Source organism: Lycium ferocissimum, chromosome 6 (genome assembly GCF_029784015.1).
Source record: "Lycium ferocissimum isolate CSIRO_LF1 chromosome 6, AGI_CSIRO_Lferr_CH_V1, whole genome shotgun sequence".
Lineage (NCBI taxonomy): Eukaryota > Viridiplantae > Streptophyta > Magnoliopsida > Solanales > Solanaceae > Lycium > Lycium ferocissimum.
In genome coordinates, this window is record NC_081347.1 from 11458971 (window position 1) to 11531059 (window position 72089).

Genomic DNA, 72089 nt, shown 5'->3' on the forward strand with positions numbered 1-72089 from the left:
GTGCCAGCCATTTAATTTACATTTAAATGGTCCTACTTCATAATAGAATCTGATTTAAACTTTAGAATCTATATGTTCAAAATGAGCGATATGTTAATCGATGTATTTTTTTCCACATAATACATAATTCAAGAGTCGAAATATGAGTTCGGTTGCAATCACAGAATTTGTGTTATTATTTCGTATTTTGTTCTTGAAGACGATTTAAGTTATTAATCTTTCTAACTTATTCCTACGTATCGAAAAGATTGAAAAAAGTCGACTGTTCACAATCATTAGTGAACAATTCCTCTAAAAGTTAAGAACTAGTTATCTTTTATTTTAGATTGATAAAGTTTTGGTTTTATACATATATTACGAAGGAAAAGTCATAAAACACAAAAAAATACTACCATTAGGAGCCGTGTGATATGACTTTATTTTTTATTTTTATTTTTTGCTTATAAAACGATCCAAATATATAAAGTCTTATTTTACATTGACTCGTGCACTTGTTTCATTGTCTATGCAAATTGAAGTCCTAGGAAAGTGTGTGTATTTGATTTTTCAAGTAGACCCATTTTTATTTTATCTTTTTGCAATATGGAATTCTTTTGAAGTGGATACCCCATTTCTATTTGCCTACCTCCACGGGAATAAATGCTAACACAGTATTTTCTGACTTTTTTCACATCGAGGGTGAAACAATACAAAATAATCTAAAAGGTGAACCTTAAAAGATCCCATCTGGGGAAAAAAGCTTATGCTATAGTGTTGGATTATTGAGCTTATAAGTAGGGTGTGTGGTGTGCTTTTATGGGGACCCATTCAGTGTCGGAATAAAGGTTTGAAATTTACGGGTTCTTACGCCGACCTCAAATTAATGTATAAAATAATAATTGAGTTCAGAGTCAAATATTTATAGAAATTCAAAAAAAAAAAATTATTTCATACATATAGGGTTTGGAAAAACTATTGTATTCACGTGAATTCATTACATGGGCCATCTCCCATATCCTACTTTTTACACAACTAGTATCGAAGAAGTTTGTGTGCACGTCAACTATTTCACGTGACACATGCAACTTTCTTTTGATTATTTTATAAGATATGCTCTAATTATCACTAGTATAAATATCGAATAAATCTACTCACACAGTTGAGATAAATCAAAGTAAATCGCAGTCAAATACTTATAGATATTTAGTGAATTTTTTAAAATATCTGTATGGTTTGGACAAAAGCTACTAAATTCGCGTGAACTCATAGCTTACAAGCTAGCTAAGTCCGCCTCTGATCACTCATGCGCCTTATCATTTTTTTTTTGGGGGTAACTAACTTTTCTATTAATCTTGGTGTTAAGATTTGAAAAACTGTAGTTAGTTGTACACAGCTAGGCTATTCATCTTCAAAACATCAGATAAACAAAGAGCTAATCTAGAATATAAAACTATGAACTACATTCTAGATCCTAGCAGGAGCTTGGACACAAATGACATAGATAATCTCCTTTACAATGGTTTCCCATGATCTGCTTCTCTTCTCAAATATTCTCAAGTTCCTTTCAATCCACAAGGCATGCGTAATTTCTGTGTACAACATTTTGAATAACTGAGCATTTTGAGACTTGCCTTTTGCTCGACTGACAGCCCAGTTCAAGTATTGGTCCCATGTATTAGCACTGTAAGGCTGACTATGCATCCAGTTTAATATCCTAATAGTTTGTGTGCACCTCAACTATTTAACGTGGTACATGCAACTTTCTACTGATTATTTTGTCGATATTTACTGCTTCTTACTAGCAAAAATATCGAATAACTTTGTCCGCAAAGTTGAGATAAATAAAAAGAAATCACTTACATTTTTTAGTCCCATCTCCTATGCCATGTTTAACGAGTGTTCACTTTTTCTTTGTTCTTTCACAAACATAGTGAAACAATCTTTGTGCTTGATGGGGATGGGGTGTAAACCTGAGAATTTAAAGACCAAAATGCCTATAAAGTGGATGAGCTTGTTAAAATGCAATTGGACATCCATTTTGATGAAGAGGAATCTGATGCTCAAAAGTATGAAAAGGACAAAATATAGGCCCAAAAAGGTATAAATAGTACTCCCTAGCATGTGAGAGAATAATAATAAGAGCAATTCCCCTAATTGTATTGCTGATACATACATTCACACTTTGCATTTTCTTGTGTATTAATTAGGAGACCTATCACTAAAATTGAAATATATATACCAACCAGGGACGTGTTGTGATGATTGGAATTTCTGCACTCATAATTAAAAGTTCCGCATTTGAATCTAGAAAATAAAAATTCCAGTAGAGAATGCTCTAACTTCCTTAATGTTCCTACATGGCGTAGTAGCTCGAATTTAAATTAGTCTGATTACTGAGCGTTGGATATCAGATGATTAAGCCGGAAAAAATATCAAGACAACTATCCCTTCATTTTGCACATCCATTGTACCATGCATGGAAAAAATTAATTACTTACGACTTAAAACATCATGTATATTCCTTTAATCTATTATTAAAATGTCATGAGCCACATATAACTCTATAAGGTGAACCTTAAGGGTACATTTGGTATTAACAAATTTTCCAAAAAATAAGTTATTTTCTGAAATACTACCCCTTTACTTAGTGGCGCTCATGGGTGTTGAGGATATTATTGGGCCAGGAAGATATGTTGGGCAATTGATGGCTTCTTGTCTCCAAGAGTCATATATAAAACTGGATATAAGCTGTTGCCGGGTCCTTTGATCATTTTTTTGTGCGGATTTCCCTTCAAATGCACTGGTCTTTAATTTTTTCCCCTTATATCGGCAGTTTTTAATTTTTTTCCCCACCTACGTAGTTAATGAAAATAACCAGATCTGCTTCGCAAGGAATAATTTCTATAACATGATCTTCGAAAACTGAACTTTTGCGTCACTCGGCATAAATTCTGTAGGAATTAAGTTATGCGGCATAAGTTTTGTAGTATTTTTTCAGGTTATGTTAAACATTGAAAGTTTTGCCTTGTCCGGCATAATTTGTAGGGATGTTATAAAAAATGTAAGTGATTTGGACAAAAGCTACGAAGTTCGCGTGAATTCATAGCTTACAAGATAGCTAGGTCCGCCTCTGATCACTCCTATAACCTATATTTTAACAAGATTAATACTCGAGTAGTTTACGCACACCTCAACTATTTTCATGTGATAAATGCAACTTTCTATTGATTATTCTGTAGGATATTTGCTAATTATCACTAGTATAAACATCGAATAACTCTACTCACAAAGCTGGGATAAACAGAAAGAAATCACTTACATTTTTTTAGGCCCAACTCCTATGCCATGTTTTATGTGTTCACTTTTTCTTTAACCTTGCACAAACATATGAAACAATCTTTGTGCTTGATGGGGATGGGGGTGTAAACTTGAGAGTTTAAAGACCAAAAAGTCTATAAAGTGGATGAGCTTGTTAAAGCGGATTCAACTGGACATTCATTTTGGATGAAGAAGAATCCGATGCTCTAAAGTATGAAAAGGACTAAATATAGGCCAAAAAGATATAAATAGGGGCAATTTATAGGATTGTCCTTAGCTGGAGGTGGTCTTTAATTTTTGCCCCTCAAATTGGTGGTCTTTAACTTTTGCCCTTAAGGCCCAAATTGCATGGCCAGATTTGCAAAATTTCGCCTTGCGATTTTTTTTTTTTTTTTTTACTGAGCTGGAGTTTGAACCCACAACCTCAGGGTATTAGGCGAAGGGAAAAACTTAAAGACCACTAATTTGAAGGGCAAACTTAAAGACCACCACAAATGAAGGGCAATGCGCGCAAAAAAAAAGTATAAATAATACTCCATATTATGTGAGAGAATAATAATAAGAGCAATTCCCCAAATTGTATTGTTGATACATGCATTCACAATTTGCATTTTCTTGTGTAGTAATTAGGAGACATGTCAATAAAATTCAAATATATGCACCAACCAGAGATGTATTGTGATGATTAGAATTCCTACACTCATAATTAAAAGTTCTGCATTCGAATCTAGAAAATAAAAAATAATACCAGTAGAGAATGATCTAACTTTTTTAATGTTCTTACATGGCGTAATAGCTCGAATTTAAATTAGTCTGATTACTTAGCATTGGATATTAAATGATTAAGCCAGAAAAAAATATTAAGACAACAATCCCTACATTTTTCGCATTCATTATACCATGCGTGGAAAATGATGATTAATTATGACTTAAAACATCATGTATATTTGTTTAATCTATTACTAAAACGTCATGAGCCACCGATAACTCTATAAGTTGAACCTTATGGGTACATTTGGTATTAAGAAAAGTATTTTTCTTTCTCTGAAAAATAAGTGATTTTCTGAAACCCTTTTACTTGGGTGGTTCATGGGTGTTGCGGATATTATTGGGCCATGAAGATATGTTGGGGAATTGATGGGCTTCTTGTCTCCAAGAGTCTATATAAGACTGGAGATAAGCCTGTTGCCGGATCTGTTGAATCATTTTGTTGCGCGGATTTCCCTTCAAACGCACTGGTCTTTAATTTTTGGCCCTGCTACTTCGTTAAGGAATATAACCAGACCTGCTTCGCAAGTTATAATTTCTGTAACATTATCTTCGAAAACTGAACTTTTGCATCGCGGCATAAATTCTGTAGGAATTAAGTTATGTGGCACAGGTTTTTTAGTATTTTTCAGCTTATGTTGAGTGTTGAAAGTGTTGCCTTGTCCGACATAATTTATGTGGATGTTATAATACATATGCCAAAGTTAAATGTAAAATTATGGAGATAATAGTCAAAATACCCCCCAACGTTTGACCAAAATGCCAACTACACACCGAACCTTTGCGGGGGTCCTATTACCCCCCCCCGACAAATTTTTCGGTAGCAAAATGGCCCTTTTTTGCTGATGTGGCAGAGAGCGTGAATACACCGCCCGGTGGCGCGTGACGGCCTTTAAAAATCTGCATCGACCCGTTTTTTGGACGCCAACTAAGCGCCACATATGATGCCAAGTAGATAAAATTTGAACTCCCTCCATTTTTAGGCTACTTCATCTTCATCTTCATCTTCACCCTATTTAATATCCATCCCCATTTTTTGTTGTCAAAATAATATCCATTATAAACGAAAATCTCAACTGAAGAAAATCCACATATGATTCCGAACAACTTGTTAAAGAACAACTTTCCACCATAAACGAAAATCAAGAAAAAAATGAAAAATCAAGAAAGAAAAAGGAAAAATCGGAAAAAAAATAAGGATGAAAAATCTAATCTTGTTAAAGAAAATCTGATTGGAAGTTGCTTGTTTGGAGTTGCTACTTGTTGCTTGGTTGGAGTTATTTAAGCACTAATTCTTTGAGTTGATTTGGGGAGAAAATTAAACTCCATTGCTAAGAATTTGGAGAAAGCTATGAAGAACACCAAATGGGTTTCTCTAAATTCTTGATTGTTTAATCAAATTAATGGATGAACTTTGTTCTATTTGGTGTTAGGAAGCTTCCTTTCACATTTGGGTTTGTTTGGATTAGATTTGAGCAAGTTGGTGTGATTTTTTTTTTCAACTCCTAGTGAAGATGATGATGATGATGATGATAATGTTGATGAAGATGAAGGAGAATTGGGTATGGGTTTTCAGATCCTTAATAAAAATGGAGTATGGAAAATTGAGAGATTTTTTTTTTTTTTTTGAAGAAGAAGAGTAGATGGATGGAGGAAGGGGGGAAATTAATAAAAAATGGGGCAAAATTAAACACGTGGCACGTGGGCCGGCGCGTGTGGACAACCGCCATTTAATATTTGGGGGTTGGCGAGATTGATCGCCACATCAAAAAAAGGGCCATTTTGCTACTGAAAAAATTTGTCCAGGGGGGTAATAGGACCCCCGCAAAGGTTCGGTGTGTAGTTGGCATTTTGGTCAAACGTTGGGGGGTATTTTGACTATTATCTCTAAAATTATGCTAAGCAAAATCTAAAATTATATCGTTTTTCATATTTTGTTGAATGTTAAAAGTTTTATCTTGTCTGATATAATTTGTGTGTATGTCATGATACATATGCCAACGTTAAACGTAAACTATGCCTTACGAAATCTAAATTATGCCGGGCCAAAAATGCTGAAGGACAAAAATTAAAGACTACCCCGAAATTGGGCCATTTGTCCGAATGACCTTGGCCCAAGTCAAGGTATAACGGTTAAAATGGTGTGGGCCGGCCCAATTTTTTATCCGCTTTTAGGATTGCTAATATGATATTTGAATAGTTTTATAACAAAAGCAAAATGTTAGTAATTAGCGACAAGTCAAGTAATTATAATTATAGAAACTACTATCATAGAAGGAAAATTATATTTCACTTTGAACTAGCTAGCTCATTATATATTTCTTTCCTTTTATGAGAGGGTAGCAAGTAAAATCTTGCATATATGGTAATAAATAATGTGAGAAGTATAAAATATAATACTATTTTAAAAAAAAAATTGGTGTTTATGGGAACTAATAAAAACTACGTCACCGCACCTCAAATTATTGGCGACAAATCAATTAGTAGTAGTATAATTTTAGAAATTTTCAAAGACGGAAAATTACACTCTGAACTAAGTACTCAATATATTTTTCTTTTTCCTTTTTAGGAGAGGGAAGCAAATAAAATCTTGTATCTATGGGGAAACAATATTTATTACTATAGCTTAAAATTTATACTCTGCCCTACTCCTATAAATTCCAGACAACGATGTCAATATTCAAATCACAGATTTTCATAGACTCTGGTGATTTAAGAGAAGCAAGTATAAAAAATAAAAAAAATAAAAAATGGCATCACAAAAATCTCAAATTGCTGCTGTTTTTATTTTGTTTTCTCGTCTTCTTTGTCATGCCAACGCCAGTAAGTATATAAAGTATTACAATTCTATTCTTCTTTTTTCACTACAAAAAAAAAAAAAAAAAAAAAAAAAAAGCTACAAAATTCATTGGTAATCTGCTGCTAAATAGCTCGTAACTAACATATTTTTTGATAATTTGTGGCTAATTCATCGTTAAATAGGAATAATGGCAGAATTTTGCGCTTTAGTGAAAGGAGTTGCCCATTGTTAATTTTGATTTTTTTTTTTTTTTTGTGGTGAATTTTTGCTTCTTGTTTATAAATAAATATATTTATATTCTCACTATCTTTTTTTGTTTTTGTTTTTTCAAGGTAGGAAAACACGTGAATACTGATTCAGAGGACACATGCAAATTCACAGGACCATGTGAAACTAAAGAAGAATGTATAATACCATGCAAGAATTTGGATTTCGAGGTGGCTTTGTATGTGCCTAATACTAATTATGGTCGTGGCAATGGTGGAAAAAGTTGTTGTTGTGCCTATATCTAATTTTTGCCTGGCTCTCTGACACAAACCGAATATGCATTTATCGTGTCAATATTATTAGACACGCTCTTAGGGAATATAGTTTCTTATCTTATTTATTGTTATAAGTTTTGGCATAGAAATCTCTCTTAGGGGATATAGTTTCTTATCTTATTTACTGTTATTATTTTTGACATAGAAATCTCTTGTGTGGAGACGTGCTTTTGATACATGTAATTTTGGACAAGCTCTAAGAGAATAGTATATCTTTTCATATTTAATTATGTAGTTCTTACCCGGAATTGAATTTTTACTTTCTGTTCTTCTATTTATTATATATTTGACTTTCTTGCGTGAGATTGTCCCATTCACCATTGCAAATCTTTAATTTTCATTGCTATTGTGCTATTAGTTTTGATTGTTTAACAGTTCTGCCAGAATATTGTCATTTACTACTCGCGGTTTGATTTATAATGAAACAGAGTCAATAATATTAAAGCAATTTTATGATAATCCTTAAAGGGATGGGGTTCCTCTCCATTTCCACTCTCTCCATTTTCCCCAAGTTCCTATTTGGATGAAAGACACATGTCATGGTTAATAATTAATGGTTGAGATCTAATTGTCCAAATCAAGGTCCTAACCATAAAGATGCATCGAAAGCGAGATTGATTTCACCAAAATAAAAACACAAAGAAGAAACACGTAATAGTGTTAAAGGGCCAATCTTTTAAAAAGTTATTTGTGTTTAGCCAATCTTTTTAATAATTGAGGGATCAGAGGTGTGCTTATTTTCTATAAATCTTTTGCTTAAATTTCAAAGGAGAAGTACTTTTTAATTTGCCGAATACCTCAAAATCTTTTTGAAAGAACTAAAAATTAAAAGTGTTCTAGCTTTCCAAAAATTTGATCAAACATACTATAATTAGTCCTTTTTCTTTTGTTTTCATCCGGTGTTCGGTACGGAGCGGTAGGGGTGTTCATGGTTCGGTTTGGGTCGGTTATTGATTAAAACCATAACCAAACCAATTTAGTCGGTTTTTAAGTGTCCAAAACCATAACCAAACCAATAAAATAATAACCAACGGTTTGGTTATTGTCGGTTTGGTTGGATTTTTCGATTTATGACTAACAGCCATGAGACTTATCATTAAAAAGTTGAAAAAGACATGTCTTTTTTTTCCGTTCAAACGATAACTTTTATTTATAGTTTAAGGTGAGATACACATCATAGAAATATTTTCATTATTAGTGATAATATAGTACTCGAGTTACCCAAAGTTGCTAAACTATTACATATAGAGCTAAAAACTAACTTAGTAGTGGCTGCACCATTTTTGTCATCTTAATACACGTACCTGGAAATAAAGTAGAGCATAGGCGCTTTTAGTTGTTGTTATAAACATATATATTAATTAAACATAAAGACTACCTAAAATTAAAATGAAAATATATAAAATAAAAAAACTTTATGTAATGATCCCAAACTTTGAAACAGTACTTGCATTTGGCCCTCAATTCTCCCATTTTATTAAAAAAAATTTGTGTAATGATCTCAAACTTCAAATGTTTTTCTATCATTATCCCCAAAGCTAGGGTCTCGATTACAAGAAGTTGTTCTTTTCTGCTTTTTAGGAGGATTACCCACGGAAGAAGTATTAGGGCATTACCATGTGCTTGAGTTGCAGCAAATGTTGATGTTACTGAAGTATCTTCTATAAGAACCTCCAAATCTACAACCTCTGTCATTTTAATATGAAAAATATTAGAAGTTTAATGATTAAAAGGTATAAAATATTTATAATTATTTATGAAAAACTAATATTATACATATAAATAATTATAAAAATTATATATATAATTTATCGGTTTGGTTCGGTTATTTTTTAATAGAATCATAACCAAACCAAATATTATCGGTTTTTAAAATTTAAAACCAAATCAAACCAAATGTCGATTTTTTTATTCGGTTTGGTTTTGGTTTTAACCAAAACTGTGAACAGCCCTACGGAGCGGTACCCATGTTAAGCCGAACTCATCCGGATTTGCGCCGCGTACTTTAATTAGTCCCTAAGCGTTGATGGAGCTTAAACGTTCCTCACAAAGGAAAATATGAATTTATTTAGTACGTAATTGTACACTTTCTATATATCAAAATTCTTATTTATATTACATACAAATTCTCGAGAAGAAAAATAATGGTGGTTACATATCGGCTTTTATAATTGTGTTTTGTAGTAAGAAAGGGTAAATAACTTTAAAAAGTATTAGGATATTCGCAAATTAATGTTCACAAGGAGCACATCTAATTGTTTAATAAAGGAAAATCTAGATGATTACTACAAAAAATTTGCTATTTTTTACAAATAATTTATTCGAAATCGGCATTTTTTACGTTTTCAAACCAGAAAACATTTAATTGACTGAACTTGTTGATGATCTTCCAATGGACTCCATAAACTAAAATCGGCAAAAAAAATGGATATGAATCCTGATGATAAATCTGGTTTAATAAAAATTAATCATGAAATGATATTATTAAAAATCAGGAGGAATTATTTATGAAATTCTCAGTAATCTGTCGCTAAAATGTCCATAGCTAACAATTGTTTTTTGATAATTCATCACTAGTTAGTCATTAAATGTGATTAGCGACGATTAAAAATTGTCCGTCACTAATTTTCTTTTGGGTTAGAGTATATGAATGTTCGTACATAAATGTCCATCTAATGACTAAATGTCAATTAATGCACGTTATCCTGCGACAAATAAAGTTTAGTTATATTAAATTACATATAAATTCTCATAGAAGGAAAATTAGACTCTAAACTGACTCAATATATACTGTTTCCTTTTCTGGAGAGGTGCAAGTAAAATAGTATTGTATACATCGTAAAAAGAAAGTTACTGAAATTCCCACCCTACACTCCTATAAATTCTCCACAACAACGTCAATAAAAATCACATTATTTTCATAGACTTTGGTACCATTAGAGCAGCAACTTTACAAAAATAAATGGCATCATACAAACCTCAAATTGCTGCTGTGTTTATTTTATTCTCTTCTTCTTTGTCAAGCCAAACCAGGTTAGTATATACAACATTAAAGTTCCATAGACTTTGGTGCCATTCTCCTTTTTCGCTTAAACAATATTAGGTATGAAATTAGTTGCTATCGCTAAAAAGCTTGTACCTAGCAAGTTTTTTTTTTTTTTATAATTCATCGCTCCTCTGTCAAAAAATAAGATTAGCAATGAACTTTTGCTATTAGCAACAGATTAATTATTCATATTTTGTTTCTTTTTGTAGTGTTCAATTGTCCATTATGGGTGTGTTCGGTATGGAGGAAAACATTTTCTGGAAAATATTTTCCAATTTTCTCATGTTCGTTTGGTCAAAAATTTTGAAAAATATTTTCTTTTGGAAAACATTTTCCTTAAAATTTGGGAAAATGACTTTCCTAATAAAAGTAGGGAAAACAAGTTCACAAGTTCATTCCACCACCCAACCCAATCCCAACCACCAAACCCCAACCACTCTCAACCCCCACGCACCCCACGCCACCCCTACGCACCCCACCCCACCCCCACTCCCGCGGCCAAAAATATTTTTTTTTTGAAAAAAAAGTTTTGACGTTATTTTTGATTTTTTGCACCCCCCACGCAAAACCCGTACCCCCCCCCCCCCCCCCCCCCCCCCCAAAAAAAAAAATATTTTTTTTTTTGCACCACACCCCACCCCGCAACCTCACCCCTCGCCCACCCCCACCCTCGCACCCCTACCCCCTACCCCCCACGCCCAGCAAAAAAATTATTTTTTTTGAAAAAAAAAGTTTTGACTTTTTTTTTGCACACCACCCCACCCCGCACCCTACCCCTCCCCACGCCCGCACCCCTACCCCCGTCACCTCCCTACCCCCCAGCAAAAAAAAAAAAAATTTTTGAAAAAAAAGTTTTTTTCAAATTTCCCCACCCCTACCCCTCCCCACGCCCGCACTCCTACGCCCGTCACCCCCCCCCCCCCCCCCCCCCCAAAAAAAAATTAATATTTTTGAAAAAAACAATTTGACATTTTTTTTGGTTTTTTGCACCCCCAACCCTCACCCTCACCCCACCCCGCACCCTCCCCCCCACCACAAAAAATATTTTTTTTGAAAAAAAAGTTTTGACATTTGTTTTGATTTTTTGCACCCCACCCACCCCCCCCCCCCTCCAAAAAAAATTGAAAAAAAGTTGACAATTATAAAAATTGAATGTTTGCGTGATTAAAATTTAAAACTTTTGGAAGGGGTGATGGGGTATTTTCGGTGGGGGGGGGGGGGGGGGGGGTGGGGATGTCTAGGGGTGTAGAAACCCGCAAAAGACAATAAAAAACTTCAAAAAAAAAAAAATGTTGGGGTTGGGATTGGGAGGGGGTATTGGTGTGGTATGGATTCCGCGCAAGGGGGGGGGGGTGATGGGGATGTGGTAGTGTAGAAAATTTAGAAAAAAAAATTAAAAACTTCAAAAAAAATGTTGTGGAAGGAGGTGGGTGGGTGGGGGGGGGGTAGGGTGCGGGGGGAAGGGGTGGTGTATGGGTTAAGGGAGTGGTTGGGGGTGGGGGTGCAACAAATAAAAATAAATAAAAAATGGAGGGAGGGGGTGGGGGCGTAGGGGCGGGTGAGTGGGAGTGGGGTGTGGGTGGGATGGGGTTGGGTTGGAGTTGGTGAGGGTTGGGGTGGGGGTGCAAAAAACAAAAAAACAAAAAAAAATCAAAAGAAATTTTTTTTGAGGTGGTGGGGGTGGGGTGGGTGGGTGGGGTTGGGGTTGGGTTGAAGTTGGTGAGGCTTGGATGAGTATTTTCCGGAAAACGTTTTCTATCAACCAAACGAACATGAGAAAATAAGTAAGAAATTCACTTATTTTCCACTACCCAAACGAACATGAGAAAATAGGTGGAAATTCACTTATTTTCTAGGAAAACATTTTCCTCCATACTGAACACACCCTATATTTGAAACGGGAGAATTGTTCTTTTTAAATCTCCTAATTTGCTTATTGTTTATGTATCTATTTTTGCTTCTAACTCTTTTTTTTTTTTTTCCTTTGAATGTAGAAAATCACGTGAATGATTCAGATGATATATGTGGCAAAATCTTGGCCGGACCATGCACAAGTAATCGAGATTGTAGCAAACCATGCAAGCGTTTGGATTATTTTGTGGCTCTGTGTGTGCCTAATCCTAGTTTTGGTCACGATGATACTATTTGTTGTTGTGTTCAAAGGTGAAAATATTCTCTCTGAGAATATTTATTTATACGTTTTTCATTCAACTTTAGGATACTAGGGTAAAGTAGCAAAGTTCAGAGGAGCAACATGCAAGAAAGAAATTCATCGATTGAAGGTTTCATGGATTTTTTTTCCCCTTCGATATTGAAGAAGCTCATAGGGAATAATCTTATTTATTTATTTATCTATTCATTGTTTTAAGTATCTCTTTCTTTGGCATTGAAGTCTCCAGCGTAGAGATGTATTTTTGGCACTTGTGGTTTTAAGAGAATATTTTATTTCATAATCACTCTCTCCACAGACATTACATTAAGTATCTCTTTCTTGGGCATCGAAGTCTCCAGCGTAGAGATGTATTTTTGGTACTTGTGGTTTTAAGAGAATATTTTATTTCATAATCATCTCTCTCCACTAGTGGTGGATGCAATTTATCGAACTTAATATTTGTGATACATAATTTAAAGATATTTCACAATCAAATAATTATAGATATTACATTAACTTGTAACCACCTCTTTATGTGCGGGTGTATGCGTTTGTACAACCTATTTGATAAATCGTAAGTGCATAACTAGCTAATTTCAAATTTTATTATCTAACTAGTAAATGTGCCCGCGCTTCGCACGGTCCTAGAAGGTTGCTGTGAATTTATAATCTATTCCTTTTTTAGTACTTGAATATTTATTAAAAATAAAGTTAAAACATACAAGTATGTACATACATATTCAACACATTTTCTCTACAAATATTTGAATCATCGATCGTTGAGTACATCACAAGAATAAACCTAACGTAAATGATTCTATTATTTGGCAAAAGAAGAGAAGACAATAAGGTTAATGTCAAAAATTCATGTCTTAATAGTGTTAATGCATGTGACAATGTAATATGCTACGTCAATGCAAATTTACAAGTCAGCAACAGTTCAAGAAGCAAGATTAAAATTTTAGAAATACCTGCATATGGCATAATAAATCTGTTTCACTTTTCTTGTTCTACATCCTGTAGCCACGGCTTGGATGAAGTCATATCATTTTCATGAATCATCTCTCCTTTAATTGCTCGCCTTGGCCTAATCACTGTCACGCTTCTCCTGACATCAACAATGCGCATACTATCATTGTGAATATAGAAAGAAATTCTGATTCCCATTTTCTGGATAAGGGTGATTCCATCTTTCCCTGTGAGTTTCGAACCATTAAAGTAAAAAGAGGCTACTCTCTGCTGAAATTAGTTTTACATGACGTAGACATTAATAGTCTTACCTAATTCTTTGACTGCTTTGGTGTAACTTTGGTTTTTTTCACTCTCTATTTTTCTTTAAACAATACAGAGTTATACAGGCCAAATATAAAAACATACTAACTATTAACTCCATACTTTATCCTATAAGTGAACTGTATTCATGCAGTGTAGCATTCAAAGTCAACAACAACAACAACATACCCAGTTGATTAATCCCACAATGTGGGGTCTGGGGAGGGTAAAGTGTAGCATTCAAAGTAAATTGAGATAATATATAGTCCACTCTCAACAATTTGTCAAATGCAGAATAAAACGTATCAACAAAGTATCACATTTAATCCATATGATGAAGTAATTCCAAATTGACGTGGAGTGATTCTTATCCTTAGAACATGCAATGTAAACGACATAAGAAAATATCACCTCATCTCATCTGTAATTCCGACTTAATAAAAAATAAGAAAGCATGAGATACCCTCCTTATAAACTAATACAGAAACTGAGCAGGGGTACCAAAGTCCAAATCTATTAAACTTAATGCACCTTTTGATTTCGCAAAACCTAGTTTCTCAAGGAATTTATAGTCATACCCAACTCAAACATATGGGAACAAAAGAATGATTGGAATGACCCTAAGCAGCATTAAAATATATTCATCGTAAGCAAAAAACAGAAGTGAGCCTTGAGTACGGATTACCCGTGGTCACAAAGGTAGCGGAGAATCAATCTCGTTGCTTCTTAGTGTATCAAAACCATATGATGGCTATGAGATACTTGCTTTGTGGACATTATCTCTACAAGACAACTTCTCACCTATAAAATTTGGGAAATTGAAGAGCAAACTGTTGGTTGTTTAGTATTGACTTTTGAATCTTTAAATTAGGCTGAATTGAATTATATTAGATCCGCTATTCTTCAGTTATTCACTGGCTGCCTGTTCATATGATGTGCAATGCACCAAAATTATTACGATTCTTTTAAATTATTGCAAGATAAGTCTGAATCCAGGTATAGATGCAGAAAGAAATTTAGCCTAGCTGATGTCTTTTAAGTAATAAAAACAATATTTATCTGAGAGTGGCTCAAGTTTACCATTGGAATAATTTGTTGCAATCAAGATTCTTAGAAAGGTAAACCATGCTAATAATCTCACTGAAGGTATTAAATTCAACTCTAAATTCAGGCACAAAGTACACCAATGTAAAAGTTTTAGTGCAGTCAAGATCAAGGGGGACGTCAGTATATAACTATTATGTGTGAGATGAAAAGATCATCATTGTCGCTAAGTCTCACCATCCAGAGAAATCACAATCATGCCTCATACTAATACTTGTTTAAAGAAGAAGTTCAAACAATATAATAAAAGGGTAAGGGTACATCTGATCAACTCTTGAGGTATCATAGTCTAAAGGAGTGTATCTTAATGTACACCGGTGGAAGAATTCACCATTATAATGTGTCTCTGGGTCACATTTGGTGTCTATGAAATACTCTTGCTTTGTGGACATTATCTCTATACGAAAAAAAACTTTTTATCTCTACAATTTGGAAATTGAAAAGCAAACGGTTGGTTGTTTAGTCGTGACTTCCGAATCTTTAAATTATGTAGTCGTGGCTTTCGAATCTTTAAATTATGTTGAATTAAATTAAATAAACTAAAAAGGTTGAAGGGAAGAATGGCGAAAAAGGGAGTAAAGAAAACAAACAGAGAACCCGAACACACTTAACTTATAATATCAGTTTTCAGCAATATAATTTTTTTGGGAAAGTGAGCATCAATACGGGCGAATAATAAAATGACGCTAGTTGTTTGACATATTATATTAGCTTTACAGTGCAAAAACAGTAAATGCAGAGAGAAGTGAAATTAAACACCACTAAAATGTGGACATTCATACCGGTCGTGCGCTTCTTCTCGGTCAGAAAATTCACCTTATCAAAGAATCTATCAAAGGGAAATGAGATACTACCGCATATGACCAAATAGTTTAGGAAGCGTGGAAAATGAAATATTACTGCATCGATAGGATCTGACCAAATGAAATATTTTGGACAAACCTGATACAGGGATCTCTTTATAAAGCAATAATCGGCTCATAAGAAGCGTCGCGAGCAACTGATGGAAGACCTTTAGATACAACCAGGCATTAGTTAACAAACCCCAAATAAGGAGACTAACAATCCGTATGAATTAGTTAGAAAGACAAAACACTATAATAAGGGAAGCAGTTGGGTGGGAGGGCTAACTTACAGACAGTGAATTACGGAAGAAAGAAAGCCTCAAAAGCAAAGATTTACGAAGCAACTCGAAATCCGGCGAATCAGATATGAAAACATAAAAAAGCAATTTAATGCAACTGTCAAATTGAAAAGGAGAGGGAAGAGACTACCGGCCGTATTTGCGCTCTTACTCTGTCGAGGAAGGCAGGTATTGGATGGACGGGAGTTTTGGGGCTTTTAACAAGTGGCTGTTGAAGTCAATGTTTAAGCACCGAAACGGTAATTTTTTAATTTATTCCTGGCGTTTTTTTAGGGGAAATTCCAAAAAAAGGAAAAATTAGATAAATACAAATTCTTGATTTTTAGAGTGACACATTACCGAACTTTTGTCCTGAATTTATATAGATATATAGATTATCTTTAAGAACTCGAAGTATTCAGAGTAAAAGAAATTTAGCAAAAATTAAGAGAGTTTAACACGCATCTTCGGTTTTTTTTTTTTTTTCATTTCTTTCTCTTCATCCTTTCTCAGTTGGTGTAACAATACAAACACTGTACTGTATATAAAAAGATATGTTTTCCACTAAAACATCCAAAATGTAGAAAGATAGGAAAGTTAAAAGATATTTAGAAAATTCAAATATTGAAAGAAAGATGGTATATGTCAAAAAAAAAAAAACTTAATTACTGAAAGGAAATGTGCCCTTATTTCTTATGTCACTATTTAGATTTCTTCAATTAATAAAAGGCGAGAAAGTTTAAAATTCTCAATTGGTTGATATCAAAAGAATTCAGTCATCTTTTGATAAACATTTCGATCAAATGACTAGTGAAATATATTGTACATAAACACATGTTGATTATTAGCTCTGTTTCCCCCTTAAAGTTTGGGATAGGTATCATACCTTTTATTTTTGCGGCGTCACTATTGTAGTCAAGAATCTGGAAAGCCGACTTACATAGTGCATTGAAAAAAATCAGAGAAGCTTCTGAGGAAAGATCTCACATATCGCAGGAAAAAGAAATAGAATATAAGGGTCCATATTTCATGGTCATCATAAAAAATTTGAGGATATCAGTAATAAAATTCCAGAGATAAGGCTAGCCTACTTATGGGAAATCAACAGAAACCAAACAAAAAAAAAAATATTTATGGATCCTTGGATAATAAATACCCTTTTTCTAGTGGGACTAATTACCATGGCGCATACTCAGTGCCAAATTTGTAGCGGCAACAACATCGCGAGAAACTAACTGCTCCTGCGCCACAACCATAGGGACAATATATGGTAAATATGGAGGGGAGAAGCTTCATCAGAATCTTCGCTTCGATTCTTTGATTATAGACCTCAGAGCAATAGAAGTGCACGTTCTGTAAGATTCAAAGCCGCCATAAGATCCAAAGAAAAACCGTTACATGTAAATTGAAGATCCCAAACTAATAAGATCAAAAACTTTAGATAATATAGGCAAAGAACTGAAGAAGTTGCTTTAAATTCACTACTAAAAAATCCTGATTTACCTAGGGAATTTACCGAGGGACGTCCATCGATAAACAGGATTTACCGAGGGACACCATCGGTACTAGGCTCGTAGGGAATTTGACCCTTGGTAAATAATACCGAGGGACACTCTCGGCAAATACCGATGGAGACCCTCACACATCCCTCGGTACTTTCCTTCCATCATCTTCAAGCAAAATTAAATATACCGAGGGACGACTCTCGATACTTAAAAAATATATATAATATTGATATATCATTTACGAGGGACGAATCGGTATATTACTTTTAATCAAATTAAATTTTTAAATACACCGAGGGATAACCCTCGATAAATATAAATATTTAACAATTATATTTTTCATTTTACTGAGGAATGTCCATCGGTAAGCTAAATGAAAAGCACTTTGATATTTGAAAAATAACGAGGGACGTCCCTCGATCACTGAAAATCTGAGATTTACAATTACACATGTTACCGAGGGACTGTATCGGTAAGTCCCTCAATATTTCTGGTAATATTTTGGCAAGCATTGCCTATTTTTCACTGTAGCACCTGCTGTAAAAAAAAAATCAGCAGCTGATTCAATAAGAATCAGAAACGCATCCAACAACAGCCATCAAAACAATAATAAAAACACATCAAAATAATTCAAACATTAAAATTAAGCCAACAAAAAACGTACGAATCCAACCAACGTCAACGTTATCCAAACATATATCAAAAGCATCCCACTAGACTTCAAACAATCCAAAATAACATAAGTTAGAACAAAAATAACAACGGACACCTAATACTCCATTTCGGCCTCTCCATGCTCCCTGATCCTCCTCATCCTCTACATCCTCACCATCATCATGATCGGGGCTCGGGGGCGGAGAGCGAGGCAACTTGATGAGGTTACACACCTGATTCTTGAGTTCTTTGACATCTGACTCAAGATTTATCCTGCGTCGCTCCTCCTCCAACCTTTTCTTACGTTCCTCGTCATAATTCCTAGCAAGTTCCCGAAGTTCGTGTCGCATCTCCTCAAGCTGCTCATTTGACACAGTGGCAGAACTTCCTATACCTTGCAATCCACACTGGAGGCGGTGAAAGTTCTTCTCGGAGCAAAGGCCATATGCTCTTCCCTTATTCACGCCGCCGACCACGTCCAACCAACAGGAGATAGTTTGTTCCTCCGATGGCATGATTGTATTGCCTTGATCATCGGTCGACTGACTCCTAGTGAGCTCCTCCATCGCTTGATTATACCGATTCTACATAAAAAGTAAACTTTAGTATATAAATAAATAGTATTCCAAAATGGATCTTTATACTTTACATTGCAATACAGGGAAATATATACACAAGAGGTAGGCTTCATATTTGGGGTATGATTGATCATATGACCTGCCCATTATGTGAAGTAACGATGAGATCATGGACCATTTATTTTTCCAATGTCCGTACTCAAAAGTTGTTTGGAGTAAGCTCGGAATGGCAAGGATATCATAGGAATGTCTTACCATGGATCGAGGAAAAGTCAGGGATAATATGCTATGCTAATGGCAAGGGCACAAAAGATGAAATGCTCATAATTGTTCGGCCGGGACCATATATTTCATCCGGCAAGAGAGAAATTATCATGCATTCCAACGAAACAAAGGAGAGCGTAGTCTATGCTGATTAGATTAATAGTACAGGAGACTATGTGTAGAGGATGGCCAAAACCGAAACTAGCTGCTAGACTTAGTCAGTTAAATTTCTATCCGTAAGATAGTGTCGAGAGAGGAAATGTTGTTTGCTGTTGCTGTCACTGATAAGCTTTGTCGATGATATCAGGCATTAAGTGCTTTTCTTAGCTTACATACTGACATTGACATTGACAGTCCATAATAATTCATAATGAAACACATTTTATAGTTCATGAATAAGCATTAAATGTTTTATTTGCAGTAGATAAAAACATAACTAACAAAGTAAAATGAAAAACCAGAGCAGAGAAGAACAAGGAAACTGCTGTAAGAGTGTAAAGGACCATTTCACAAACACCAGATTCACTTGAATGATGACCATAACTTCAAACATCCATTCTTTTGCCACTTGAAAACACATAAGTAATTCCTTCTTTCTCTTCCCCCTTAATTCGTGTTAATACATCAAATTAATATGCGCTTAAATTTATTCAGACTATATAGAGACACCAATACCCTCACTCAAATCTCTGTTCCACAATTTTTTGGAGAAACCAAACAACATAACTACCTGTGAGTGTTTAAAGCCTAAGCAAGACAAACAGCTACATATATTTGTAAGAATGTAAGGAAAAACTTGAGATATATTACAAGTAATAATCAATGTTATAAAGAGTCAGTCACATGGCCCATGGGTTAGCTGCTATAGGTGCGCTTCTTGTAGAAAATATATGGGTAATTCGCAGAATTGCCCTTCGTTTGGGGTGGTCTTTAAATTTTGCCCCTCATATTTGAAATCTTTAAATTTTGCCCTTCGGCTAAAACCCATAGGTTCCAGGTTCGAACCCACACGCAGTCAAAAATTTTAAAAAAAAATTCGCAAGGCGAGTTAAATTTCGCTATGCCCCCAACGGCATACACTTGTGAAGGAATTACCAAAGTTATGCGGACCCGCATACTTATGCCTTATGGGCGTACTTGGCATAAGTATGGCGGGTCCGGCATAACTTTGATAATTCCTTCACAAAGTTATGCCGGGTCCGGCATAAAAGTTTGCCCATTAAATTTTGCCTTATAAGGCAAACTTTTAGTTATACCTTAAGGAAAACTTACGCCTTATGGGGCATACTTTTAGTTATGTTTTATGGGACACACTTTTAGCTAAGGCATTACTAAAAGTTTCCCTTGAAAAGTTAAAAAATATATATATATATATATATGCCTCGAAAGGAAAGTACGCCCCCCCGCGTACTTTTAGTTATGTTCAACTAAAAGTCCGCCGGGGGGCGTACTTTTAGTTGTGTTAAGTAAAAGTCCGCCGGAGGGGCGGACTTTTAGTTGTGTTAAGTAAAAGTCGCCGGAGGGGCGTACTTTTAGTTGTGTTTAAGTAAAAGTCCGCCGGAGGGCGTACTTTTAGTTGTGTTTAAGTAAAAGTATATATATATATATATATATATATATATATATATATATATTTTTTTTTTTTTTTACTTTTCAAGGTAAACTTTTAGTTATGCCTTAACTAAAAAGTATGCCCCAAAGACATAACTAAAAGTATGCCCATAATGCGAAAGTTTTCCTTAAGGCATAACTTAAACTTTGCCTTATAAGGCAAAGTCTATGCATTAAGGAAAAGTTCTTGCCTTATAGGGCATAATTTTGTTATGCCTTAACTAAAATTCTGCCCATAAGGCATAACTAAACTATGTCTTAGGAAAAATTCTGCCTTATGGGGCGGACTTTTAGTTATGCTTGGATCCGGCATAACTTTAGCTTTTCCTTAAAGATTGTATGCGGATCCGGCATACATTCCCCGATCGCCTTGCGAAATTATTTTTTTATTTTATGCTTGAGCGGGGGTTCGAACCCAGAACTTCATGTATTTGCCCACCTTTTCAAGCGAAGGGCACAACTTAAAGACCACAAATATGAGGGGCAAAATTTAAAGACCACAAATTTGAGGGGCAAAATTTAAAGACCACCCCAAAAGAAGGGCAGTCCGCGCAAAAAAATGAAAATATATACCTGTATACATGTGATTAATCAATAACTTTTTCTATTGCGCAAATGTGGACTCTCCTTTTTTTCCTCTTTTGATAAGTAAATACGGGCGGTCCATTATAATTGTTTTGCCAAGCCCTTTCTCCTCTCTTTTGCTTAATAATTGGGTTCTTTCCCCCTTTTTATATTTCTCCTTTCCAGGATTACTCTGACTTCGCCAAACTTGCTGGAAAGAGCTATAGTGAACCTAGCAAGATGCCTATTTGTATTCTAAGTCCACCTTTTATGCAAACTGCATATAATGGTACATAATTCACATCTAAAAGACCACTTGACTATTCTCAGCAGTTTCGTACTTCACTGAGTCTAGTGAAGCTTCAAAGACTCTCATCAATAAGCCTTGATGGTGAAACATAAAAGGAGAAGTGATCAGGTGTCTTATGTCTTACAAATAACCATAAAAACAATATTACTAGTCAAATATATTTCACATAAGTTTAGAGCTTACATAGGTATCCTCTGCCCGTGGCTCGACCCAAACTTCTTTTCCGTCTTCAATTTTCGTATGTGTCTTCTTCCATACCTCATGACGATTGGGTGGTCTACCAAGAGTAACTTGCTTTCGCAAATGAAATAAACAAAGTTAATGTTTTTTGTCATTATTTGTAATTGTATTTGCTACCATCCAAATGGTTAAACAATTACCAATTTCCTCCTACCGGGTCCCCATGGACACCGAACCACAAGTGTGCAATGAGCCACCCTTCTCGGACTTTCGAGCCGCCTTTGTCATCGGGCGCTCTTCTTTTTGAAACTCCGGCGTAGCCCGTATTCTCTTGAGATTTGGATACAACGCTCCATCCTAACATCCTCGGTTTATTGATTAAGCTCCTCCCGCAAACGCCTCGCTTAAATCATCCCAAGCCCAACACCCTGGTTTTTGACCTTTTTTTCGAGCTTCGGAAAAAATGTTTGACAACCGAGAACTCGCCTTCTTTGTAAAATTACTTCTAATAACATTATCTTCCAAATTAAAAACAAGGGGCTTGGGGGAAGATCTCATAGAAAAGCTTCTAAATACCACAGTACACAAACAACAACTATGCTTCAATCAAAACTAGTCCGATAAATAATACGAATCCTCGCTATCCTTTTCCCTCTATTTGGACCTTCTAGAAAGAAAACTAAACCCTATGGCAATTTAAAGCTAAGCCCAAAAAAAAAAAAAAAAAAAAAAAAGCAAATCTGAAAATACTCTCACAAAAAAACCCCAAATCAGAATTCATTTAGCATAAGCCTAAATGTTTGAAACTTATATATTTGCACACAAAAAAGAGAAATTTAAGCAACATATGCAATCAAGATATTTCCTATTAAAATCTAGAAAGATGACAAATTTTAAGTCGAGAATACTTCAAATTCCTTCAAAATAATTGCAGTAATTAATGACTTCAAATAATAAACCTTACCTCTTCAAGAATATAGAAAAAACCCAAACTTTGTCTCCACTTTGAAATTGCAAAGTCAATTTTTTTGCTTTGTGTTCACTGTTGCTTCCAATTCCACAAATTGGGTATCTTCTGTTCGTGATTGAAGTGGCGCCGTTGAGAAGAGAGCCTGTGATTACGTAGTCCTCATTCTCTGTAATCCTCTGAATGAATGAAAGAATTTGGGGAAATGGAATGGTTAGGTTAAAAGAGCTCTATTTTTCTTTTGGCTAAAATAAATGGCGCCTAAGTTTCCCGCAGTTATTTTTTTCCCCAACTTTTTTCAGCTCCACTTATGTTCTAGCGCCTAAGTGTCTTTTAATCTAGCCTTAGTTTTTTAATTTTTTTTTTTTTAACACAAATGGGATGGGTAATGGAATGTATATACTCTCTCCGTTTTAATTTATGTGAACTCATTTGACTTTGCACGAAATTTTAAAAAATAGAGAAAGCTTTTAAACTTGTAATGTTAAATGAGTCACATATATTTTGTGTGGCTATAAATCATTGCATGAAGGTAAATTGTTTCTAATTATACAAAGAGATCATTCTTTTTGACACGAACTAATAAGAAAATAAGTTCACATAAATTGAAACGGAGGGGGTATTAAACTATTTATAATCTTTGAGATAATAAGTAAATAAAAAAATTAAATTTAGATAATAACCATCAAATTCTGTAGAAAACTTGCAAAACAATTTACTTTAAAAAAATTGATAACTCAAATTAGCCTATTTTAGATCGAATCACCAGTTGAATAAAATTTTAACTTAACAAAAGATATATTATATATTTGTGAAGACAAAATTGAGATTGTTTTAATAAAAGATGAATTTATCATAAAAGAGTGAAAATAAAATTTTGTTTGGGAATGTCAAACCAAATTATCTCCAAACAAATCAAGAATCACTAAACTTATACTGGTAGTAGTTGGTGGTGGCGATTGATAGTGATAGCTAATAATGTTGGTAAATGATGACGGTGATTGACGATACATAGTGGTGAAGGATGACGGTGATAAACGATATATAGTGGTGACTGATTGTGGTGATTGCAGGTAGTCATGAACGATGGTGTGTTGTAAAAATGGTGGTTGGTGGTGATGATTGTAAATAGTGACTAGTGGCATTGTACGTTGATTATAGTAATTGATAATGGCGGTGGTTGTGAGTAGTGACAGATTAATAATGGTAGGCGACAATAATTGATAATGATGGAAGATGTCGTAATGGTAGCGATAATTAAATTGAGGAAACGATGAGTCGCCATCTTTGTAGAATTTTTGTAATCGATATTTTAATGATATTAAGACTTTGTTACGATCTTTAATAATCATTCGGACTCATTAAGTAGTTGTAACATAATAGATTAATATCACAAATATAATTTCACGTACGTAATTATTGACGTATACGCTAATCAATAAATAATATTTCTTAAAGATACCACTCATGCACTATATACTACTTAGTATAATTATCGATTTATAAGTTAATCAATCAGTATTACTTAAGAATACCACTAATATACTTCTACTTACTAGAATTATTATATAATAGACTTATCAATCACTAACATTACTAAACAATACTTCTAATACAACGCACTTTAATCATTGTCAATTTATAAGCTAAACAATCATTAACTTTTATTAAGGATGCCACTAAGAACACTTCTATTTATACTATCACTTTTTAAACTTATCACTTATAACATTCTTTAGAGTGCTATCACTATACACTTTTACCTGGTACAATAAATAAGTGGTACTAGTTAATTTTCTTATGATAAGTCTAGAAATGTAATATAACTGAAAAAAAGAAAAAAAAAACTTTAAACAATTACCGAGGGACTTACCAATTGACACCATCGCTATTTTTTATTTAAAAAATATAAAATAATTATTTATTAAATACTCAATTTTACATATTTAATTTACCAAGAGACGTCCCTCGGTAATTTCAAAAAGAAAACTCAAAATAATTATATCTACTCTATCGAGAGACTCCCGGTACATTTTATTTAATTTTCATTTATTTTTTATTAACATACGATGGTGTCCCTCGGTACGAAAAAAAGAAATTCAAAATATTTATATTTATATTACCGAGGGTCTCTCTCGGAAATTTTAATTTGTTTTTTATTATGTACCGATAGAGTCCCTCGGTATAGTCAATTAAATGTTGACTTTAAAAAAGTCAAATAATTTACCGAGGGATGTCCTCGGTATCTTTAAAAAATAATTAAAAATTAAAATATTTGACTTTTCCGAGGGACGCCGTGGCAAAGTACCTCGGAATAGTGACATCAAATTTGTCCCTCGGTAACCCGCGTAGGTAAATAGCTTGTTTTTAGTAGTGAATTTGTATTCCATAATGTGCGCCTTTCTTGATTACTGATATAATGGGCAAAGATATGAGAAAAGTAATCACCAAACAAAGAACTTCAGAAATAGTATCTAAATCTTTATGGTATTACCTTAAGTGCTGATTGCCGATAATGTTTTCATCATCGTCACTTCTAACCCGTTAGATGTCACCAGTCAAACAAACTCTTCTCAAACAGTTTAAGCCTATCGAACTGTCTATATGTTAAAACCCTTCAAACCTTTCAGTGTGCATAATGAAAGACGTTCCTCTTTTAGGTTTTCCAAGTGAGGATAAGGGATTTGGGGAAACGACTTGTTTTCTTTTTCTTTGTAAGAGGAACGACGCTTAGGTTGCTGCGTAAGTAATCGTGACTTTTGGGGCTTTTCTGTTTTAAGTAGTTGCGCACTTGTGCGTGGAAAATTTAGGGAAAAGGCCAAAAAACACAACAAAAAAGATAAATAGCTTTTAAGGCCTTAGAGAGTTCCAGAAAGCGGGCGCATATTTGCTTTTATAGATATATAAGATATAAGATAAGATAAGATTCTCATAGAAGGAAAATTAAACTCTAAACTGACTCAATATATATTTTTTCCTTTTCTAGAGAGGTGCAAGTAAAATAATATTGTAGACATGGTTAAATAATAATAAAAAAATAGTGACTAAAATTTCCACCCTACACTCCTATAAATTCCATACAACAACATCAATAAAAATCACATTATTTTCATAGACTTTGGTGCCATTAGAGGAGCAACTATACAAAAATAAATGGCATCATCATACAAACCTCAAATTGCTGCGATTTTTATTTAATTTTCTCTTCTTCTTTGTCAAGCCAAACCTGGTTAGTATATACAACATTAAAATTCCATAGACTTTGGTGCCATTCTCCTTTTTCTTTTAAACAATACTAGGTATGAAATTCGTTGCTGTCGCTGAAAAGCTTGTACCTAGCAAGTTTTTTTTTTTATTATTATTATTATATTTTTTTATTTTTTTATAATTCATCGCTAGCTACTCTGTCGAAAAATAAGATTAGCAATGAACTTTTGCTATTATCAACGGATCAATTATTCATATTTTGTTTCTTTTTGTAGTGTTCAACTGTCCATTATATTCTAAACGAGAGAATTGTTCTTTTTAAATCTTCTAATTTGCTTATTGTTTATGTGTCTATTTTTTCTTCTAACTGTTTTTTTTCCCTTTGAATGTAGAAAATCGCGTGAATGATTCAGATGATATATGTGGCAAAATCTTGGCCGGGCCATGCACAAGTAATCGAGATTGTAGCAAACCATGCAAGCGTTTGGATTATTTTGTGGCTCTGTGTGTGCCTAATCCTAGTTTTGGTCATGATTATAATATTTGTTGTTGTGTTCAAAGGTTAAAATATTCTCTCTGAGAATATTATTTATACATTTTTCATTCAACTTTAGGATACTATAGTAAAGTAGCAAAGTTTAGAGGAGCAACATGCAAGAAAGAAATTCATCGATTGAAGTTGAAGTAATTTCAGGGTTTCATCGATTTTTTTTACCCTTCGATATTGAAGAAAGCTCATAGGGAATAACCTTATTTATTTATTTATGTATTTATTGTTTTAAGTATCTCTTTCTTTGGTATTGAAGTCTCCAGCAGAGATGAGAGATGTTTTTTTGGTACTTGTGGTTTTAAGAGAATATTTTATTTCATAATCATCTCTCTCCACTAATTTGGTGGATGCAATCTACGGAACTTAATATTTGTGATGCCTAATTTAAAGATATTTCACAATCAAATAATTATAGATATTACATTAAGTATCTCTCTCTTTGGCTTTGAAGTCTCCGGCGTAGAGATGTATTTTTGGTACTTGTGGTTTTAAAGAATATTTTATTTCATAATCATCTCTCTCCACTAGTGGTAGATGCAATTTATCGAACTTAATATTTGTGATGCCTAATTTAAAGATATTTCACAATCAAATAATTATAGATATTACACTAACTTGGTAACCACCTCTTTATGTGCGAGTGTGTGCGTTTGTACAACCTTTTTGATAAATCGTACGTGCGTAACTAGCTAATTTCAAATTTTATCATCTAATTATTGAAAAGTCAACACTGTTTTGAATAGTGAGAAAGACTTTTTTGAAATTTGATTAAATCTATTGAGAAAAACTGGGGGTCCATATAGCAGAATCTTTAAGCAGATCCATCATTACTGTATTAATTATCAGAAAAACAAAAGAAGAAGCAAAAATATTGAGTAATCAGTAAACTTTATATAAAAGAGCTTTTATAATTGTTCTTTTCTAGTATGAAAGGGTAAATCATTTTAAAAGGTGTTACACATCATAATTGTAACGTTGTCTACGGTAAAATCTAGATGATTAATCCTAAAAATTCGATATTTTCCTATGTACAATTTCGTTGAAAATTAGAGATTTTACGGTGTTCAGACAGGATTCGCTCAATCGAAAAACTTTCTAATGACTTTTGATGGGCTTCATAAAGTAAGCTCGACAAATACGAATGCATTCTAATGGTGCGGTTGATAGTGGAGTGTGTTACCACAGTGAGCTACTCATTATTAATCAATGGTGGACTTACACCCAGATTCCCTGCCAAGAAAGGACTAAGACAAGGAGATCCTATGTCTCCATATCTTTTTGTCCTCGTAATGGAGTACTTGAATAGAGCTCTAAAACAAATACACAAGAGGCCTGAATTGGTACACCACTCCAGATGCAAGAAGTTAAATATAAGTCATGTTTGTTTTGCAGATGGTCTATTACTTTGTTGCAGAGCAGATGAGCAGTCAATTAATTTGCTGATGGAAGCATTCAACCACTTCTCCTCTGTCTCGGGACTGCAGGCAAACATGGAAAAGAGCAACATCTACATGGCAGGGGCCACTGTTCAGTTGAAACAAAAGGTTTTGGAGCAGTTTCACTTTGCATCAGGACACTGCCATTCAAATACCTGGGAGTGCCACTCTCTTCTAGGAAACTCACAATTAGTCGATGCATGCCTTTGGTGGACAAGATTGTGGCTAGAGTAAGATGTTGGTCCTCAAAACTGCTCTCTTATCCTGGACGACTGCAACTTATTAAGAGCATCTTATTCGAAATGCAAACTTATTGGAGTCAAGTGTTCTTGCTTCCTAAAAAGGTACACAAAACAATCACTGCTATTTGTAGAAATTTCCTTTGGAGTGGCTCAAATGAGAACAAAAAGAAAGCCCCCATTGCTTGGAAGAAGCTATGTCAAGCAAGATCAACTGGGGGACACAATATTATCCATTTCTCTGATTGGAACCAGGCAGCTATAACTAAACTACTGTGGGCAATTACTAAGAAGAAGGATACACTTTGGGTCCAATGGGTGCACATCCATTATATAAAATATAAGACTTTGCAAGAGATGGACACGCCCAAACTCCTGTTGGCTATTGAGAAAGCTCTTTGACTCCAGAAAAGGCTACAATCAGGGATTTCTCAATTATAAAACTATCAGATAGGCAGCAGATTCAGCATTAAGAAAGCATATGTAACAACCAGGCCTCAAGTCCCCAAGGTTCACTGGAAAACACTGGTCATGTTCAAGGGTGCAATACCAAGACATCAGTTCATAGTGTTGATGGTTGTGCAAAACCGACTTGCTACTGCTGACAGAGTCACTAAATAGGGTGTGCAGATGGATTCTAAGTGCGTGTTGTGCTCGGATGATAGTGAAGAAACACACAACCACCTGTTTTTCGAATGCTTCTATTCAAGCTTCATTTGGAGAACACTAGTGAGATGGCTGGGCCTCACGCGACAGAGCCGTGGGAGAATGAAATTCAATGGCTTGCAAAACGAGTGGCCAGCAGAAATACTAAACGGCACATTCTGGGATTTCTCTTTACAGCAGCAGTATATCATATTTGGATGGAGAGAAACCTTAGAAGATTTCAGCAGCTTCACAGAGGCAAAGAGGATAGAACAAGAGAAATAGTACTGCAACTTCATATTGTAGGTCAAAAGCAACACAAATGGAGCAAAATGTTAGAAGTAGTTAACAGTTTTCCTTGCCAGCTAGATGATAAGTAACTTATGCGCTAGTGATACTGAAATTTTGTGATAGATTACCCTGAGAGCCTGTCTCTAAAGTCCAAATAGAGCAGGTCGTGTACAAAATTCTACTTTGGTTAATGAAATTTTCCCTTTGACCAAAAAAAGAAAAGTCGGGTTCAATAATAAATGTAACAAAAAGTTCTCACGTAAAGATGTTTGAATATTAGATTAGTACTTAAATCTTCGATCCTTTGGATTTCTCGTGTAAATGAGCGATCAACCAATAACTCGAAGATGTTCCACCTATTTTATAACAAGAATCATCTATTTTATAACAAGAATCACAACTTGAATATGAAACTGAATCGCCCTGAAGTATTTATTAGTTTTTATTGATTCATGTCAAAAAGGAACCATTAGAATTGATGATTCATATCTTTTAATTTTTGTTAAAAAAATGTCTGCCTCCCCTTTTCTTTTTTGTTAGAGTGTATATATATATATATATATATCAATGTTACTGCATAAATGTTAATGTGCAAAAATATTACTTGGCGACAAGTCAATTAGTTATAATAGATTATTATACAAATTATTATAGAAGGAAATTTACACTCTAAACTAACTCATTATATTTGGTTTCCTTTTTAGAGAGGTAGCAAGTAAAATAATCTTGTATACATGGTAGTAAAAAAATAATTAGTACTAAAATTTCCTCCCGACACTCCTATAAATTCCACACAAGTACTACCTCAATAAAAATCACATTATTATCATAGACTTTGGTGCCGTAAAGAGCAGGCCCAGGGGCGGCTCAACACAATTAGGAGCTTACAGCCAAACTTCAATGAGAGACCTTAATATTTTTATTTAATGAAAGAGTTATACAATATATAGTATTTATTTAAAATTTATTTTTCTAGCTTTTTGAGATGCAAAGCTATGAATAATCATCTTATAATCGATTTCTTCTAATAATTCTTTTTCAATGGATAATGTACTTAATCCATTCAATCTCTCTTGAGACATGGTTGATCTTAAGTAAGATTTTATCAATTTTAGTTTTGAAAAACTTCTTTCCGCTGCGTCAACTGTTACAAGAACTGTTAACATTATTCTATAGGCAATATACGAATTTGGAAAAAAAAATCAAGTCTTTTTATCTAATTGAGTATATCGATTAAAGTATTATCATCTACTTTTACTATCTCCCTTAACACTTTTAATTCGGAAAATAAATCTAAGCCATCAATATCAAAGTGACTATTATATTTTAAAGAACATTCAAGGTTAAGGCAATGTCTTTTTAAATTTTCATCATCTAATGATCTCAATTTTTTACCACTAAATAGAAAACCAAAATATTTTCATAGGCTACAAATTGTTCAAATCTATTTTGAAGCGAAGAAAAGGCTTGGTCTACTATGTATAAAAAGAAATCAACTCTAAAAATTCCTCAAGAGACATTCTAATTTCATTATAACATTCTCATCAAATTGTTTCTTTCTATAAATTAAATGTTTACTATGAAATTCAGGTTCCATATTCATCTCAGATGCAATTTCTTTAGCAGAAACCATAGCAGTTACAAATCGTTTCTCCCTATATTTTTGAAAAAAAGAAATCAGACCTTTTAGTTAACCTATGGCAACATCAATATGCATATCTATTGATTTTAAAGATTTGCTGATTGAATTAACCGCAAACAATTATCATGCCAAATATTCATTCCCAATAAAAACTCAAAATTTTCAAGTTCATAAGTTGCTAAAAAATTAGCTTCACTTTTAGTTTTTGGATCCTCACTAACTTCTATAATTTAAGTAAAGCATTTCTTATCTGTGGAGCTTGAAATCTTATGGCTTTAATACTTTCAATACGACTTTCCCATCGTGTTTGTGATAATGATTTAAGAGTTAGGCTGGGCACACTATATTTTAAAACTTTCCATCGTTTAGTGGACGAAGAAAATAGTGTATATATACGTTGTACCACTCCAAAAAATGATATAGCTTTTGTGCAAGAATTAGCAATATCACAAAGTACTAGATTTAGATTATGACAACCACATGGAGTATAAAACGATCTAGGATTTTATATCTAGAAGTCTTTTTTACACTCCTTGGTGTTTTCCCTTCATATTTGATCCATTATCATATCCTTGCCCTCTTAAATTATTAATATCAAGTCCAATATTTTTTATTTCATCTTCAATAACTTCAAAAAGACCTTTTCCACTTGTATCATCCACTTTTAGAAATTCTAAAAAATATTCAGTAACTTTTATTGGAGTTGTTGAAATGTCCACACTCTGCAGTATAAAATACATTTGTTCTTGGTGACTAGTATCTGGTGTGCAATCAAGTATGATTGAAAAATACTTTGTTTCTATAACTTTTGCAATAATTTTATTCTGAATTTCACATGCCAATAGATTTATCAATTCATTTTATATGTTATGTCCAAGGTAACGATGATGGATTTCATCATGTTTAATTCGTCGGATATGTTCTTGTATGACTGGATCAAATTCTACAATCATTTCAATTAAGCTTACGAAAATTCCCTTATTTTCTTGATAGATCTTTTCATTTTTTCCCTTAAATGCCAAATTATTTTTTTCAAGAGTTTTTATCATGACAATAATTCTTGATAATACATTTTTCCAGTGCTCTTTATCTCTATTGATTTGATCTTGACATCTTTATCTGTTTTAATTTTGTACAATCTCATTTCTAAATCAATCCATGCACTCATAGTAATAATATGCTCCTTTGACATTTCATGAGCTTTAAGTTTAGCACTAAGATTTCTCCAATCTCTACTACCCTCACTTGCTAGTTTAGTGTTACTAATACTAGACTTTGTATTAAACAATTTACAACAAAAACAAAACACTGTATCCAAGTCTTTAGAATAAACTAACCATTTTCTTTCATGTGTTTCCCCATTTGCCAATTTTTGAAAATAATGGGTATTAGAAAAATGTCTTGATAATTTGTCATTTGGAAAATCTATGTCAGTAATTCTAACCGGTCCCTTTTCTACTAGTAGATCCCTCAACCTTGTATCAATATTAGTCCATTAACTAGGATCATACATGTTTGTAGGAATATAATTATTCAGTTCATTAAGATCTTGATTTTCTTGAGGATCTATGTCAGATGTCTCATTCTCACTAATTTTCTCCTCTTCTTGTAGAATGATATTATCATCTAATTCAACCGGGTTAGTAACTTGTTCATCTTGAGAACACTCTCCTATATTTTTTGATTTTTATTGTTTGTTAAAAATTTATCAAGAGCTCCTTGTTGGGACTGTATCAAAGTTTCATTTGTCTTTTTTCTTTTAAGTTTTGAATAACTCGATTCATATTTTCTAGTTGACATATTTAAATTTTAATAATAATAAAAGAACAATATCTGCCATGCCAATGAAATATCAAGTACAATAAACTTTAATTGAAAAATAATACTAAACAAATGAAGAAACAGAACCATATTCAATTACAACTTTTTGTTGTTTAGCGAAAGTATTGTTTGTCACTATCTTTTTTCTATGCATAAATCACGTAACTTGTGAACTACCATGCAGGCGTTTGGGATTCTACGTGGCTTTGTGTGTGCCTGGTACTAAGTTTCATGAAGGTGTTGGAAAGAAATGTTGTTGTGTCTCTGCCTAATTTGTGCCAGCATATAAATCTCTGACATGAAGTATTGGACACCCTCTTAGGGAATAGTCTCTTATTTACTCTTTTTTTTTTTTTTTGGCATAGAAGTCTCTTGCTCGGAGACATTTTAAACAAGCTAAGAATATAATTTATTTCACTTTACGTTCTTCTATGTTTAATTTACTTTGTGAGACTGTCCATTAATACAAATTGTTAACTATCATGAACGGCTCGAGCTTTTAATTTTGGTTGTATAAGATTGCATGTTAAAGAAATTTGGAGAAAACTCTGAAAAAGGACAAACTTCAACTTTAACAATGCAATGTGTTAGTGTCATTCAATGCCCAATTTTGAAGAAATATAAGAAATAAATCTTGATATGATTTTTTTTATTTAAACTTAAAATATTGAAATCCCTTGCTCATCTTCATATTTTTTTGTGAAGTTCTCAATCCTTAAAAAAGTTTCATTAAAATCACCAATAAAATCGTGTCACGTAATAAATGAAACTTTTAATTATATTTTTAAAGTGGGCCGTTAAAAATAAGGACACTTTAGGACCAATAGGTAAACGACGGGGGCATTTTAGAGCGGAAAGTTTAACGGAGGACATTTTTGTACCAAATCTGATAGTTCAAGGGCATTTTAGGCCCTTTTCCCTGATTGTATACTCCCAACTCCTGAACATATTTTAACTCAGATTTGTGCATAAATTATTTTGGTTTCCCACGTAGTGTCTAGTATCTACAATGGGGCTCGAACAAATTTGGGTTCGCATATTGGGGTGTAAAGTGTTACTAACAGAGGCCGACTCTGAGATCTTTGGTTAATTTTGGCTCATACCCTATATGTGTTTTAAAAAAATAATTAGAAAGATACGAAATTAAAAATAATATATTCATCAGATGGATTTGGGTAGAATTTCATACTTGACCCCCATAATATATAAAATTCAAATCCTAATCCGCCTCTGTAGTGGTGCATGAAAGAGTTTTACTGCCTAATTAAGGTGTAATTTTCGTGGACTTCTTTAAGCTTAACCCTTATCCCATAGATTTGTGGAGTGATTTCAATTTGAACATGTTGTAATTAGTGTTGATCAATCATGTTTGAGCTCAATGAGCAGTGTATTGGCAGCAACGGTAGTTTCAACATCAAACGAGGTTAATGATTAATTTAAGGCGTGGTTGTTTATAAATCATAATTTTTGAACTAATCAGTAATTACACTATGGGCCAATTAGATTATGGATTGGAATATGAAATTGAACTTGATAATATTGCAGAAGAATTAAATTAAGGTGCATGGTCTATCATACTTAAGCAAAAAATAGTCAAGGTGTATAATATATGTATAATCCATGTGTATAATTAATGTTTATACTTTGTATACCGATTATTAAAAACAAACAATGAATCAAGATGACTATTTGTTACATGTTACATGATTTTGGCTTAAAAACTATAAATTCTACTTCTGATAACGTTCAAATCCACTCCTCAAAGAGTAAGTATACACGATCGTATGCAATATAATTTACCCAACTATTAGTCGGGGTCGAATCCCATAGGGAACAATATACTAGGCGATTAAGAAAGTAAAGGATTTATCGCCTACTAAGCTAAGCTAAACACTTTTTCGATATTTGATTTTTTATTTAAAAACTAACAAAGATAAAACTAACTAGAAAGCAGGTAAAATGATCAATGGCCAAGCATGAATACAAGGGGCTCTCAAGTAACGATCCAATATATTTCACGATTTTATTTCTAAGAGCGAGTCTATGTCAATAGATAATGATTTCTAAAATCTTATTAAAAGTCTTCCGACCAAATCAATGAATTTCACTCTAAGCTCTTACAAGCCTTAGTGTGATATTAAGCACAACCAATTGAATCTCAAGTTAACTTTCCTATGCCTAGCTCAAGTTATTAGATGAAGTTTAGAGCCTCAAATCCTTGTTAATTAATCTTTCTCAATCTCAATTTTTCTCTTCCGAGCTCAAATCGAAGTAAATGGGCGAGTCCTAGGGTTAACTAATCCCTTAAGAAACATTAAAGAATAAGATTAATTAAAAAGCCAAAGACCACTTCAATAGAGATAAAAATCAATCAGTACATAAGCATAACAAGAGATTTAATCTAACTTTGCAAATGAATATTTCCATAAACAAGATTAAAGTGATGGAATAAAATTCTACACACTTAGATATACAATACAAAGCAAGGAATTGAAGAAAGGGTTAAGAAATTTCTCATTAAAGGGCTCCAATTTTCTCCTCCAATGATGTGGTTGATGATGAACCCTAGCTTCCAAGCTTCAAATGTGGCCAAAGATGAAAGATATTTTGCCCTAAGCTTCACTTTTATAATGCCCAAATTTCCCAACTCAAAACATGATAAAAACAGCCACTAAATTTCGAAATTGCAGATCTGGTCTGTTTTTGCATTTTCAGCCACTTTTTTTTTTTTTTTTCATTTTCTTCAATTTGACATCTTTTGACTTGTTTTTCACTTGATTTCTTTCCGATCACTTCTCAATCATGTAAAACCTATAAAATAGAAGTAAACGATATTAAATGCACTACTTTTTTAATCAAACATAGCAAAAATATAAGATTAAAGAAGATATAAGTTGGTAAAATACCGACTTATCAACTTCTAAATTGTAATATGATCAATGTGACAAGAGTTTGAATTTGTATGATACTATAAGTTTAACGGTGAAATTTTAAAAGTCGAATTCAAAAAATTTAAATTTTAAATTCATCTCTCACAAATTACAACCGTTACAATGACCTGCTAGTGCAAATTACTACCAGTATATACAAAGGAGGATAACACATTTTTGTAGTCCTCACATGTTATCATTGGAATTTTCATCTTTTGAAGTTGTGAAGCTACTACACATGGCCTCATATTCTTTTAAGACCACTCTTGTGGGCCTTTGTACGTGCATAATGAACCATTTTGTGAATTTCTTTTGCCCTTCATTTGATTACATTTTACATTATTTGCGTTATACATTTTGGTAAATTTAAACAACTTTAGAGTCATTTTTTGTTTACAATGGAGCATTCATTAAGTTTACTCTACATTTAATTATTCAAATATGTTCCACTCATCTGTTCCCGTGCATATTCTTCCCTTTTTATTTGTTTTAAAATTTAAATCTCTGAGAGTTTTCTTCTTTTGTGAGCTAATCAATTTTAGGTATAGTGTTAATTTTTTTTAACTTTATTTATGTAATCTAATTATTATTATTTATTAATAAGGGAGGATAACACATTTTTGTAGTCCACACCGGATTATTATTGAAATTTTCATCTTTTGAAGTTGTGAACCTACTACACGTGGCCTCATATTTTTTTAAGGCCACTCCTTGTGGGCCTTTACAAGTGTACTAGATGATGAAAGCCGTTCAACATAAAAAATTGTACCACACTTTTCTTTTTAGTCTGTCTTAAAAAGAATGATATATTTTTATATTTAGAAATCATTTAACTTGAAACTTCCCTGTTTACCTTTAATGAAATGATTTAAATCCACACAAATATCTTTGACTTGTTTTAGACCACGAGTTTCAAAGGTCTTTCCTTTCTTTTTTAAACTTCATGCTGACAGTCAAACTATATCACATAAATTAAGACACAGAGAGTACCTTTTAGTAATATAATTATGAAATTTTTATTATAGAAAGTATTAGATTTCAATTAATTGAAAATATCAATAATAAATTATTTTACTTAGTCCGTTTCTCCCATTTATGACTTTCCTGGTTTGGTTCTTCAATTGAAAGATTTGAAATACACCTTCTCCTACCGAGTTTCATGCCATCATCTCTTTCTACTCAATAACACTGAAAAGTGCTTTCATGTGTTAGCGTTTGTTGTAATCTTAAATTTTTAAGTATAGACCAATTTCATCATTTTAAGAAAATGTGTGTATACATTTCTTGACCGTTTATATTTCGTCTTCTTGATGTTATTCCTCATTATTTGTGTGAGACATATGTGTCTAAAATTAGTGCATTTTTATCCTTACCCAAAGGTATAAGTTTTAAATCTTTTGGTTTTATCACTTCTTTAGCGGTTTTTGTATTCAATTTAAATCGTTATTTCTTTTTTGAATTTCTCTTTGTTAAATTTTTAAGAGCGTACATTTACTATTTTCTGAACTTATTATCATTATTTAAATGTTTTTTTTTTTGCAATTGTCTCCTCTTTTTCACATGGACCCCACCTTAATTTTTTTTTTTTTGTAATTGTCTCTTCACGTGGACCCCACCTTTTTTAAAATTATTTTATTTTAACTATATTAGAAGAGTGAGTGGTTGACGACCAAACCCTCTCTTCTAATATAGTAGAAGTAGAAATGTAATTGTCTCCTAATTCTTCACGTGGATTCCACCTTAATTTTTTTTAATTATTTTATTTTAACTATATTAGAAGAGTGGGTGGTTGACGACCAAACCCACTCTTCTAATATAGTAGAAAAGAAATAAGTGTATAATGAACCTTTTTGTGGATTTCTTTTGCCTTCCTTTGATTGCATTTTACATTATATGCCTGATACATTTTGATAAATTTACACAACTTTAGATCATTTTTCGTTTACAATGGAGCATTCATTAAGTTTACTCTACATTTAATTATTCAAGTATATTCCGCTCATCTGTTCCTGTGCATATTCTTCTCTTTTTATTTGTTTTAAAATGTAAATCTCTGAGAGTTTTCTTCTTTTGTGAGCTAATCAATTTTAGGTATAGTGTTATTTTTTTTTTCTTTATTTATGTATTCTAATTATTACTATTATATATAAGGAACTACAAAAGGGTTTTTGTAGTCCTCACAAAACTTTTCAAAAAAATGTCAAACTTTTTAATTAATTACTTCTTGGTCCTAATCTTATTTTTTGAAGTCAAATTTATTTTTTGAAGTCAAATTTATTTTTTGTTCTTATGGTTTACTATTTAAAAATTATCGAACATTCTGCCTTATTTACCTTTTTTCTATCCGGTACCCGCATTGGAGCTCGCCTAATCCAGATTCGCGTCGCATAGGGCCCAATCGGGGATAGCGCTCCCTACCAAGGATTTTTTCATACTCAGACTCGAACTCGAGACCCTTGATTAAGGGAGGAAAAGTCCCATCCCTTGCACTTTATTTTCCCAAAAATCTTCTATTGATCTTATTATTAACCTAAAAAGTAGTCATTTCTTTGCTAGATATTCTTGCTTCTTGTTGCTATTTGTTTTCTTCTTTTTCATTTGTTGCTTATTATAGATTTTTAAATGTAAGTATTTCTTTTACTTTATATTTGTATTATGAAATTTAAGAATTTCTGAAAATTCTTTTACTCATATGTGGATATTTCTTTTACTTTATATTTATACTTTAATGAGCTCATATGTGTTTACCAAGATTATTAGTACAAAAATAATTTTCAGATAGTTTTAAAAATTATTAAATGATGCCATATAATGTCGAAAATGAAGACAATATTATCAGTCAAGATCGGATTATCTTTAAAATATCTTGTTTGATTAACTAAAATTAATCTTTTAAACACAAAATGAGTTTGAAGTAGGGCGAAATTAGAGTGGCAGCTACCGATTTGATCGGATTCGGCAGCACTTTGGTTCAAATTTTGTATTTGTCTTAAAAGTTTATTTTGTATAAATTATTAATTTAGAACTAAATAACTTAAAAAATTAGGATTCGAAACTCATATATTTCAAATTATGGCTTCGCATTTAATTTGAAGTAAATAATTTCATCAAAATGAAAGTTAAGATATTAAAGGAGTGAAATAAAAATTTTGCTTTTATATATTGAAAATATACTTATTTGAAGTTTAATTATTACCAACATAAATTATACTTCTTTAATTCAAATATTACTTTTTATATCTAAAGTTGAGCCCGGGCTTAGCACGGGTCTCATGAGACTAGTTTATTAATAAGGGAGGATAACACATTTTTGTAGTCCTCAGAGGATTATTATTGGAATTTCCATCTTTTGAAGTTGTGAAGCTACTACACGTGGCCTCATATTTTTTTAAGGCCACTCATTGTGGGCCTTTATAAGTGTATAATGAACCTTTTTGTGGATTTCTTTAGTCCTTCATTTGATTACATTTTACATTATTTGCCTTATACATTTAGATAAATTTACACAACTTTAGATCATTTTTCGTTTACAATGGAGCATTCATTAAGTTTACTCTACATTTAATTATTTAAATATGTTCCACTCATTTGTTCCTTTGCATATTCTTCCCTCTTTATTTGTTTCAAAATTTAAATCTCCAAGAGTTTTCTTCTTTCGTGGGCTACAATTTTAGGTATAGTGTTAATTTGTTTAACTTTATTAATGTAATCTAATTATTTATTAATATTCTTATAAAATTATTAGGTTTATTGGTATAAAGACTCAAAATGAAGAGGACCATTAATGTTCAGACTTTTTAGACAATTAACATTTACCGTATATAGTGATCCCCACAATATTAAGGCATTACCACATGTAGACTCAATTTGGTATTTCAATTTTATCGAAGAATCGAAATACCAAGACTTTAAACCCGAATACTAAATAGAAGATCGAACTTTCAAAAAGTTAAAATTCGAAACCGGACCGAAGAACTGAATTAATTCGATCTAGTCCGATTGTTCAGTTTTAATAGCCACCCCTAGTATAGAATTTATATACAAAGATTTAAATTGTTTTTGTTTCAGGGAAGTGGCTTAATGAAAGTTATTGGTATTTGATTTTGCTTCATGAATTCATAATTTGAAGAGAACTGCGTGAGTGGAGTAAGTCTTAAGATGGCTACAACTATATTTTGATGCAAGCAGAACTTTATTAATTGACTGAAAATTTCTATAACAATATAAACCTTTAGGCACACCGATTAGTCCAAGTTGAATCAAGAAACACCTTCAGGTGTTAATGACTATCCTCTTCTTTACAGAATTTTGTTTACTCTTTGGAACCCATGAAAGATTCTAATTTTGATGGTGCTTGAATTCAATCATTCTGATGCTCTTCAAAGGGGCTTGAATTTACCTTGATTGCATAAAGTAACAAAGGACATAATGAATAAGATAATACAATGTCAAAAACTCAGGTTTCAGTAGTGGAAACAGGAACAAAGAGAAGACATTAGAAGAATATAACATTCTAGATACTAAACAAAAAGTTTGGAGAACTGCAACCTCCTGTCTTTGGACACCACTCTCCTGAATGTGGTGCATCATTTCCACTGAGGACAGGATTTAGGTACATATTAATTTGGGAAAAGCACTGCAGTGATAAACCATTACAAATAGTCACTTAGCTGAAAGGGTGACAAAAAGAAAAAGAACAGAGACAGGATGATTGATAAATTTCCCTTGTTTAGTAGAACTTTGATAATAATAAGTTGCCAGTAACATATAGATCTTAGCAACTCTTGACCGAAATGCCTTCCTAACGTTCAATGTCCAAACAAGAATGGTGGTTACGGTAGCCCAATTCTTAATTAAGCACTGGAAAAGTAGTAAATCATCAGTAGAAACTAATAATTTCTAACAGTAATGACATGCCGACATGCATTCTGAAGAAAACGAAAATCATGAACTGAAATTTATTTAAACAAATCTGAAAAAGAACTCAGCCATCAAAGTAACTTTTGACAATTATTTCCTTACAATAAACTATAAAACATCAAAATATTTACCATTTTAAATGATTTTTCAATAAAACATTGATTCATGTAAAATATTGAAGTAGAGAAGTAATAACGGGAACGAACCTTCAAATTCTTTTCGATTGACAACGAAAAATCAACTCAATTTTGCACTTCACTTCAACTGCTCACAAGTTCCAAGAGGCTTAACCATCAAGGCAGTCAATATTAAATTGTCAAAACAATCATAGTACAGAGTCCATTTTGAGAGAATATAAAAGCACCTTTTCCAAAAGATTAGTTTGAAATTCTAAAAATTATACCTCTGGAGCTTTCAGGCCTGAGCAGCCAGCTAAATATTCATCTTAGGTTAAGCAAATTGAAAATTTGGCTTAGAGAGCACGGTCGAAGTAGATCCAAAAATCATGTCAATATTGATTAAATGCTTGCATACTAAATAACAGCAGCTAGGAAAAATGCAATATAGATTATACAAAGAAACCAAATCTTTCAAGCTGAAATCGTAAGGTGGTGGGCACAGAAAAAAAAAAGAAAAAGAAAGAAGTAATTTGTTGGATTATGAACAATACAGAGAGAATGCATCAGCACAAATTCAAGGTGCAATGTGAGAGAGATAATGAACACCTACGCTGGAATATCGGTTCAATATCGTGCAGCAGTATGAAGATTTTATTAGAAAACCTTAAAAAAAAAAAAAATTCTATTAGCAAATCATAAATTTCCTCGGGAGGCATAAGATACACGAAATAGAAAACCACCAGAACATGTAAGCATAAACACCAAAGCAATAGCTGTAGAAAAATGCACATCTAGGAGTTGTCCATGCTAAAGCGAATGAACTTAATGTCTTTTTGCATACTTGGAGTAGAGAAGAACTGGATAATTTTTCATTACAAAAAATATAAATAGATAATTTCTGACATTTACTGAAAATAAGAAAAGAAAGCATTCACTCACTGAAATTATTGGCCTAGAAGCACGACAGAGAATGCTAGAGACTCTACATCCGTTAGCACTTTCAAAAGGCCTTGTTATAGCACACATGAATAGCTGATGTCCCCAATAGAAAAAAGATTTTTCAATCAATAATATTAAATCCAGAGAATAGATAACAAAAGTATAGTGCATACAGGTAGGTCTTCTTCTTTATTCTACACCTAGTCATATTTGACTTTCTTCTGCTCAGTTTGCTTGGCTACTTTTTTTATCCGGGCTACTTCACCATTATCTAATTCAACAGATGCATCAAATTCAGCCATTTGCTTGGGGTAAAATGTCATTAGAAGAGAGTTAATTATAATACTATTTTAAAAGGACAGTCGTGCTAAAATTTTCAAAAGGAAATGAGCATAACTTTCTTGTCAATTTTAGGATTTACTTTCAAAAAGGCAAAAATTTTGCAAAGACAGAAACCACAATCCCAGTTAATGAAAATAGAAAGAATATGTCCAGCAGATTACAATTTCATGTACAGTAAAAGACCAGAAGAGAACACTAACCATCTCTTGCTTTTTTGATCCTCCGTCCATATTTTTGTTATAACTCCATATGTCAATCTGCCCTGCAATCTGTTGCCATCAAGTTATAGCCTTTGGAGATCATCACCCATTGCTTCCGCATATTAGTACTACTTCACCAAATATATGTTTTGTCGTGTTGTCTCCACTATCTGGGCAATCTAATCCTGGACAACCTGCTAGAATGCTTTTTAATGTAGATTCTATTCTGCCTCAAATAAGTAAAGAATCAAATGATTCCCGACAACCGTGTCTTATACTGTATATGCAAAGATGCATCTCTCAGCAATCTATCAAGACTATCTCTGTTGACGCTGAGTAGGTGTCTTATTCAAAAATGTTTCCTAGAAAATTACTAAGATAAAAAGCCAAAGAATCTAATACCTCAAGCGTAGATGAACCAACGATAGTGTCTACAACACACATCTTAATTAATCTCATTATATATAAATGCAAAGTATATAAAAAAAAATGCCTCTAAAAGAGTTAGATTTTTCCTTTGTAAAAAAGAAGACTTTTAATCAATGTATTCAATATGTATAAACTGCCCAAAGAAACAGAGGTATTAAAAGTTCCTCCTTGTGCCAAACTTTGAGCCTAAAAAAATGCATATTAAGTTTTGTCACACGCCTGAGCGCTTATTCATGCGGTCAGAGACTCTACCTCTAGTTTGAATTTAGCTGTCTGCATCCTGCAGGTCTGCACTGGAAGAAGCAACAGCTGATCAGAGATGCAGATGCTTCAAAATCTTATTGTAGAATTTATACAATTGGTTAATCTAAATAAGCATTAGACCATGGAAAGATATAGTCTATATGATCAAAAATGTATCCTCAATTTATGCAAAAATGAATTTTTAATTTTAGACAGAAAAAAATGAAACCATGGTTTGTGTTTTGTCTTCTACCATTAATTAAATCGAAAAGCTAAAAGAATAAAGGATAATGTCAGGTTAAGAATATGAAGTTCCCGCCTAACTCTTATTTGATTTAGCCCAATTTGTTGTACTATTTCTCTAGAAAAACCCATCCAACCCCACTGCACTATGTAAAAGTGACAATGTGCAAAGAAACAAACCTAGAGATAAGAAACTTATTTTTTCACCAGAGATAAGAAACTCATTCAGAAAAAGAGATTAATAATCATCAACAACAAACCTCTATACAACTTCTCTAATATATCAGTATCTTCTCATCCAGAACTTAACTCAAGGTAAAGAAAAGCACAAAAACGGTAATCAAACAGAGTCTACCTCTAAGGATTCTTACCTCCATTTTGTAATATTTCAGGAACAGATTGAAATGGATCAAAAGCAGAACCTTCAAGGATTTGAGAGTATTTCGAGAAACAATGGTAACTCCTCCTCCGTTTGCGTCATTATGCAATTGCGATAACTCACCATTTGTTGTTGTATCTGCCTCAAATTTGTCTGCCCTAAATCTACCACTATCACAAATAGGGAAGAAACTGTTAATCTGCAGCAGTTACATTCTTGTGACTTCTCACCCTTTCTGAAGAACTATATAAAACTGAAATGGTAACTTTGGATAGAATCTTGTATCAATATATGGTTATGATAAAGCCGGTTAGCATATTAATTTGGTTAGATACAGAATGTGATTTCAAAGTTTGGAAAAAACATATGAAAAGTGAAAAGTTCAGAAGAATCAAAGTTTAAAAAAAAAAAAAAAAGAGTGGGGAACGTGTGAGAAGTTGTATCAGTTTCAAACCTGAAAACTGCAACCGGTTAGGATTTTAATCGGAATTAGAACTTATAATAAAAAAGACTTACTGTTAGGATAAAGAGACAGAGTTAAATATGGACCATGGCAGAAGCTTTTGCAGAAATTCAAAGTGGAAATCACGACAGAAAATGTTTGAACTTCAAAGACAGCCTTACACTTACTTCATTGGTAGTCCTTAATTTACATAAATAATCTGCAGTTGAAGCAAGAAATTAGAATTTACATGAACGTCCTGATTGTGATAAAAGCCAAAAAGTCACAATGCATCCCAAATCTGCTAATCAAATCTCCTAGCTTTCAATAATAATGCTTGAGATTGCTTAATTGATCTCAAATACAGCTTTGGATTAACTCACGAATAAGTATATTACACGAAAACTAAATTGAAATCCCTGTAACTGAAGCACGAAATTGGAAAAAAGAAAAGAAAAAGAAAAACACCCAGATAAAGACAAAACCCAAAAGCACAATACCATCTTTCCAAAACAGCAAATCAAATCACCTGCTTTAATTTTTTGTTTACAATTCTTGTGAGTACTTTTTTTCATTGGGAAAAAAGTAATTTTATTATTTATTTTTTAAATAAAATATTTATATTGGTGATTTTTATATAGATACACAATTCATATTGTCTTTTATATATTTATTTTATTTATTATTTATTAAATACAAATTTTCTCTTCATCAACAGACTAGAGCAATGCCAACTGATCGATGATTCCTGATAGCTTTGCCATTACATCAACTCTTATCATCAATACCATCTTTATCGTATATTTCTTTTTTCTGAATGTGTCAAATGGTACACATTTCACTTTCATTGCTCTAATTTTTCTTTATCATTTTCCCCATTATTGTCCAAACAGAATTATTAGGTGGTGGACCATTGTACAGAATTATTAGGTGGTGGACCATTGTATATTATTGTTACTTTTAACTTTTCCCCACATATATTTTCCACAAGCCCCATGTTCATCTGTCGGATTTTTTATGCTTTAATCACATTATAAATGGACCATCTTAAACACTCAATTCATTAACACAAAAACAGTATTTATCTCTTATCAAACTCACAATCAACAGCTTCAGTTTCTTCAACTTGATCTTAGTTTTATCTCTACTGTTTCTCTTTCTCCAGCTTTCTTCCAATTTTTCCATACAGCCCCTTTTTTTCCAGCTCTGAGTATACTAAATATCAAGACTCTTGAAAATGGTTGATGCCTTTGTGTCATTTGCAGTTCAGAAACTGGGTGATTTCATCATACAGGAAGTTAACCTGCGTTTAAGTCTGAGAGAGGAAGTGCAGTGGCTGCGAGATGAGCTTCTCGTCATGCAGTCTTTCCTCAAAGATGCAGAAGAAAAGCAAGTTGGAGATCAAAGAGTTCAACAATGGGTGTTTGAAATTAACAATTTTGCTAATGACGCTGTCGCTATACTGGAGACTTACAGTTTCGAGGCTGGTAAAGGTGATGAGAGAGGATTTGCTAGTCGTCTTAAGGCTTGCGCTTGCGTATGTAGGAAGGAGGCCAAATTCTACAACGTCAGCAAGGAGATTCAATCACTCAAGCAGCGAATCATGGATATCTCTCGCAAACGAGAGACTTATGGTATCAGAAATATCGATAATATTGCAGGAGAAGGGCCAAATAATTATAGGCCAAACAATCAGAGATCTGGCTTGAGGAGAACTACCTCCTATATGGATAAGCAGGATCAGATTTTTGTTGGCTTTGAGGATGTCGTAGACAGATTGCTTGCTGAACTTGTCAAAGCAGAGCCACGCCGAACCGTCATCTCCATTTATGGCATGGGCGGGTTAGGCAAGACTACTCTTGCAAAACATCTCTACCACTCCCCTAGCCTAACCGATATCTTCGATGCACGTGCTTGGGTATGTGTTTCTCAACAGTATAACACCATGGATCTCCTTAAGATTATCATCAAATCCATCCAAGGACGTGACAGGGAAACTCTAGATCTACTGGAAAAGATGACGATCACAGATCTAGAAGAGCACCTTCAGGATCTACTGAAAGAGAAAAAATACCTTGTGGTGGTCGATGATGTATGGCAGAGAGAAGCATGGCAAAGTCTGGAAAGAGCACTCCCAGATAGCAATAATGGAAGCAGAGTTATTATTACCACGCGCAATGCGGATGTGGCCAAAAGAGCAGATGACAACGGTCTTCCCCATAACCTTCGTTTCCTAACAGAAGAAGAAAGTTGGGACCTCTTTCGCAGGAAACTACTCGACGTTGAGGCAATGATCCCAGCAATGGAAACGCTAGCTAGGGATATGGTGGGCAAATGTGGAGGCTTACCTCTTGCAATTGCTGCACTAAGCGGGCTTCTTTCACATAAAAGGGGGCTAGAAGAATGGGAAAGGGTGAAGGAACACCTTTGGAAACGTGTGAAAGATGACTTCATTGCAATCTCGGACATACTATCACTGAGCTACAATGATTTGCCAACTGTGCTCAAACACTGTTTTCTTTACTTTGGTATTTTTCCAGAAGATCGTGGGATTGATGCTAAAAACCTAATGTGGTTGTGGATGGCCGATGGATTGATACCAAGAGGAGAAGAAAGAATGGAGGATGTAGCTCAAGACTTCCTGAATGAGCTGATAAGGCGAAGCTTGGTTCAAGTGGCAGCTACATATTGGGAAGAAGTTACTGAATGTAGGATTCATGATCTACTTCGGGATCTTGCCATACAAAAGGCATTGGAGGTAAACTTCTTTGACACTTATGGTCCGAGAAAGCAGTCCATATCCTCCTCATGTCGTAGACATACCATCTATGGTCAAGGAGAAAGGTACCTCACTCTTGATTTTTCCAAATTGAAGTTAAGGTCAGTTACATTCTTTGATCAAGAAGGTCTTAAGCTGGATAGGATAAAGTTCCGCAATATGTTCCAACATTTATATGTGCTATACTTGGAGATTGGTTCTGACAGATTTACACTACCAGATGCCATAGGAAGTTTGTACAGCCTCAGATACTTAGGCTTTACAGGTTATTGTGATATCCCCTCCTCCATAGGCAACCTCAAGAATTTACTGACACTCCAGTCCTTGAATGAAAGGACATGCCGACTACCTCCTGAGATAGCTAACCTAGTAAATCTAAGACATTTAGTCGTTCCATATTCAGAACCTCTGCAACATATAAACAAACTCACAAGTCTTCAAGTTCTTAGAGGCATTTGTTGTGATCAGTGGCGAGATGTTAACCCTGTTGATTTAGTCAATCTTCGAGAATTAAGCATGGATGGTATTAAGAAATCTTACTCCCTAAACAACATTAGCAGCTTGAAAAGCCTTAGCACTCTCGAATTGTGGGTGTACAGATGGTGAATCATTCCCAGCCCTAGAATTTCTTAGTTCTTGTCAAAAGCTCCAGAAATTGAGGTTAGATGGGAGAATAGAAAAACTGCCCCCGTCAAACCCATTTCCAAATTCAATCACAATGATGATCCTTTGTACTCAAAACTCATGGAAGATCCGATGCCTATTCTGGGAATGTTGCCAAACCTAAGGGATCTCCAATTATTAATAAGAGCTTATTCTGGAAAAGAAATTACCTGCAGTGATAACAGCTTCAGTCAACTGGAGTTCCTTCGTCTTGAATATCTTCCAAACCTAGAAAGATGGGATTTAGGCACAAGTGCAATGCCTCTGATTAAAGGTCTTGGTATCTATCGCTGTCCAAAGCTAAAGGAGATTCCAGAGAGAATGAAAGACGTGGAGAGGTTGAAGAGATATGATATCCTATTTCGGCGTCTTTCATAATAGCAGAGGTAACAAATCCCAATCCCTAATCACCATTTCTTTGATTGCTTTTACTCATTCTGCCGCACACCTCTTAGTATTAGGCTTATTAATATATTTTTTTCTTACATCACAAACTTACTAATAAAAGTCAATTACAAATAATTGGCTATAAGTAAATTAATTATGGCTGAGATTTTGTCTTGTATGACAAAAGTAATTATTTTGATTTTCATGGGTATACTTTCCTAAAAAATGTTTGTTGGTGTTTAGTAGGTGAATGAAAATAACTTCAAAAACATATATCTTACAATTACAAATTAATAATAATAGCACATTGGAGAGTTTCTTGATGAAAATTTGAATACTAAAAATTATTAAAACTGTTTCAGTATTGGTTGGAGCAACTAATATGAAGTTAAATATAATTCTATAGAAAATGACTCTCACCATTAAGTGAACATTATAATTACTCTTTAATTTAGGTAATTGATAAATCTGTTGTCTTTTATTGAATACTAATTATTATTTATGTCTTACAATTTGGGTGAAACAGGAGAAGCAACTAGCTGTTAGTGGAAAATAAAATGGCAGATGCGGGTACTGTTGCGAACCACTTGAAGACATTCACATTGTAGAAGCATTAGATTTCAGGGTTGTCAATGAGAGCTTATCTCAAACTTGAATATTTTGCTTTGGTTTTTGAGTGTTTAATTTCCTTTTGTTTTGGGTTTTATTGAGTGTGTGGAATTGGTTTGAATAGAATTGTTTCTGGGATTCTATGCAAGAATGATTTTGTGATGTTTTAATTAATTGTTCTGCAAAAATGGTTTCCTTTACTCTCTTTTACTGCTTAAATGCAGATCCTTCATCTAGCTTATGCTTTTTAATTCTTAGACTTTACTTATCATGTGGGGTCTGTCTGGTAGAGATTCTTAGATGTTTCCATTACGGGTTATGTATTTGTTGAGGATTATGACTCAGCATGGGAAGATGATTCAGATATTGTTATCTATGACTAATATGTTGAGATTTATTAAACTTCCCCTGTTATTTAGTTATTGATTGGCTATGAAGTTAATTATGATACCGTAGTTATGTGAGAATATCAATGTGCACGGCTATTCTCTATTTCTCTCAGTTATGTGTCAATCTTTGGACTTCACCGTCTTTATACAGTAAAATAGTTTTTGTCTTTACCTATTAATTTCTGTTTGGGGCTGATAATTTAGTAGCTTGAAACACTATTTACAAAGAAAGAAAGGAAAGCACTTGTTTCAATCTTGTAATAGAATGTTTTGAGTTTCACCTAAAATAATGGACTTTGACTTTTTATAGATACTGTATGGATTGATCTATTCTAGGTTTTTAGTTTCATTTAAATTGTCTACGTTTTGAAGCCAATGCCGTAATGAAAGAACCAAGTTAATTATGGTTTATAGGTTTCTGCCAATTTTATGTAATTGTAGCCCGTATCTTGCACTATTGTGAATCTTTAATGGTCCTTGAAATAAAATTTTATTTATTTTAAATCTTCGGCTAATGTGATTTTGGGCTATAATATTAGTTTTCTTGCTACTTAAGTATTATAGGCCATTAAAGTGATTGGTGTTGCATTCTGGAATGTATGAACTTTGACAATTGCATGTAAATCCCACTTAAAGTACTGCCTGGTTTGGTTCTTACATCAGTGCAATAATGAAAAGTGCTGGCTGTTGTATGTGTTTAAAATTTATGTAGTTTGTTAGTCACCAAAGTGGCCAAACTAGAATGTTTGATATACACATACATTATATATTCATATTTATTTTATGCACATATTATGTTTTTATAGTTTGTTAGTCACCAAAGTGACCAAACTAGAATGTTTAAAGTATTCACGTGCATGAAACTTTATGATATTGTTTTATGTGTGCATTTATGTTAATATAGTTTGTTAGTCACCAAAGTGGCCGAACTAGTATGTTTAAGAAAAATATGCATGCATAAAAATTGTCGTTTATCCATTAAACTAATGAAATGCCTATTATTGAAAATAAATGGATAAATTGACTTTCACTATTGCTAGAACTTAAGGATTTGACCAAAGGTGAATCAATTATTCTATGACTAGTGAACATAATGAGGTAAATTAATATTATTTAATCAAATATATATTGTATATCCAAAGATGTCGTATATGTTTGATTGAAAATATTTAATTGCATGTTAAAGTTGAAAATGACATTTAAATTATGATAGTATGTCGTAGTATCACCTAAAGGAGAATTACGATATACTTTTATTGTTTTGCTGAATCCACATTATTTTCTAATTTATGAGCATGTATATCTATTTTGCAGCTATTCCTCTTCATTCGCTTGCTTCATCTGTTACTGTGTTCAATGGATTGAACTTCTCTGAGTGGCATGAACAAGTCCAGTTCCACTTAGGTGTGATGGATCTTGACTTGGCTCTGCTGAAAGAAAAACCTGCTGCTATTACTGATACGAGCAGTGAGGATGAGAAGTCTTTCCATAAAGCATGGGAACGCTCTAACAGATTGAGCCTTATGTTTATGCGAATGACTATTGCCAACAACATTAAGAGTACTATTCCACAGACAGAAAGTGCCAGGGAATACCTGAAGTTTGTGGAAGAACATTTTCGTTCTGCTAATAAGTCTCTCACTGGTACACTAATGGCTGAACTTACGACCATGAAGTTTGATGGGTCGTGTAGCATGCAAAATCATATCATCGAGATGACTAACATTGCAGCAAGACTTCGGACCTTGGGGATGAAAGTGGATGACTCCTTCTTGGTTCAGTTTATTCTGAATTCATTGCCTCCTGAGTATGGACCATTCCAAATTAACTATAACACTATTAAGGATAAGTAGGATGTTAGTGAATTGTCCAGTATACTTACTCGGGAGGAATCAAGACTTAAGAAACAAGGAAGTCATTCTATTAACCTCATGGGTCAAGGAGTTGGTAAAGGACTTAAAGTGAAGGCCAACAAGTTCAGGAAGAAGAAAGCACCTGCTAAAGTTCAACAGGATGCTCATAAGGAACTCAAGGCAGAGAAGCCTTTTAGCCTAAATCAAAATAGCGACTAAATTCCCTAGACAAACTCCAGTGCCAAACTCAGTACATCTTCAGCAACAAACAAGTTGATTTTCACTCACTAACTTGCAGCAATCACGAAGCTTGATCTAAAACTGGAAATTTTGGACAGAAATAGTTTGCTGAAGTTGCACATTTTTTTGGTATTTCTGGTAGCTATTGGATCAAGCTAGACAGTAATACGGTTAAGAAACCGGGCAGGATAGTCACATGTATTAGAAATTGTGTAAGAAAGTCGAAATTGTGCAATGCTGAAGTTAAATTGTGCTACTAGCTTGATGATTCTAGTTTAACCCAAATATATATATATATATATATTTTCGTAAAGATATGAACAAGTTCTTACACCCAGTTTCTTTACTAGCTACTCATCTTTCTTGTTAAATAATAAAAAGCCCGGAAAGGTCTTGTTCGTGGTGGCAAGAGAGCGGGGATTTAGTAAAAAGGGATAATGGCCCTATCTTGTTCCACAAATTTTCAAACAAGTTGCAGGTTTCACATATCGAAAATCGAAACAGTGAACAATTCTCAATAGCTTTTAACATTAAACGACAATCCAAACAGAAGCTATTAATCAATTCTTAGCTCTTAATTTCAGCTCAATTGACAAATCACTAAATGATTCTTCGACAGCAAAATCGACAAATTTTACAAGTAATCCAACAGCCAATTATCAACTCTTCGAAATTATCAATAATTTTTGTTCCTATGTTTTTTCCAGATTTTCAATTCAAATTCCTCAATCCACTATATATAAGCAGCAAATTAGAACTTCAACATTTTTTTGCACGGATTGCCCTTCGTTTGGGGTGGTCTTTAAATTTTGCCCCTCAAATTTGTGGTCTTTAAATTTTGCCCTTCATATGTTCTTTAAATTTTGCGTTTGCTTGTGATGAGCAAGAACCCCCTTTGTGCATAAAATAAAAAAATAATTTCGCAAGGCAGGGAGTTATGCTAACATAAATTTTTAAGAAAAAGTTAAAGTTATGGCAAAATTGATAACTAAAAGTCTTGTTCTCAGGGGGGCATACAAAATTTAAACTTTGCCTTATAAGGCAAACTTTTTTTATTGGTTGAAAGTCTATTTTATTCCATCCAAAAAACTTTTACAGCACAAAGTTAAAGCTGACCTTCAACTGTACATGGTAAAATTCCTACTCACTAACTTGTATAAGTCAAACTAGGAGCAACTATTACATTAAAAAAAAAACGAAAACTACACTTAGCTAGGGATAGAACAATTTGAAGTTGTTCAATGTGAATATGTTGTGCAATCTCTCTCAATTCGCAAAGTCTTTCGGGAAGAAACATTTTGAAATGAGTAGGTTCCTTTCTCTCCAAACCAATGCCACTAGCATACCAAAAATGCAAAGCAAGTAATGGAGCAACATTTGTGTCTAGCAATGTGTGAGATCCATTTGATTTCATTTTGCCGGCCCCCTATTCTTCTAGTGTACCCCGTACCATACCAACAATACGTACCACGTCCTTTTGTGATGGAACATTCAAAATAAAGATGGGAAAATGTTTCTTGGGTCCCTTGAATTCGACACTTGAATGCCAAATTTCGAAGTCTATCAACAATTGCTAACTACTTTGTATTGCCAGCAAAGTGTGAATTTGTATCATGGACATTTGGTTGCGGCATAATACTTTTCCATGTAACTTTGGTTTATATGCTTGAAAAAATACATATATATGCAGCAAAGTTTGCCCATAAGGCAAAGTATGCCCCCATCGGCATAAGTTTGGTAAATCCTTAACAAGTTTATGCAATACTTTTAAAGGGCAAACTTTTATTTTTGTTTATCAAAGTTATCTACTTATGTTAAGTATTTTTCCCTTCAGATTTTCAAATTTAAATTCCTCAATTTTTTTTTAAAATTTTGATTTTGTGGGGGTTCGAACAAACCCATATTTATTTAAAAATTTCATATATGAAGGGCAAAATTTAAAGACCACCCCAAAAGAAGGGCAATTCGCAATTGCCCGAACTTCAATAGCAATTAGAGAGCTATGTTCAGTCAACTCCTAGTTCAGTTTTTCCCAACTCAAGATTAAGCTCCAAGTATCATCAACAATGGGAATTTAACTTCACCTCACATTCCAACTAAGTTCGATCCACAACAGAAGGACAAAGATGAATTTCAATTCACATCCCAGAAAACCAAACTCAAAGCAGGAACAGCGCATAACTAGACAATTTATACACTATTCATGATCTAGTATCTCCCTTAAATCGCCCCAGCCCTCTCCCTAAATGGGGGAAAAGTAAAGAAGTTGGGAACAAAATGGAATCAGCATAGAAATTACTAGAAGTGTATAAAGAGAAAAATGAAAATATAAAGATTGATCTAGATTATAAGAAGAATATCATTTCAATGGGGCAACATTCCTCATGAAGCAACCACCACTTTCATCACAAGATAACCTTGACAACCACTGCATCAAGGTCAGATATCTTCATAAACTCAAGTAGAACCACAAATACAACAGTAATGCACTTACTCAAGAAACATACTTGAGGAGAAACCAACAACATTTAGTATCTCTTTCAACGTGTTCAACTATAATATACCACATTTCCAAAGCGTGCACAAGAAAGAGATTCCAATATTTCCCCAAAAAAATGTCTTAGAACCATTAACCAAAAACTAAACTTACCAACTCCAATTATACATTTTCACAAAGACTGTCCACAAATAAATCTTCTACTTTTTGTATAACTTCAATCTGTCTACTACTGCGCTAGCAACAAACAATTTTCTCCACTACATGAAATTGTCACAGTTTAATAAAGACATGTTTGATTTATGTTAGCAATCTCAGTTAAGCACCTCATCAATATCAATTGGTTATAGGTACAGGCCTGCTGATTAAATCTTCCTTTTAGTACATAAAGGGGTGGTTAATAATCATCTTTGATATGAGTATAATAATCACTATAAAATAAGCCCCCAATAACCCCAGCAGAAACAGGAATAACATGTATCCATCAACATAATGAAGTGCAATGATGAAAATAAATACCCAAAATCACTCATTGCGTCCTTAAATGAAATGAAGTGAAACCCAAAAGCATTAATAGCGAAACCCAGCATGTCTAAAATAGAAATTTGAGAAATTAAATCAAGTCTAAAATAGTGAGTCGAAGAAAGAAACACTACCAAATAAAATGACACACATACAAGCATAGCTGAAGCAGATCAGGAAAATAAAATCAAGGAAAGTAAACTTACGACTTTCAAGCAAATGCTCCTAGAAGCTGCTTGAACTATATTAAAACAGCTCGTTCCCGTTTACGGTGTCTAAATTGAATATCACATAAGCTCTTCTTCCCAAAACGTCTGACCTACGCCCTTACCATGAAAATCAGCTTCGTGAATCACAAAATCCAAACTCAATCGCACATCACGACGAACCCAAAGAACCAAAATACAAAAATTATCCAAAATAACTCACCAAAATCGAAAAATCGTGAACCCGTGAGAAGTAGCGAAAAACAGTTTGAGGACAGAAATTATCAATTTGAATGAAGAAATCAAGGACGAATTTCACTAAAATATTTTGGCTAGAGCCCTTTTATTAACAACACTAGGTTTTGCTAATCAAGAATGTATTGCATGAAAAGAGATATCAGAATATCTAGAGGGTTATTGGTATGCTTCAAATTAAAAAATATGTCTTACCTCAGGGTGGGATTTAAAGAAATCCAAAATCCGATCGCGGAAGACGTCCCACAGTTGTACATTGCCACTAGAGGATTTCAGCTTCTCATCAACTTCAACTCCGTTAGCATTTAACGTAAGTAGAAGATCAAGCTTCATACAGCTTGTTCGTTCATCGAACACAAGCATCTTTTTTTATCTCAATTGCCTCGGGTAAAAGAAACTTCATCTGCGCTAAGTGATTGTAAGTAAACTTCCTGCACAATCAACAGACAGCCACACAATTAAGCAATAATTCATAGACAAATCATCAGTAAATGCACTCACAATTCAGTTTTTATGTGTTCTTTGATTTGCATAAATAACCACTTTTTTATGGCAAATTGGCAAGACCACATGGTCTAAGTTTATTTAAGTGTCTTAACGTGACTAGGCACGGAGTTTAAGAAATAAAGAGAGACTATTGAATCTTGTGGTCCTAAATTTGTATAATGTACTAAAATGCTCTTTCAATCTTGTGGTAATAAACTTGCAATGTCGAATGTTGGAATTGTCAGCTTACTAAAAATAGAAAGAAGCATTCTTTTTGGGACAGACCAAAAATGAAAGTAAGAGACATAAATTGGGACGGGGGAGTATTCAGATAATAATTTGAGCACGTACATACTCCGTGGATTTGCACAAATAGTCACTTTTACGGCAGTTGTATTTAGAAGTTGGCAACTTTTACAAAATTAGACAAATCATCCATAAATATATATATATATATATATATATATATATATATATATATATATATATATATATATCGAAAATGTAGTTTGCATACCTATCAGTTAGACACTCCACTTTTGTACTAATGTTTGTAAATGTCGTCGAAGAACCCTTCAACTTCAACAACTGAATCGAATTGGCCATTCTACTGAAGAATTCAACCAACAGTTCGTACCTACACAAAAACACACCAATGTTAATACCAAAAAACAAAAACAAAAAAAAAAATCCGAAAATCCCAGCTCTGAAAATCTGAAAACAAGAAAATGTGTAGCTTTGTGCCAACGATTTAAGCGCACGTTAAACTTGATTGAGTCAACCTTTAATTATGAATTGAAACACAGTATACTCTCAACACATAATACTTTTGAAATTAGGGGTTCAGAATTAATATTTGCTAATTTTTTTTTTTTTTGGTAACTATTTGCTGAAATTTTAGTCTTTTTATACATTTGATAAATTGGAAATTTTTTATTCCATTGTTTATTTTGCTTATAAATTCTAGATCCGTCTCCGTCCGATAACACATAAATCCACACTTTATACTTTTAAAATTGTGAATTCAAACGCATGATACTCTCAAAACACATAGTTCTTTTAAAATTAGGGATTTGAAATTTAATATTTGCTGAAATTTTAGTGTTCATCAACATTTAATAAACAGAATTTTTTGAATACATTGTTTATTTTGTTTATCAAATTCTAGAAATAGATCCACATTATATAAAATCCAAAAAACAAAAATTAAAAAAAAAAAAAAAAACTTACTTTTATAGTAGCTTTACCGGATTTGAAATTATGAAATGAAACACATTGTACTTTTGAAATTAGGGATTCAGAATTTAATATTTGCTAAATTTCATAAACGAAATATTTCGATTCCATTGTTTATTTTGCTTATAAAATTCTAGATCCATCTCCTTTCCAATATAATAAATCCACATTATGTAACATCCAAAATAAATTAAAATTTGTCAAAAAAAAAAAAAAACACACACACACACACACACACACACTGCTGAGGTAGCTTTACTGGAGTTCCATGCTTCTTCACTTTAGCTGAAGAACATTCAGAAGAAGTCAGGCGGGTCGGGTAGGGTTTCCGGAGCTTCTGTGCGGCGGTAGATGATGGATCATTCGGGTCGGATCCATAGATGGAGCCCCGGTAGATGATGGATCATTCGGGTCGGATCCGATTTGGAGTTTCATCTTTGACTTGAATGTATGTAATAGTGAAGAAGGTTCAGTAGATGACTCCATTGATAATGAGAAATAGTAATATAAATATAATAAAATAAAATAAACACGAAATCCGTTTATAAGCAAAAATAAAGAAAATGATGAGAGGGCTATAGAGGGAAATGTGAAGAGATGAATATGAATATACGGTGTTGGGGTATTATATGTATGTAGCATTTTTCTGGCAGGAAAGCTGAGCTGGATGCTGACGTGGCTAATAATTTGGCGCCAACACCCGCGAAAGCTGAGGTGGAGGCTAATGTGTTTACCATGCCACGTAAGATTTGGCGCAAAATTTTTTAAGCGGGAAGGGCCACATGGGATGTAATTAGTGAACTTTGGATTGTTATTATTTTTAAACTTAACACTAATAACACTTAATTTGGGAGTGATTAGGCATGTTGTTTTTAATTCAAAACAGTTATGAAAATGTTCAATATTTTTATCTTTATGTTGAATGACCAAATAAAAAGGAATACTACTTAAAGCCTACCAAAAGTCGGTCTTTTTATTTGATACAATTTTTTCTTGCAATGTAAAATTTGTTATTCCTACCGTTTAAGTGGGACGAAAAATGTACTTTCAACTTTTGAAATTGTTGGGTATAACCTAGAAAAATAGTGTGTATTAGACACAACTGGAAAAAGAATTATTATGTAAAAAAGAATTCGTGAATGAACCGTGTGCCAAATACATTTCGTTACAAATTAGGGGCAAATATGTATAAAGCCAATTATTGGCTTAACGAGTCATTAATTCAATCAAAATGCAAACATGTGAATTTGGAATAACTTTAGCTATTAATTAAAAAAACACATTAACTTCACATATTTTTTTCAAAAAAAAAAAAAAAAAAAAAATAGAAACTAAAATGATGGGGAATTAAGTTAGGTCATGTTAGATGAGTTGGATGATGATTTACTATTTGTTCGTGATCCAACTTATTTTTTAGTCAAGATCGGTTTAATGATTTTAACTAATTTGACCGTTTTCAAGTTTGACCAACTTGACACTACTTATTTGGACTAACGTGTTTTCAAGAACTTCACTTCCTCTATCATAATGGGGTGATTTGCACAAATAGGCTAGTTTTATGTCGCTATTTAGATTTTGTCCCTCGTTTTTGATAACGGTGCAAAAATGACCTATTCATGTTTGCTCTGGCTATTCCTTATCTTACTATAAAAGCTTTTACGGTAAGTGTTTATCTCCATGGAGATTTAACAATGATCAGTTTATGCATTTCAAAAAGTAAACAATGAAGAGTTGATTTTCTAGAGCCAAAATAATGAAGTTCCAGAATGAACATATTCAAAACATTTCACATGCCATTAACTAGAGCTCATGTTGACTTCTTAAATATTATATGACAAACAATAACTAAGTTTCTAAGACTTTCAACAATGTTTTGAAGAATCAAGAATTGCATCAATGAGGCTATCGCAACTAAAGCAAATGTTGATCCGATAGGAGCGAAAGCACAAAGATTATGCATGTCTTCTAAAGAGTCATACCTATCTTCTATTCTATGTATCGATCCAATTTTATCCAATTGTTCCAAATACCACAAATTGAAATGAATTTAAGAAAGATGCACATGAAAATCAAGATTGGAAGTAGTACTTGAACAACATTCTTTTATTCGGAAATTTACTCTGCATTTTCCCTCTTTCTCAAATACATAAACCCGCCGCTACTCTTACATATTATTACATCTAAGGACACGATTTCCTTAAGTCCTCTTCTTATAATCAAGCAAAAAACTAGTAAATCTAAAATCAGTCTCATCAAGCAGACACAACTCTGGGAAAATGAGAGTTTCCTCCCTATTAAACTTAAGCCTCTGCGCTTCATCCTTCGATATCTGATAAGCATTGGCAATGACATCCACGGGCAATCCCCGAACAGCCAAGGTACGACCACTAAGAGTGTTGATCATGGCATTGTCATTAGTGTTGAATGCTATCCATTCATATCCTTCATTTCCAGCTTGTTTAACTACTGCATAGTTTTGTGGCACTACTATATATTGTCCTTCTCTGACTTGGTCATCTAGGACTGCTTGTCCTCTATGATCTGCTACTTGAATTCTTGATTCACCCCTTGTTATGTAGATTATGCTGTGTGCGTTCTTGTACCAATGAGGTTCCATCATGGAATTCTGCCCATTTTTTTAATTCCGAAAAATAAACAATTGTTAATATTAGTCCCCTGCTTTAGAGTATTAGAAAACATAATTGAGATTATAGAATAACAACGAAAGCATCCAGTGAAGCTTTCTCTGAAAGAGTTTAAGTTCTATGCACTGATGTTGCAGAATGAAAACTTTAAATCCTGTTTCTCCACTTGTATATAAATTTCAGAGTCCAAAACATTTTAACCAATCATCAGGCAAGACAAGAATTATTTAGTACGAATTTTTCTGGTAAAAAAGAAGATAGGATTCTTGATTATTCACAACTTAATCAAATCATATGTGATGGTCAGTATAATCTCGTCTATTCGCCTATTCTCTACAACAATTCTGATTTAAATTCAAAAAGATAAAGAATTAAATTCGTCATTCCGCTAAACTCGAGAATGAACTAATACCCTATTTAGGTATCTCAATTGAGATACCCATAAATGGTATTCTACTAACTTTTACTAGTTAAAATGGTCTCACACTAAAGTTTCCTATGTAATATTCATCAAATGCCAATATAGTTAGCAAACTTTACTGTTGTCACTTCAATGACTAACTATAGAACCTATATTACTAGTAGTACTCATTTTTTCAATTGATTTGAGTTATATACACCGTGTAAAGATTTTTTATGTATCAGTTTAACATGTGATAGTTATCGTTATTAATAGTCATCGATTAACGTCTGTCATTTAAATATACCTATAATTACCTTACAATTGAGGTGATCGTCTAAATGTTTTATAAAACATCAGTGCATAGAACTTGAGCGGAAAGTGATAACTTACTCTGTAGAGAACTCCCCTGGAAGCACTGAGTCTGAGGAAGCTGAGAATAGGCAGAGTGAGGCTATTGATAGTGCTGAAACACCCTGCGTGTGGGTTGTATATATCAGCACGAGAGGGATTGTCAATGTTCTCTCTAACCTTAGCAGAACAAATGTCTCTTCAATTCCATTCATAGGACCATATTGTCCTTGTTCTTGTTGTTCTTCCTCTTGTTCTGTGAAAATGGTGGCCTAATTACTCTAAGCCCTTCCTGAACACTAACAATGTGACCTCTCATGTCATCTTGTCCTTGTAGCTTCCTTACTGTTTCCCTGTCATAACAAAAGCAGATTCAGAATTTAGACTTGATGACAGTGGCGGAGTCAAGAATTCATACAAGGAAATTCACATAAATGTACTAAGAATGTCGCACTTGAGATTTAAACCTATGACCTAATGCATTTTTTGAACCCCTTACTACCGTAAAAAATTTCCTGCCCTTGCTTTCTCTCACTTTGCTTCACCTATTCTTGCACGTATTGATTCAGCATTTGATACCTTGCTAACACTGCAACAAAAAACAAAAATAATCACATCAAGCCCCTTAGAAGGCAGCACATAATACTTAAAGTTCGTCAAGCACTGAGGTGAATTCAAGATTTAACCAAAAGCAAAGAATGATTTGTTGGGGGGTGCAAGGAACAATTAAAGCTTACCGCAACAGAAGATCACCACTAGATGACAGCTTTTCAGAAATCCATTCAGAAGCTATTTTTTGCAATAACCGGAGTTGCTCTTCAACTTCTCCTGCAAAGAAAGAAGAAAAACAATTCAGGTTAGAAGGAGCTTCATATTGTCAAAGTGTATGCAAATGACTATGAACCGAGACTTACTTTTATCAATATCTAGATGGCTCGAAATCACTTTGTGCATAAGCTCCTCTTTAGTAATCACAAAACGTTTCATCGATTGAAATAGGAAGTAAATCATGTCGAAAAACTTAGGCAAGCTCGAAATCATTTTCTTCTGCCATTTCGCTTGGGATATGGCTGGATCATTCTCCTCTAATGCCTTCTGCTCTTTGTCTCTAATCTGCGAATCCGTGAAAAATTAGCACACTAACCTCAAATAGTAGACCAAGAAATACAGATATATATCCTAATTTCTCAGTTCAAAGAATCAACTTCTTATATTATTAGCAAGGAAATGGTGTCATGTAAGAGGTGTCTTACCGACTGTAGAAGATTTCTGTTAAGAATGTCAAGGATTTCATCATCTGCTGTAACTTTTGAACTCTTCACAGAAGTATCAAAGGTCAACAACCTACTAGGAGGAGGGCGCCTAGCTAGCTTTATTGGTGATTCGGTTGACTCGCCATCTGGACTCATATAGCATCTCTTCGGAGGTTGGATCGCAGGTGTAAAAGCCATCAATTTTGCTGGAGTCGATGTAAGTTTTGCTGGAGTACTTTCCGTACATAACAAAGACGAACAATCTTCACCCTTCGTATTTTTTTGATGGAGTTGATGGTAGTGGAGATGGAGGTAAAATAGCGGAATTAACCCCTCGTGTTGAGAATCTTGTGGTCCTAAGCAATTTAGGAGTTTCATTTGCAGTTTTAGAGGTGTTATTGGTGGAGCAATTAACAATCTTGGTTTCCGTGCTAATAGATGCTCGATTGGAAAAGGATTTCCTGAAAGATTGAGACAGGTGAGATACAGATGCTGGCGGCTTCTGGACTGAAGCAATTGGTGTTTCGTTCATCAACTGTTGGCCCGCAGGAGTTAACGAGTTCGTCAAGAGGTCTTGCTTTGACGCACCCAATGATCCTGGTAGAGCTTCATCAGGAATGTCATCTCCCAGAAATTCAGAAATAACATTTGTTAACAACACTAGTTTTGGTGAAAAAGCAAAAATATGTAAATATAACCTATTCTTTTCACCTTTTGGAGGAATTCGAGTTTGGGGAGAAAAGGATATCAGGCAGAAAAGGGATATCCCTGTACTAGTTTCATTTCAATCAACAAAGATTTAAGTCTACAAATACTATACTCTCTGTCCCAGTTTACGTGAGATTCAAACTTCTTAATATTTAAGGTGTGCTTGAACATAGTATCGTTAAGTTTTTTGAAATAAAATTTGCATAACTAAGTAAAAAGTACTATAAAACACAATAAAGGGCAGCCTGGTGCACAAAGCTCCCATTATGTGTGGAGGCCGGACCACAAGGGTCTATAGTCACAATAATGAATAATTTAAAATATTTAAAAGACATGAAAAAATTACAATAAGAAAACAACTCATTTGACTCTCGAAATCAAAATACTGTCACATAAATTACGACGAACAGTCTCACACATATCATTGCAGAGCAATTTTTCCAATTGTCAAAACTAGCACAAGTTAAAAAGTCTGTCTTACCTTAGGAGGGGATTTAAAGAAATCCAAAATCCGATGGCAGAAGACGTTCCACAGTTGTACATTGCCACTAGAGGATTTCAACTTCTCATCAACTTCAACTCCGTTAGCATTTAACGTAATATGAAGATCAGGCTTCATACGGCCCTTATATTTAAAAGATGGCGAATTTTACAAAATTAGACAAATCATCAATAAAAATGTATAAAAAATGTCATTGCATACCTATGTGTGAGACACTCCACTTTTGTACTAATGTTTGTAAATGTCGTCGAAGAACCCTTCAACTTCAGCAAACGAATTGAATTGGCCATTCTACTTAAGAATTCAACCAACAATTCGTACCTATACAAACACAACAATGTTAAAACCAAAAAACAAAAAAAACATTCTGAAAATCCCAGCTCTGAAAATCTGAAAACAAGAACATATGTAGCTTTGTGCCAACGATTTAAGCGCACGTTAAACTTGATTGAGTCAACCTTTGATTATGAATTGAAACACAGTATACTCTCAACACATAATACTTTTGAAATTAGGGGTTCAGAAGTAATATTTGCTGATTTTTTTTTTTTGGTAACCGTTTGCTGAAATTTGTCTTTTTATACATTTGATAAATTGGAAATTTTCGATTCCATTGTTTATTTTGGTTATAAATTCTAGATCCGTCTCTGTCCAATAACACATATATCCACACACTATACTTATGAAATTATGAATTCGAACACATTATACTCTCAAAACACATAGTTCTTTTAAAATTAAGGATTTGGAATTTAATATTTGCTGAAATTTTAGTGTTCATCAACATTTAATAAATAGAATTTTTTGAATAAATTGTTTATTTTGGTCATAAAATTCTAGATTTGTCGCGGTCTAATAACACATATATCCACACATTATACTTCTGAAATTATTAATTGAAACACATTTTACTCTCAACACATAGGGATTCGGAATTTACTATTTGCAAGAAATTGTAGTGGTTTTGATACATTTAATAAATCAGAATTTTTGAAACACTTGCTTCTCTGATAGCTCAACTAGATTTATAGAATTCAAACACATTATACTCTTAAACACATATAGTACTTTTGAAATTAGGGATTCAGAGTTTAATATTTGCCGAAATTTTAGTGTTGTTATACATTTAATAAACGGGATTTTTAAATCCATTGTTTATTTTGCTTATAAAATTCTAGAAATAGATCCACATTATATAAAATCCAAAAAAAATATTAAAAAAAAAAAAACTTACTTTTCTGGTAGCTTTACTGGATTCGAAATTATTAAATGAAACACATTGTACTTTTGAAATTAGGGATTCAGAATTTAATATTTGCTAAATTTAATAAACGAAATATTTCGATTCCATTAGCTGAAGAACATTCAGAAGAAGATGCCAAAATAAATTAAAATTTGTCAAAAAAAAAAAAAAAACACTTACTTCTGAGGTAGCTTTACTGGAGGTGCATGCTTCTTCACTTTAGCTGAAGAACATTCAGAAGAAGTCAGGCGGGTCTGGTTTTCACCGAGCTGAATAAGAAGTCATCTTCGGGCGGGTCGGGTCGGGTTTCTGGAGCTTCTGGGCTGCTTGTTGGATATCTTTCAATGAAAGCGCGGTGCTCCGATTACGAGTCCGACGAGGAGCAGTGATTGGCTTTTCGGGTGTTTTGGAGCTCCATGGATCCATAGATGGAGCCCTGGTAGATGATGCATCATTCGGGATTTTATCCGAAATGCCTCAAAAATTATGATACTAACATGGTATAAAATATACTGTGATAGTATCATCTTCATTTATTCAAAAGACACATTTTTTTAAAAAAAATCCGTTATAATATCATCATCGTATATACATAGACTGTAATAGTATCTCGAAAAACTGTTTCAATCCTTCAATGAAATACTTCTCAGACATCTATGATACCATCATGATACATAAATATCTTTGAGATGATATCGCTGAAGGACTGGAAGAGAAAAGACTCAAGATCTCCGCGATTTTACCATCGGGAAATGATATTATAACTTTGCGATAATATCATGGAGGAAGGATATTGGGGGAGGGGTTTTTTAGGTAAATATTTTTGCTCGGTTGGTTAAGAAGCATATATTTTAGCATATTTTGTGTTGTTTTCCTTAAATTTATTGTGGGACATAAATTTATATTTTTGCATAATAATATTTCACAAGTTATTTTCTATTTATTTTTTGCCCTTAAAGAACTTATGCCCCACTAGAAATAAAGACTTGATTGCTAAAGAGACAAAAATTAAAGACCAACCCATTTGTAAAACAATTCGTGCAATTTCTTCCTATAATTTGGTATAGGCCGTTACAATTCTTTTCTTTATTTATTTCTCATTTTAAGTAACATTTATTTTATTTCATTTTTATTCTTAATTTATAGTAGCTATATTTACTAAATAATTAACTTTAGTGTAATTGGAAATAAATGAAAGAACTGTATCTGATTTATAGATGTTTGATAGTATATGGAATACAATTATAGTCTATTTTTTTTTTCAAAAAAACAAAAGAACTTACAAAATTATTTTATATTTTCTGAAAGTTAATACTAATAACACCTAACTGATGAGAAGTTCCAGAGCTATGTAGTAGCGTTTTCTGGCGGGAAATATGAGGTGGATGCTGACGTGGCAACTATGCCAGGTCAGAATTGGCGCCAAATAGCTGGAAAGCTGAGGTGGAGGCCGATGTATCTAACTTGCGACGTCAGATTTGTCGGGAAAGGCCCACGGGCCGTAATTAGTGAATGTAATCTGCCAATTTGGTGTGTTACCTTTAAAATTATTTTATTCATTTCTCTTTTTATATTGTTTGATGAAGCTAGATTTATACTAAACAATTAAATATTGTGCAAATTTGGTGTGATACCGTTATCATTATTTTCAATTTTCTCTTTTTATATTGCTTGAAGCTAGATTTATACTAAACAATTAAATATTGTGCATATTTGGTTTGTGACCGTTAGAAGTATTTTCAATAACTATTTCTCTTTTTATACTTATTTATTTGAAGCTAGATTTACTTGTGAAATTGGTAATAAATGAAAGAATGGACTATGATTTATAATATTTTGTTATATATGAACTACTTATATAGACTTCTTTAATACAAAGCAGGTTGATCTTGAAATAGACTCTTGACCCTGGTACAACACTTGTTCCGCACTCGGGTGACTTATTTGAGTGCTCACACCAAATAATTAGATACATAACATGTGTTTGCAAATAGAATACTAGCATTTTATTATGATTAATTAATTTATATTTTCACTTTATTAAATTAATAAACCACGATAAGTTTAATTGGTTTGATGTAAACATCGGTATGAGTAAGTATTTGCTCAAACTAGCCATGTCACTCGCTATACACCTTTTTAGTTTAAAACATTATGATCAAATATTTTTTATATTTTTAAAATTCGTCAATCAAATAAGACAAAAAAAATGGAGTGATCTCAAAAAGAAATGAAATCGCAACTGCGGGAGATAATAACACAAAAGGTAACCCAACTATGAGTAATGATCTCCCAAAGTCATGTTTCTTTACTTTGTAACAATAAGGTCACTTAAATTTCCCTATATCACATCAAAAGTCACTCAATAAATATTTGGCCAATAAAATATGACATGTCATTTAATTTAATCCACATGGAATTTTTTTTCTCAGTCCACATGGTAAAAAGGCCCGACCCAAACCCAACCAAATCTAGGCCTATTCAGGCAAAAGTTAGGCCTTAAGGCAGAGTTTGCAAAATTCTAACAGAGTAAAAATAAAAAAAGATTTTTTTGCCTTAATGCAAGCCTCTAACTTACGGTGGAGTTTTAGCGAAGGACTAAAAATTAAAGACCACCAATAAGGACAGTCATGCAAATTGCCTGTTTAATTCCCATTTCAGCCCAAATTGGTCCAAAGATCCAGCCCAGCTTACATATAACCCGATCCGGATTCCTTCCCATTTTCCGCAAAACACAAAACGAACACAGCATCAAAATGGGTTGGAAATCATCTCTCCCACACGAAACCACAGCTGTCTCTGGCCATTTTTGGCAAAGCATCAAAATGGGTTTCGGAACCCTAAGATCAATAATCCGACCCGTTTCTTCAAGAGTACTCTTATCGACCCGACCCGTATCCGCATTCAACTCTGCGGCAACAACAATATCTCCGGGTATTAATAATCTTCATTTTTCAGTTTTTATTATTGACTTACAACATTTTTGGGTGCTGTTGGTATAGACGAATATCTTTTACATAGAGGGTGTGTTTGGTATGAGGGAAAATGGTTTCCAAGAAAATATTTTCTCGGGAAATAAGTGATTTTCTTTTGTTTGGTAGTCAAGTTGGAAAATGTCATTTTAGGAGCAGTTGCGTATATTCAAAGCAAAACACTATGAAGTTTTTTAATTCGGAGTGTAACTTCTTGTGGTGGGTGTAGGGGTGGAGGTGGGGTAAGCGGGGGTGGGGGTAGGGGTAGGCTGGTAGGCGGTGTGTTTTTATGTCAATTTTTTAAGGAAAACATTTTTGATAGGAGCTCAGTCATTAAATTTAAGACTTTCCGATTTAGGGAGCAAAGTCAGTTGTGCTTTTCACAGCTTAACTGATAGTCGATTATGAAAGTTGAAGAGCAAGTAACAAGCCTAAACGTAAAAGAGCTAGCTTGAGACCTCCAGGTTAATCTTCATTGCCCTATTTTGTTAAGACCTAGTAAAGATAGAAAATTTCATCTTTTACGATCTAAAAGAGTAAGTAAAGTATTTATAGCTCTGAGATTTCTCAGTCTAGATTATGTTGTATAAAAAATGACTTGGTTGAGATGGTTGGCCAATGAGTCAATAAGTGTGAAAAATGACATTCCATTATTTACTCCATGTTTTAGAGCTCACTGGGTTGTCGATTGACTCAAACTATGTACATATAATTAAATAATTTTGAATATACACATAATAGTTAGCAGTTATGCTGGTTTCCATACCTATTATATTAAAATGTGACGCCCACAACAAAGGGTATGATGATGATAACGGGTCAAGAAGAAAGACTTACAATTTTTTAGAGTTTCTATTAGGGGTGTACATGGACCGGGTTGGTTCGGATTTTTTAAACACCAAACCAAACCAATTGCGTCAGGTTTTAAAATTTATACACCAAACCAAACCAATAAAATTTGGGTTTTTCAACCTCGGGTTTTCTCGGGTTGTTCGATTTTCTCGGATTTTTCGGGTTTTTTTGCGGAATAGTCTTGATACAAAACATATAACTTTTACTTTAAATATTTTTTTAGTCCTAGTAAGATACAATTATATAATTAAGGTGTTTTTTAAGAAAATAACACAAAATGTGAGAAGAGTGATGACATTGTATTAAAATATTTAACAAAAGCTAATATAATCGGTTAAAATAAATATTGCTAATTAACAAGCCATAAAAGAAAATGACCATAATCTAAAAATACTAAGTCATGCTAAAATAAGTATTAATTATATGACAAAGAAAAAAAACTTAAGTTATGTATTTTTACTCTCTAAATCAATTATGCAAAACTAAAGAATAGATATTCAACATTATTGTTTATTTCTAGTGGTAAATTGAATTTCTTTTGTTAGGATTAGTGTTGAGTTAGTTTTGGTTTGGACTTTATTTGAGTTACTAACATCCATAGGATATAAAACTTATTGACATTCAAAATTCTAAGTTCAATCTTGAATAATATGATAATAGATAAAAAATTACGAAAAAATTTAAGAAATATTTATAAATTACTTTACAAATAAATATTTTTATGTATAAAATATTTTAAAAATTGAATACATGTAATGTCGGGTTGGTTTGGTTCGGTTTGACTTTTCTTTGTTAAAACCAAACGAAACCAATTATGGTGGGTTTTTTTTTTTCCAATATCAAACCAAGTCAAACCAGACCACTAGTCGGGTTTTGACTCTCGGTTTGAATATACGGTTTATCGGTTTGGTGCGGTTTGTCGGTTTATTTTGTACACCCCTAGTTTCTGTAGAAGTGGTGAAGAAGTGGTGCATATGATACTTTAGATAAATCTAACATCGAAAAAACAAATATTTGAAGTGGTACCGGTCCTTTATGACTCCAGGTGACGTAGCTCTAAATGAATTTGTGAAGTCGATTGGATCTAATTTAATTAGCAACACGTTAACGAAATGCTATTTTGAGATTTGGGCATTTCATTATGCAAATATCTTTGACTGTTTCAATTTGTTTGGCTATTTTGACTTGGCACGGAGTTTAAGAATGTCTTTTGAATCTTGTGGTCTTAAAGTAATGCACCAAAATGTTGTTTAATCTTGTGGTTTAAGCATGTCATTTGGAAATTTGGAATTAAGGAGTTGCCAAAAAAGGAAAGAGACATTCTTTTGAAACGGACTAAAGAGGAAAGTAAGACAAACAAATTAAAACGGGGGGAGTACATAAACGTAAAAGAGCTAGCTTGAGACCTCCAGGTTAATCTCCATTTTCCTATTTTATACTAGATTTGCAGCCTAGGGTTTAAGGTATTATGTTTATTTTCAGATTTGGGCATTTCGTTCTGCAAATTACTATGATGTTTTTGGTTGCTTTTGTTATTGGGTGTGTTTGGTATGAGGGAAAAAAAATTCCACGGAAAATAAGTGAGTTTTCTACCCATTTTCTTGTGTTTGGTAGGAAAAGTTGGAAAATATCATTTTAAGAGCATTTACATATATTTAAAGCAAAACAATTTGAAGTTTTTAGAATCGGAGTGTAACTTCTGGTGGTGGTGGTAGGCCTGTAGGAGGTGGGGGTTGGGGTGGAGGTAGGCAGGTAGGGGTGTGTGGATGGATGGTGCCGGTGTGTCTTCATTCCATTGATGACACTGAACTCCTAACTGAGGTAAGGGTCTTTTTTAAGTCTTGACCTATCTAGCACCTAGTTCCTTCTCTACTCTGCCCCTTCTCGTGTAAGAATGTGCGCTGTTTAGCTGGAAACCGATGTTGGGCCTGCATTTTTTATCTGGTTTATAATTCAATACCAATATATTTATAATTTAATATAACATATTCTGCCACACTAGTCTCGATCTGGCACTCCAGTCCCCACCCTCCCAGGAAGGAAGTGAGAATGAGGGACAAAAAGGAATGAGTGGAATTACTGAATGTCTCTTCATTTCAAGAAACTGTTTTTTTTTCCCCCATTGGAGACTACTTAGCATTCTCTTTGTTACTAATTGTACAAACAGATGTCCCTGGGTTAATGTGTTCAGATAGGTCGAGAGGTGTAATTATCTTATTCGTTATTATATTCAACTCACATGTCATGATTTTCTGCATTTTGATGAAACCCTCATGAATGGTTTTATCATTTGTGTCCGTTGAAATACGGGCTACTGCTGGATAACTAATCTCTTTCTTTTACAAGTCTGATGGATAACTTGTCATATATCATGAAGATCCATCCACACACCCCTACCTGGTTGATTTGCAACCTAGGGTTTAAGGTTTTATTCCATTTTCAGATTTGGGCATTTCGCTATGCAAATTATGATTGTTTTGGGTTGCTTTTGGTATAGACAAATATTTTTTACATAGAAAGTGTCTTCCATAGGAAATATTTTAGCTGGAGAAATCATTTACTCCCTCCATCCCAACTATAAGTTGCAACTTTTTTTTTTCTTTTTTGACAATGATAACATATAAGTTGCAACTTTTCTCATGTCAATTTGATGGAAAATATATCTTAAAATATAGGTCAAAGTTTGCATAGTTTGACTTTATGACAACTAATTTGGGACATGAGTACTTGATCATTTTCTCGGGTTTAGTTGGGATTGTAATGGTACGAGGTGGGGGATTGGAACATGAGGATGTCCTTTTGATGATATTCTTGAGTTTTCACATTCACAAGTCACAACAATGTCTAAGTGTTGGGATTGTAAAGAAACTGACTTTGTCATGAAGTGATGTAAGTCACTTCCCTTCTTTTGGTGGAAAACATTTTCCTTGGAGTTTTTTTTTTTTTTTTTTCAAAAATTCAGACTAACCACACACTAGAAAAGGAAAACATTCCCTAAAAATATTTTCGGCTATGATTTTTATTGACTTTTGGATTTTGACAGAATGAAAAGAAGTTAGAAGCTTTTTTTTCTTTTGGAATTTAGGTCTGTATGCATGGGTAAAATATACCCCCCAGTGAACCTATAATTCCAAGCAATCCCAATGAAGGAAGTGTCAAGCGGAGGAATGAGAAAAAGAGAATCGGACAGAGAAAGGCATTTATATTGTATGTCGTTACAACTTTTGATTCCCTTTATCTTAAAGATATACCTCTGCGGCTGCTATGATTATTGTCACCATTGTATTGCCTTTTTCGAAAAGACTTCCTTTCAAATGTGAATCCTGCATATTTTTTCGCAACATGTACTTTAATTGGTTTGCCATCTCCGGAGGGCATTTTAATTATGCTAGGTAGTCCCCTGATTTCTGTGGCTCTTATGAAAATGTCCTGACCAAGTTTATTCTGTGGAATAAAGAAATAATTTCTTCTATGATGAACATCAATGATGGACCTGCTTCCTCCAGTTGGTGAGACTGCATCCTCTCAAATAAAATTTTAAAAAATAGGGATACTTTGGTAAAATGAGGAGGAGGATTATACTAGATATTTGATACAATATCTCATGAAGCACAGTAATCGGATTTTTAGTTTGAATAGTTTCTTGAATTACTCAAATAATGAGTTAAGCTATTCAGTGGCATGGAATCAAAACATGGTAATATCTCATGTATATGCACAAGTAACAGCAGGTAGATGGAGAGAAATTTTTATTGTAAGTAATGATCCTTAAACGTGGGTATTTCATAATGAAGAAATTGATACCAAGCTAGAATATAAATTAAACTGAGAAGATTTGCCTGGTAGGATTCCTTAACATGCTGAGATTATTACAGATGGCATAAGCCTGAGTATTGTATTGGCATTAGATACCCTTATCAAAAAAAATTGTATTGGCATTAGACACAGATCTATTTAAGTTCAAATACCAGGAGCATTGACATCGTACTGGTACCTGAATATTAAAAAAATCACTCTATATAATAAATCCTGAAACTGAAGTGCTCTTATACGTGCTAAACATTTTGCAAAAAGGAGGATGATAGGCTAGGTCGAAACCAAATCCCCCCGGCAACTACATCTCTACAATAAGAACTATAGTGAATGTTGAAACCGAAATATGAGTAAACATCTCACAAAAGCAAAGTTTGACCAGCTTTCAAAAAAATCAGAATAGGAATGACTTGACAAATGGTTCTATGCTTCCAATATAGACACAATTCTATTATAATGGCAAGATTGAAACAAGTTGCATTTCCAGTCCACAGTTATGATCCAAGCTTAGGACTAGCTGAATCAGCAAAGCAAGTTACCAAGTGCTAACCACTTGCTGAATCAGCAATACAAGCCTTGGATCTCTCTGCTAAAACTGAGGACTTATAGAGACTCTTAAGTATCCTATTAGTGATTGTGTTTTTGTAGCTCCAAGCATATAAACCAGTTTGAAAGAAATAACCAACTACTATTAGTGATTGCGTTTTTGTAGCTCCCAAGCATATAAGAATGTTTGCTGATTTCCTGCAACTAATACATAATCCATTGATACTTTTGGGTATGATCGTAGAACTGTGACCTTGTGGGGTGAGCTAGCTTAAAAAGATGGGGAACTACTACAAAAACTGATAGATACAAAACCTATCATAGCATTTTGTGACGTGAAAGGGTCGATGTATCAAGGTAATATATCGAAAACTCTTTTACATTCACAATTAGTTCTTTATCAATTACATTTATACTAAACTTTATTTTGTGTGTTGTGAGGACATCTACCATTCATATTAGTGGTGTGTTGATAAACCCGACATTTCAAAAAGCAAACGAGCTGCAAAATTGGTAATATATGATATTATTTGTTCACCCAAAATGTTACTACTTACAGTTTAGTTATAAAATACTTGATAATCCAATAAATTTCATACTTCATTACAGGCATGATTGTTTGAAAGCGCAATTGCTGAAGAGATGCATGAAGTTGGAACTATTGCTGCAATTGAAATTGAGGAAGACGCAATAGAGGTGCAGAAAAAACACACGAAGAAAACAAGGGATTGTGGAGACAAAGAAGACCCTCATTCAATAATTTATAAGAAAATCAAAATAGAAAAGGATTAGGGATTTATTGTTTTTTGTCATTCCAGTAGACATTCATTATCTTTTTTATGAGTAGATTTCCCGTAGTCTTTATTTAATTCTCTTATGATATTGTAGTATACTTTCGTTAGTCTATAATATGTTACTCCCTCCCTCC

General features: G+C 33.5%; 3 protein-coding genes, 2 long non-coding RNA genes and 2 pseudogenes across 5 annotated transcripts in view; 3 read left to right on the forward strand and 4 right to left on the reverse strand.

Moving 5' to 3' along the window:
* Window positions 1-18223: 18223 nt before the first annotated feature.
* On the reverse strand, window positions 18224-21883 carry LOC132060656 (uncharacterized). The gene is made up of 2 exons (XM_059453634.1): window positions 21774-21883; window positions 18224-18847 (listed from the first exon to the last, which is right to left on the reverse strand). The coding sequence occupies exon 2, from the start codon at window positions 18827-18829 to the stop codon at window positions 18323-18325; it is 507 nt and encodes a 168-aa protein (XP_059309617.1). The 5' UTR covers window positions 18830-18847; window positions 21774-21883; the 3' UTR covers window positions 18224-18322.
* A 17991-nt stretch (window positions 21884-39874) lies between these two features.
* Window positions 39875-41655, reverse strand: LOC132059325 (uncharacterized). Its single transcript, XR_009415541.1, has 2 exons — window positions 40625-41655; window positions 39875-40134 (listed from the first exon to the last, which is right to left on the reverse strand). It is a non-coding gene; the product is annotated as an uncharacterized LOC132059325 (long non-coding RNA).
* Window positions 41656-44847: 3192 nt separating this feature from the next.
* LOC132059324 (disease resistance protein RPP13-like) lies at window positions 44848-48362 on the forward strand (annotated as a pseudogene).
* A 1514-nt stretch (window positions 48363-49876) lies between these two features.
* On the forward strand, window positions 49877-50434 carry LOC132061100 (uncharacterized). The gene has a single exon (XM_059453971.1). It carries the CDS (start codon window positions 49877-49879, stop codon window positions 50432-50434), a length of 558 nt encoding a protein of 185 aa, XP_059309954.1.
* A 7639-nt stretch (window positions 50435-58073) lies between these two features.
* On the reverse strand, window positions 58074-59487 carry LOC132061101 (prunin 1 Pru du 6.0101-like). The gene is given in 3 exon segments (XM_059453972.1): window positions 58074-58502; window positions 59315-59466; window positions 59469-59487. Coding segments are annotated over 3 exon segments (600 nt in total).
* Window positions 59488-60190: 703 nt separating this feature from the next.
* Window positions 60191-61852, reverse strand: LOC132061102 (CDT1-like protein a, chloroplastic; annotated as a pseudogene).
* A 9684-nt stretch (window positions 61853-71536) lies between these two features.
* LOC132059326 (uncharacterized) overlaps window positions 71537-72089 on the forward strand; it is a 561-nt gene continuing 8 nt past the window's right edge. The window contains exons 1-2 of the long non-coding RNA XR_009415542.1: window positions 71537-71674; window positions 71771-72089. The exon at window positions 71771-72089 is cut by the window's right edge and continues 8 nt beyond it. This is a non-coding gene — a long non-coding RNA (uncharacterized LOC132059326). The remainder of the gene's footprint in view (window positions 71675-71770) is intronic.

What these genes read in the sequence shown, in the direction of transcription:
- LOC132061100 (XM_059453971.1), top strand. Translation starts at nt 49,877, where the DNA reads ATGTATATCTATTTTGCAGCTATTCCTCTTCATTCGCTTGCTTCATCT.
- LOC132060656 (XM_059453634.1), bottom strand. Translation starts at nt 18,829, where the DNA reads ATGGAGGAGCTCACTAGGAGTCAGTCGACCGATGATCAAGGCAATACA.